The sequence below is a fragment of the Somniosus microcephalus genome, chromosome 19 (assembly GCF_052327205.1).
Source record: "Somniosus microcephalus isolate GS21.2 chromosome 19, FLI_Smic_1.0, whole genome shotgun sequence".
Lineage (NCBI taxonomy): Eukaryota > Metazoa > Chordata > Chondrichthyes > Squaliformes > Somniosidae > Somniosus > Somniosus microcephalus.
The window spans coordinates 79,000,239-79,072,327 of NC_141005.1; positions in this window are offsets into that span (position 1 = coordinate 79,000,239).

Below are 72,089 nucleotides of genomic sequence, written 5' to 3' on the forward strand. Positions count from 1 at the left end.
TTTTATTTACCTCCTGTTGCCCAGTTTTCTCCCCAAAGGGATTCCGATCCTCACCCCTGGATTAACCGTGCAGCGGTAGTAATGGGCCATACTGCGGGCTACAGTAAAAAGGACTAAAGCTGGAGGCTTCTACAAACATACCAGTTAATGAATGCAGCAACACAGAAAGGCCCAGTCCCCCTAAAACTTGCCAAAATAGTCAATCATTAGACAAAATGCAACCTAACGTTAAGAACATGCATAAAGCATTCTGGACCCATTTCCCAGGTTTGTGGGTGAGGGTGTGATGTGGACGGAACCTTGCCCGACTGACGGATTCGGCCTGGGACCTGAGAGCGAGAGGAGCGGCTGGAGATAAAGGTAGGCCCAAGAGCGGATCTGTGGGAGAGTGAGAGGAGCGACCGGAGATAAAGGTAGGCCCAAGAGCGGATCTGTGGGAGGGCAAGAGGAGCGGCCGGAGATAAAGGTAGGCCCAAGAGCGGATCTGTGGGAGAGCGAGCAGAGCGGCCGGAGATAAAGGTAGGCCCAAGAGCGGATCTGTGGGGGAGCGGCCGGAGATAAAGGTAGGCCCAAGAGCGGATCTGTGGGAGGGCAAGAGGAGCGGCCGGAGATAAAGGTAGGCCGGAGAGCGAGAGGAGCGGCCGAAGATAAAGGTAGGCCCAAGAGTGGATCTGTGGGAGAGCGAGAGGAGCGGCTGAAGATAAAGGTAGGCCCAAGAGTGGATCTGTGGGAGAGCGAGAGGAGCGGCCGAAGATAAAGGTCAGCCCAAGAGTGGATCTGTGGGAGAGCGGCCGGAGATAAAGGTAGGCCCAAGAGCGGATCTGTGGGAGAGCGAGAGGAGCGGCCACAGATAATGGTAGGCCCAAGAGTGGATCTGTGGGAGAGCGAGAGGAGCGGCCACAGATAATGGTAGGCCCAAGAGTGGATCTGTGGGAGAGCGAGAGGAGCGGCCACAGATAATGGTAGGCCTCCGAGCACGGAGGGCGCGCGAGCGTTAGGGAGCGAGGTTAAAAAAAACTGAAGTGATGTCAGCACAAGGGAAGCAGCTGATTGATGAGTAGCTGGTGATTTTTTTAAATCTTGACTTTATTTCTGTTCAGTTAGTTAATAGTCTATTAAATAGAGGAAGGGCAGCTCAGTCCCGTGGAATGCACACCTTGTGCCATGTGAGGCCTCCAGGATGCTTCCTTTGTCCTGGACAGCCACATGTGCAGGAAGTGTCGGCTGTGTAGGGCGATGGTTCCTCTGGGGAGTATAGCCAGAGCCAAATCCATGGCACCATGGGTGGTTCAGCTGTACAGGGCGGGAGGAAGAAGATCGGGAAAGCAATAGTGGTGGGGGATTTGATAGGGGAACAGACAGGCGTTTCAGCGGCCGCAGACGTGAATCCAGAATGTTGTCGCCTCCCTGCTGCCAGGGTCAAGGATGTCGCTGAGCAGCTGCAGGACATTCTGAGGGGGGAGGGTGAACAGCCAGAGGTCGTGGTCCATATCGGTACCAACGACATAGGTAGAAAGAGGGATGAGGTATTGCAAGCAGATTTTAGGGAGCTAGGAAATAGATGAATAAGCTGGACCTCAAAGGTAGTATCCAGATTACTCCCGGTGCCATGAGCAACTGAATACAGGAATAGGAGGATAGAGCAGATGAATGCGTGGCTGGAGAGATGGAGCAGGGGGAGGGCTTTAGATTCCTGGGGCATTGGGGCTGGTTCTGGGGGAGGTGGGACCTGTACAGGCCAGACGGGTTCCACCTCAACAGAGCCGGAACCAATACCCTCGTGGGGAGGTTTGCTAGTGCTGTTGGGAGGGTTTAAACTAAGTTGGCAGGGGGATGGGTACCAGGATGCAGCATTAGAAAGGGGAAATAAAAGACACAAAGGATTGGGAGAGACAGAGAGCACTAGAGTAAGAAATAGTAAGGTATTAGGTGGGGTCAGACTAAGAGAGAATAAAAAGTCTAAGATAGGTTTACAGTGCATGTGTGTAAACGCACGAAGCGTGGTCAATAAGGTTGGTGAGCTGCAGACGCAAATAGCCACATGGGAATATGAAGTGTCGATATTCTATAGGCCACCAACTAGTGGGAATGATTTAGAGGAGCAGATTTGCAGGGAAGTTGCAGAGAGGTGCAGGAACTTTAGAGTAGTGATAATGGGGGACTTCAACTAACCTAATATAGACTGGGATAGTAATAGTGTAAAGGGCAGAGAGGGGGAAGAATTTCTGAAGTGTGTTCAGGAGAACTTTATTGATCAGTACGTTTCCAGCCCAACGAGGGAGGAGGCATTGGTGGATCTGGTTCTGGGGAATGAGGTAGGTCAAGTGGAGAAAGTGTCAGTCGGGGAACATTTAGGGAACTGTGATCATTGTATCATCAGGTTTAGATTAGCTATGTAAAAGGACAAGGAGCAATCTAGAGTAAAAATACTTAATTGGAGGAGGGCCAATGTTAGTGGGTTGAGAATGGATCTGGCCCGGGTAAATTGGAATCAAAGATTGGCAGGCAAAACTGTAATCGAACAATGGGCTGCCTTTAAAGAGGAGATGGTTCAGGTACACTCGAGGTACATTCCCACGAGGGGGAAAGGTGGGGCAACCAAAGCCAGAGCTCCCTGGATGACGAAAGAGATAGCGAGTAAGTTGAAGCAGAAAAAGGGGGCGTATGACAGATTTCAGGTTCAGAATACAAGTGAGAACCAGGCTGAATATAGAAAGTTCAGAGGGGAAGTGAAAAAGGAAATAAGAGGGGCAAAGAGAGAGTATGAGAATAGACTGGCAGCTAACATAAAAGGTAATCCAAAAGTCTTCTATAGGCATATAAATACTAAACGGGTAGTAAGAGGAGGGGTGAGTCCGATTAGGGACCAAAAAGGAGACCGTGCATGGAGGCAGAGGGCATGGGTGAGTACTTTGCATCTGTCTTCACCAAGGAAGACGATGCTGCCAAAGTCAGTGAAAGAAGAGGTGGTTGAGATACTGGATGGGCTGAAAATTGATAAAGAGGAAGTACTAGAAAGGCTGGCTGTACTTAAAGTAGATAAGTCACCAGGACCGGATGGGATGCATCCTAGGATGCTGAGGGAAGTAAAGGTAGAAATTGCGGAGGTACTGGCCATAATCTTCCAATCCACCTTAGATACAGGGCTGGTGCCAGAGGACTGGAGAATTGCAAATGTTACACCCTTGTTCAAAAAAGGGTGTAAAGATAAACCCAGCAACTACAGGCCAGTCAGTTTAACCTCGGTGGTGGGGAAGCTTTTAGAAACCATAATCCGGGACAAAATTAACAGTTACTTAGAGAAGTGTGGATTAATTAAGGAAAGCCAGCACGAATTTGTTAAATGCATGCAAATCGTGTTTAACTAGCTTGATTGAATTTTTTGATGAGGTAACAGAGAGGGTTGATGAGGGCAATGTGGTTGACGTGGTGTACATGGATTTCCAAAATGTGTTTGATAAGGTGCCACATAATAGGCTTGCCAGCAAAGTTGAAGCCCATGGAATAAAAGGGACAGTGGCAGCATGGATACGAAATTGGCTAAGTGACAGGAAACAGAGTGGTGGTGAACAGTTGTTTTTCGGACTGGGAAAAGCTATACATACAGTGGTGTTCCCCAGGAGTCAGTACTAGGACCACTGCTTTTCTTGATATATATTAGTGATTTGGATGTGGGTGTACAGGGCACAATTTCAAAATTTGCAGATGACACAAAACTTGGAAGTATAGCGAACAGTGAGGAGGATAGTGATGGACTTCAAGAGGACATAGACAGGCTGGTGGAATGGGCCGACACATGGCAGATGAAATTTAATGCAGAAAAGTGAAGTGATACATTTTGGTAGGAAGAAAGAGAGGCAATATAAACTAAAGGGTACAATTCTAAAATGGGTGCATGAACAGAGAGACCTAGGGGTATATGTGCACAAATCATTGAAGGTGGCAGGGCAGGTTGAGAAAGCGGTTAATAAAGCATATGGGATCCTGGGCTCTATAAATAGAGGCATAGAGTACATAGAAGATAGGAGCAGGAGTAGGCCATTCGGCCCCTCGAGCCTGCTCCGCCATTTAATGAGATCATGGCTGATCATCCAAATTCAGTACCCTGTCCCTGCCTTCTCCCCATACCCCTTGATCCCTTTAGCTTTAAGAAATATATCTAACTCCTTGAATATATTTAATGAATTGGCCTCCACTGCCTTCTGTGGTAGAGAATTCCACAGATTCACCACTCTCTGGGTGAAAATATTCCTCCTCATCTCTGTCCTAAATGGCTTACCCCTTATCCTTAGACTGTGACCCCTGGTTCTGGACTCCCCGGCCATCGGGAACATCCTTCCTGCATCTAGTCTGTCTAGTCCTGTTAGAATTTTATGAGTTTCAATGAGATCCCCTCTCATTCTTCTAAACTCCAGCGAATATAAGCCCAATTGATCCAATCTCTCCTCATACATCATGCCTGCCATCCCAGGTATCAGTCTGGTGAATCTTCGCTGCACTCCCTCCATGGCAAGAACATCCTTCCTCAGATAAGGCGACCAAAACTGCACAAAGTACTCAAGGTGTGGTCTCACCAAGGCCCTGTACAACTGCAGCAAGACATCCTTGCTCCTGTACTCAAATCCTCTCGCTATGAAGGCCAACATACCATTTGCCTTCTTAACCGCCTGTTGTATCTGCATGCTTACCTTCAGCGACTGGTGCACAAGGACACCCAAGTCTCGTTGCACTTCCCCTTCTCCCAATCTATTGCCGTTCAGATAATAATCCGCCTTCCTGTTTTTGCCACCGAAGTGGATAACCTCGCATTTATCCACATTATACTGCATTTGCCATGCATCTGCCCAATCACCCAACCTATCCAAATCATACTGGAGTTTCTTGGCATCCTCCTCACAGCACACACGCCCACCCAGCTTTGTGTCATCTGCAAACTTGGACATATTACATTTAGTTCCCTCGTCTAGATCATTAATATATACTGTGAATAGCTGGGGTCCTAGCACCGATCCCTGCGGTACCCCACTAGTCACTGACTGCCACTCGGAAAAAGACCCGTTTATTCCAACTCTTTGCTTCCTGTCTGCCAACCAGTTCTCTATCCAAGTCAGTACCTTACCCCCAATCCCATGTGCTTTAACTTTACACCCTAATCTCTTATGCGGGACCTTATCGAAAGCAAGGAAGTTATGATGAACCTTTATAAAACGCTGGTTGGGCCACAACTGGAGTATTGTGTCCAATTCTGTGCACTGCACTTTAGGAAGGATGTGATGACCTTAGAGAGGGTGCAGAAAAGATTTACAAGGTGGTTCCAGGGATGAGGGACTTCAGTTACGTGGAGAGGCTGGGGTTGTTTTCCTTAGAGCAGAGACGGTTGAGAGGAGATTTGATAGAGGTGTTCAAAATCATGAGGGGTTTGGACAGAGTAGATAGAGAGAAACTGTTCCCATTGGTGGAAGGGTCGAGAACCAGAGGACCCAGATTTAAGGTGATTTTCAGGAGAACCAAAGGCGACATGAGGGAAAACTTTTTTAAACAGCGAGTGGTTAGGATCTGGAATGCACTGCCTGAAAGGGTGGTGGACGCAGTCTCAATCGTGGCTTTCTAAGGGGAATTGAACAAGCACCTGAAGGAAAATAATTTGCAGGGCTACGGGGAGCGGGCGGGCGACTGGAATCAGCTGAAGTGCTCTTGCAGAGAGCTGGTGATCCGAATAACTCCAGTATTTACAGCTGGATGTCCCAGGCCTGCATCAAGACCGACTTCTGTTGCTGTAAATCAGCTGGGGGCCTCCTGCCAGCGAGCCCTGCCCGACCGAGGACCCTCAGCAGATCACAGCTTGTATCTAGGCTCACAATTGAAAGCTAATGACTTGGTTGAGGCAACCAAGGCCAGTGGAACTCTGCCCCAGCCTGAGTCAGTCAGTGCCTTCAGGAGAGGAGGAGGGAAATCGGGTTCCCCCCCCCACCCCACCCCACCCCCACCCTGGTCTAAGAAAACCAGATGCCCTGAGGTGAACTGATGGAAGTTTGCACCCACAGCTTCAAAGACAAGTGACAAGGTAATCAAGATAAACCTTTACAGAAAGAAAGAACTTGCATTTATATAGCACCTTTCACATTCTCAGGATGACCCAAAGCAATGAATTACTTTTGAAGTGTAGTCACTGTTGTAATGTAGGAAATGTGGCAGCCAATTTGTGCACAGCAAGCTCCCACAAATAAATGCTGTTGGTTGAGCGATAAACCAGGACACTGGGGAAAACTCCCCTGCTCTTTTTCAAGAAGTGCCGTGACATCTTTTACAACCACCTGAGAGCAGACAGGGCCTCATCGGAAAGACGGCACATCTGACTGAGTTTCAGCCTGGATTATGAGCTCAAGTCTCTGCAGTGGGATTTGAACCCACAGCCTTCTATATCAGAGGCGAGAGTGCTACCATTGAGCCAAGCCAGGACAAGGTAGATAGGCCCAGTGTACCGCTGTCTTTGACCCTAGGGAGTTTTGCCCTTTGCAGTTTTAAAAGTGTAACATCGCAATGAACTAAAGAGTTGCAGAGACCAAATATCAGGGATAAATATTCAGATTAGTTCCATGTCTCAAAAGTAAATGGTAGCACTTGAGGTGGCAACAACTCCACAAAGAGATCTCAAGTCCCTCAAAACCATCGGGTCCGGTTACATCCAAATAACGAGCAGCAACAATTCAGGAAAAGGACTAAATCATCAAGTTGCCCTCCTGGGACATGGAAATGAAGTGTGGAAAACCTGCCAGATGTGTGATGGAAAACAACTGGAATCTACAGCTCAGGGGAGACAGATTATTGGAGCGAAATTGGAATTGATATTGGGAATAGTATTGGAAGTGATGAATGAGATTAGCAGTGACAGTAGGAATGGCATTGGGACTAATATTGGAGTGACAGGAATGGTAGTGGGAGTGAAGGAGTAAGAAGACGAATGATACTGTGAGTGATTGCGAGTTATATGGAGTGATATTGGGAATAGTATTCGAAGTGACATTAAGCGTAATAGGAATGTCCTTGGGAGTGAAATTAGGAATGATATTTGTAGTGATATTGTGGCGACACGCCACCACTGGACATAATCCGCTCACGGCGGCACAGACAGTCTAAGCAGAAGCCCCCAGCCGGGGGCCCTTTCCTCCAGCAACTTGTTTCCCGCAGGGACAGGCTGCCGGGAGCACTTCCTGTCTGGGAAGTATTTAAGTGGATGCGCGGGCTTTTCTAGTTCCTGTTTGTCATGTGGTTGGAATAAAGCAGTTGTGTATTCAATAGCTCTGGTCTCGACTCCCACGTTTGCCGCGGTATCTCAACACTGGTGACCCCGACGCTCAGGACGAATCCTAAGCTAGCATGGCGGATACAAACGCAGTCACGGTTAAATTACCAGACTTTTGGGAGAACCTCGCCGAAGCCTGGTTCGTTCAAGCTGAGTCCAGATTCCGGCTGAAAGGCATTACAGTCGACGCCACGAAGTACGACTACCTCGTCGCCTCACTCACCTACGCTACAGTCCCCAAGGTTTGGGCAGCGCTGCAGAATCCACCAACGGAGGGCAAGTACGAACATCTGAAGGCTGCGCTACTTAAAAAATTTAAAAGTCCTCTTACCAGCGCCACTGCCAACTCCTGGACCTCCCCGGCCTTGGTGACGCTTCACCATCAGACCTGCTTTCCCACATGCTGTCCCTCTCAGACGACAAAAATCCCGGCGCCCTTTTTCGCACGCTTTTCATTCGGCAGCTCCCCGCCAGCATCCACCCGCTCATTGTGGAGTCTGACTCCACGGACCTGAATGATATAGCCGAAAAGGCCGACCGGCTGCTCTCTGCACAGGCCGCTCGCGACGTCGCGCCCGACCTCACGGCAACGACCACGCGGTCTTCCCGGGCCGCTAGGCCCGACCGCCCTACCACTCCGGGTCACTGCTACTACCACACCCGTTTTGGCGCTAGGGCTCAACGCTGCACGCCACCGTGTACCTTCAAACCCCCCCCCCGCACCGGCCCCCGCGATGGCCGCGGGGCAGAAGGAGCCCCTACTGTACGTCACTGACGACAGAACCAACCGCCGATTTCTGTGCGACACAGGGGCCCAGCACAGCATCACCCCCGCCTCCGCCCTCGAGATCCAACGCGGCACACGGGGTATCACACTGGCTGCAGCCAACGGCTCTGAAATCCGCACATATGGCACCCGCATGGTCACGCTCGACCTCGCGGGCCGCCGCTACCGCTGGGAGTTCCTCTCAGCCAAGGTCCTCTGCCCACTCATCGGCGCCGACTTCCTACGCGCCCACGGCCTCCTTGTCGACATTCCGAGGCACCGCCTCGTCGACATCAACACTGGCCCCCATCCCCGGCGCCTTTACCCCGGCCCGTTCGGCCGGCCTGACGACCTACTGCCTCGCCAGAGCCACGGACGACTACTCGGCACTCCTAGCTGAGTTTCCCGCCCTCACTAAACCGACCTTTTCGGCCAAAGCCGCCAAGCACGGTGTGGAACACTATATCCCCACCACCGGCCCCCCAGTTTCTGCCCACGCCCGCAGACTCAACCCGGCCAAGCTGGAAATCGCGCGGGCCGAGTTCACCAACATGGAACAACTCGGCATCATCCGCCGCTCCAGCAGCCCTTGGGCCTCACCCCTCCACATCGCCCCCAAGCCCGGCGGAGGCTGGCGCCCTTGCGGGGACTACCGCCGCCTCAACGACGCCACCACCCCCGATCGATACCCGGTGCCACACATCCAGGACTTCTCGGCCCGACTGGCCGGACGAACCGTCTTTTCCAAAGTCGACCTGGTGCGCGGTTACCACCAAGTCCCCGTACACCCCGCGGACATCCCCAAAACGGCCGTCATCACCCCATTCGGCCTGTTCGAGTTCCTGAGGATGCCCTTCGGCCTCAAGAATGCAGCACAGGCTTTCCAGCGCCTTATGGACTCAGTCCTCCGGGACCTGAACTTCCTATTCGTCTATCTAGACGACATTCTCGTGGCCAGCTCCTCCAAACAGGAACACCTCGAACACCTTCGCATCCTGTTCGGACGCCTAGCCCAACACGGGCTCATCCTCAGCCCGGCGAAGTGCCAATTCGGCCTAACCGAGATCGATTTTCTCGGTCACCACATCACCCCTGCTGGGGCCGTCCCCCTGCCCAACAAGGTGCAGGCCGTCCAGCAATTCCCCCGCCCCACAACCATCAAGGGCCTCCAGGAGTTCCTCGGGATGGTGAACTTCTACAACAGGTTCATCCCCAGAGCCGCAGCCCTCATGAAGCCCCTATACGACTCCCTCCGAGGAAAATCCGGCAAGATGGACGTAGCCTGGACCACTGACACGGCAGCCGCCTTCGACGCCACCAAAAACGTGCTCGCCGACGCCACTCTGCTCGCGCACCCGAGGGCCGATGCCCGGGTCGCGCTCACCACCGACGCCTCCGACCACGCGGTCGGGGCCGTGTTCGAGCAGTGGGTCAATGGCGCGTGGCAGCCACTTGCCTTCTACAGCCGCCAACTGCGCCCCCCAGAGGTCAAATACTCCACTTTCGACCGCGAGCTTCTCGCACTCCACCTGTCGGTCCGCCATTTCAGGTTCCTCCTGGAAGGCCGCCCCTTCACCGCGTATGTGGACCACAAGCCACTCACATACGCGATGGCCAAGCACACCGAACCCTGGTCCGCTAGGCAGCAATGCCAGCTCGCGGCCGTCTCCGAGTTTACTACGGACATTCAGCACGTCTCCGGTAGAGACAACGTGGTCGCCGACTGCCTTTCCCGTCCCGCCGTCTGTGCGAATCACCTCGCGGTCGACTACGCACAACTAGCAGCGGCCCAGCTCACGGACCCAGACCTCCTCTCGGCGGCTACCAGCCTGCCAGGGCTACGCCTAGCCAAGGTCGCGCACGGGCCCGCAGCCACGGCAGTCACGTGCGACGTCTCACTCGGCCAACCCAGGCCGGTCGTCCCTGAGACCTGGCGCCGCCGCGTCTTCGACGCGCTCCACGGGCTCTCTCACCCGGGTTCCCGCGCATCCGTCAAACTCCTCTCCAAGCGCTTCGTCTGGCGCGGCCTCAGCAGAGATGTTCGGACTTGGGCCACCTCCTGCCTCGCCTGCCAACGGGCTAAGGTACAACTGCACACCAAAGCACCCCTGGGAGACTTCGAGGTACCCAGCCGCCGCTTCGACCACGTACACGTCGACATCGTCGGTCCCCTGCCGCCATCGCAAGGCCAAACTTATCTCCTCACGATGGTCGACCGCTACACACGCTGGCCTGAGGCAGTGCCGCTGACCTCCACCACCACAGCCGACATCGCCAGGGCGTTCGTTAACACCTGGGTTGCGAGGTTCAGCGTACCGGCCGACATAACCTCCGACAGAGGCGCCCAGTTCACCTCCGAACTCTGGACGGCCACAGCACGCAACCTCGGGGTGACGCTCCACCGCACCACGGCGTACCACCCGCAGGCCAACGGACTTTGTGAACGCTTCCACAGGTCACTCAAGGCCTCACTCCGCGCCGGCCTGCAGGACAGTACCTGGACTGACCGCCTACCGTGGGTGCTACTCGGCCTACGCACCGTAGTCAAGGAAGACCTCCAGTCCTCGGCAGCGGAGTTAGTCTACGGACAACCGCTGCGCGTCCCAGGCGAATTCCTTCCGGAGCCTACCAAGCCTTGGTCAGCCGAACAGCAGTGGCTCGACTCTTTCTCTTCCGCTCAGCAGTTCGCCCCACTTCCGGTCAACCGACACGGCGAACTCGCACCTCACGTCCCGCCAAATTTACAGCAGGCGCGCTTCGTCTTCGTGCGACACGACGCGCACCGCGGGCCCCTGCGACCCCCGTACGACGGTCCGTACGAGGTACTACAAACCGGGGACAAGGTCTTCAAGCTGCGACTCGGCGACAGGGTCGAGACAGTCTCCATCGACCGGCTCAAACCAGCACACACAGAACCAGGGGAACAGGTCCCCGTGGCCCAGCCTCCAACTAGAGGCCGTCCCCCCGGCAAGCCAGCACAGCCGGCGGCGAACCGCCCGACCCAACCAACCAGACCGGCGACCACTCGGAGCCGCTGCGGCAGAACCATTAGACCACCGTCACGACTCGTCCACTCCTCCTAAGCGGATTCTGGGGGGAGCTCTGTGGCGACACGCCACCACTGGACATAATCCGCTCACGGCGGCACAGACAGTCTAAGCAGAAGCCCCCAGCCGGGGGCCCTTTCCTCCAGCAACTTGTTTCCCGCAGGGACAGGCTGCCGGGAGCACTTCCTGTCTGGGAAGTATTTAAGTGGATGCGCGGGCTTTTCTAGTTCCTGTTTGTCATGTGGTTGGAATAAAGCAGTTGTGTATTCAATAGCTCTGGTCTCGACTCCCACGTTTGCCGCGGTATCTCAACAATATCATGAATGATAGTGGGAGTGATAGTAGGAATTCTATGAGCAGTGTTGTTGGGAGTGGCAAGGTCTGCAGACATGAACAAAAGACAAGGCTGAAGCATTTGCAACCACCTTCAGCCAGAAGTGCCATGTGGATGATCCATATCAGCCTATTCCTGAGGTCCCCACCATCACAGAAGCCAGTCTTCAGCCAATTCGATTCACCCCACGTGATATCAAGAAATGGCTGAGCGCACTGGATACAGCAAAGGTTATGGGCCCGGACAACATCCCAGCTATCGTGCTGAAGACTTGTGCTCCAGAACTAGCCGCGCCTCTAGCCAAGCTGTTCCAGTACAGCTACAACACTGGCATCTATCCGACAATGTGAAAAACTGCCCAGGTATGTCCTGTCCACAAAAAGCAGGACAAATCCAATCCAGCCAATTACCACCCCATCAGTCTACTGTCAATCATCAGCAAAGTGATGGAAGGTGTCATCGACAGTGCTATCAAGCAGCACTTACTCACCAATAACTTCCTCACTGATGCCCAGTTTTGGTTCCACCAAGAACATTCGGCTCCAGACCTCATTACAGCCTTGGTCCAAACATGGACAAAGGAGCTGAATTCCAGAGGTGAGGTTAGAGTGACTGCCCTAGACATCAAGGCAGCATTTGACCGAGTGTGGCTTCAAGGAGGACTAGTAAAACTGAAGTCAATGGGAATCGGGGGGGGAAAACTCTCCACTGGTTGGAGTCATACCTAGCACAAAGGAAGATGGTTGTGGTGGTTGAAGGTCAATCATCACAGCCCCAGGACATCAATGCAGGAGTTCCTCAGGGCAGTGTCCTAGGCCCAACCATCTTCAGCTGCTTCATCAATGACCTTCCCTCCAACATAAGGTCGGAAATGGGGATGTTCGCTGATGACTGCAGTGTTCAGTGCCACTCACAACTCCTCAGATAATGAAGCAGTCCATGCCTGCATGCAACAAGACCTGGATGACGTTCAGTCTTGGGCTGATCTGGGGCGCGAATGTTACCTGCCACCTAAGTACCAAGCCATGACTATCTCCAACAAGCGAGAGTCTAATCATCACCCCTTGACATTCAACGGCATTACCATTGCCGAATCCCCCACCACCAACATCCTGGGGGTCACCTATGACCAGAAACTTAACTGGACCAGCCATATAAATACTGTGGCAACAAGAGCAGGTCAGAGGCTGGGTATTCTGTGGCGAGTGTCTCACCTCCTGACTCCCCAAAGCCTTTCCACCATCTACAAGGCACAAGTAAGGAATGTGATGGAATACTCTCCACTTGCCTGGATGAGAGCAGCTCCAACAACACTCAAGAAGCTCAACACCATCCAGGACAAAGCAGCCCATTTGATTGGCTCCCCATCCACCACCTTCAACATTCACTCCCTCCACCACCGGCGTACCGTGGCTGAAGTGTGTACCATCTACAAGATGCACTGCAGCAACTCGCCAAGGCTTCTTCGGCAGCACCTCCCAAACCCGCAACCACTTCCACCTAGAAGGACATGGGCAGCACGTGCATGGGAACACCATCACCTCCAAGTCACACACCATCCTGACTTGGAAATATATCGCCGATCCTTCATCGTCGCTGGGTCAAAATCCTGGAACTCCCTCCCTAACAACACTGTGGGAACACCTTCACCACACTGACTGCAATGGTTCAAGAAGGCAGCTCACCACTGTTGAATCCGTGTGTTAATGGAGACACGGAATGCAGGAGTTGATTAACAACTGTTTACTGAACAAAGTCTGGAGGTGAACTAACTACACAAGACGCTATACAGGCTTATATACCCGAGTGGTCACTACCGGTACTACAGTACACAGGGGCTTCAAAAAAACATAGTTCCTCTTAAAGGTACATACACTGCAATTCCTCCCCTTTTAGATAAATAGTACATAACATTTTTACAAGAACAATAATCTATACATTTGCTGAAGTTAATCAATTACAAATTCAGTCTCTCTGGAGGCTTCCTGACTCGGTCCGGATAACGCCTCGGTGGTGTAGTAGTTTTCGGTGGTGTAGTAGGTTCTTTTGGCAAGGTCGATTTGGCTTGAATGCCAGTGTCGGGTTCATCTGGTTCCAGTATCACCGGATCGGAGGTAGATACTATGGGTATCTCTGCTTCATCATTAGGCGTATAGAGTTGTGGTGTAGGTTGTTCCTTTTCGGATGACTCTATGATCTGGTCAGCATGGCGCCTTATTATGCTTTCTCCAATGTCCACGGTATACATCAGTGGTCCTAGTCGTGTGCAAATAGTTCCAGGCTGCCATTTCTCGGTACGGTAGTCCCGGGCCAAAACTTGTTGACCTATCTGGAAGGTTCTAGTTGGCCTTTCATTCATGCTTTGAAATTGCCGGTTCTCTACGTCCCTTCTGACGTTTGACTTGATCAAATCCAGCCGGCATCTTAGTCTTCTATTGAAAAACATCATAAGAACATAAGAAATAGGAGCAGGAGTAGGCCAATCGGCCCCTCGAGCCTGCTCCGCCATTCAATAAGATCATGGCTGATCTGATCCTAACCGCCAATCCACTATCACAGGACTATCTCCTGAATCTAACAGAATTAGACACACAAAACAGGAGCAGGATCAGGCTACACGGCCCCTGGGCCCGCTCCGCTACCCACAGGGCCATGACCGATCCGAACCTAGACTCATGTCCAAATTCCTGCCCGCTCCCCGTAACCCTTAATTCCCTTTACTTCTAGGAAACTGTCTATTTCTGTTTTAAATTTATGTAATGATGTAGCTTCTACAGTTTTTTGGGGCAGCATATTCCATGGACCTACCACCCTCTGAGTGAAGTAGTTCCTCCTCATCTCAGTTTTGAAAGAGCAGCCCCTTATTCTAAGACTATGCCCCCTAGTTCTAGTTTCACCCATCATCAGGAACATCCTCCCCGCATCCACCCGATCCAACCCCTTCACAATCTTATATGTTTCAATAAGATCGCCTCTCATTCTTCTGAACTCCAATGAGTAGAGTCCCAATCTACTCAACCTCTCCTCATATGTCCATCCCCTCATCCCCGGGATTAACCGAGTGAACCTTCTTTGTACTGACTCGAGAGCAAGTATGTCCTTTCTTAAGTATGGACACCAAAACTGTACGCAGTATTGCAGGTGCGGTCGCACCAATACCTTGTACAACTGAAGCAATACCTCCCTATTTTTATATTCTATCCCCCTAGCAATGAAAGCCAACATTCCATTGGCCTTCTTAATCACTTGCTGCACCTGCATACTAACCTTTTGAGTTTCGTGCACCAGGACCCCCAGATCCCTTTGTACTTCAGTACTTTCCAGTTTCTTGCCATTAAGATAATAACTTGCTCTACGATTTTTCCTGCCAAAGTGCATAACCTCACACTTTCCAGTATTGTATTCCATCTGCCAAATCTCTGCCCACTTACTTAGCCTGTCTATGTCCCTTTGCAGGTTTTTTATGTCCTCCTCACTCACTACTTTCCCTCCCATCTTAGTATCATCTGCAAACTTTGATATGTTACACTCGGTCCCCTCCTCCAAATCGTTAATATAGATTGTAAGAGTTGGGGACCCAGCACTGACCCCTGCGGAACACCACTGGTTACTGATTGCCAGTCTGAGAATGAACCATTTATCCCAACTCTCTGCCTTCTGTTAGATAGCCAACCCTCTATCCATGCCAGAATATTACCCCCAATCCCGTGATTTTTTATCTTAAGCAATAATCTTTTGTGTGGCACCTTGTCAAATGCCTTTTGGAAGTCTAAATACACTACGTCCACTGGTTCCCCTTTATCCACCCTATATATTACTTCCTCAAAGAACTCCAAATTTGTCAAACATGACTTCCCCTTCATAAAACCATGCTGACTTTGTCTTATTAAATTATGATTATCCAAATGTCCTGTTACTGTCTCCTTAATAATGGACTCCAAAATTTTACCTACCACAGATGTTAGGCTAACCGGTCTATAGTTGCCAGCCTTCTGTCTACTGCCCTTTTTAAATAAGGGTGTTACATTAGCAGTTTTCCAGTCTGCCGGGACCTTTGCTGAGTCCAGGGAGTTTTGGAAGATTATTACCAATGCATCCACAATCCCTACCGCCACTTCCCTCAAGACCCTAGGATGTAAGCCATCAGGTCCAGGTGATTTATCCGCCTTGAGTCCCATTATTTTACCGAGTACCACTTCCTTAGTGATTTTGATCGTGTTTAGCTCCTCCCCACCCCCCCCCCTCCCCCTTTAGCCCCCTGTTTGTCCAGTGTTGGGATATTCTCAGTGTCTTCTACTGTAAAGACTGATATAAAATATTCATTGTGTTTTTGCCATCTCCATATTTCCCACCATTAATTTCCCGGTCTCATCCTCTAAGGGACCAACATTTACTTTAGCCACCCTTTTTCTTTTTATATAACTATAAAAACTCTTACTATCTGTTTTTATATTTTTTGCTAATTTACTTTCATAATCTATCTTCCATTTCTTAATCAATCTTTTTGTTATTTTTTGCTGTCTTTTAAAGTTTTCCCAATCCTCTCTCCTCCCACTAGATTTGGCTACCTTATATGCCCTTGTTTTTAGTCAAATACTATCCTTAATTTCTTTACTTAGCCACGGATGGCTGTCTTTTCTTTTACACCCTTTTCTTCTCGGAATATATTTTTTTTGGAAGTTGTAAAATAACTCCTTAAATGTACACCACTGATCATGTATCGTCTTACCCTTTAATCTATTTTCCCAATCCACTTTACTCAATTCCGCTCTCATACCTTCATAGTCTCCTTTATTCAAGCTCAACACGCTTGTTTGAGATCCAACCTCCTCACCCTCTAATTGAATATGGAATTCAACCATGTTATGGTCACTCATTCCAAGGGGATCCTTTACTAGGACATTTTTAATTAATCCTGTCTCGTTACACAGGACCAGATCTAAGGTTGCTTGCCCCCTGGTCGGTTCAGTTACATACTGCTCAAGAAACCCATCCCTAATACACTCAATGAACTCATCCTCAAGGCAGCCCTGCCCAATTTGATTTGTCCAATTAATATGATAGTTAAAATCCCCCATAATTATAGATGTTCCCTTATTACAAGCCTCAACTATTTCCTGATTGATACTCCGTCCAACCGAGTTGCAACTCTTCGGAGGCCTATAGACTACGCCCACTAGTGTTTTTTTCCCCTTATTCACAGATCACAGAAATCACAGAAACCCCACAGTGCAGATAGAGGCCATTTCGGCCCATCGAGCCTGCACCGATACATATCCCACCCTATCCCCGTAACCCCACGTATATAATCCCCCTAACACTAAGGGTCAATTTATCATAGCCAATCAACCTAACCCGCACATCTTTGGACTGTGGGAGGAAACCGGAGCACCCGGAGGAAACCCACGCAAACATGGGGAGAATGTGCAAACTCCACACAGACAGTCACCCGAGGCCGGATTCGAACCCGGGTCCCTGGCGCTGTGAGGCAACAGTGCTAACCACTGTTCCTTATCTCCACCCAAACTGTTTCATTATCCTGATCTTTTGACCCAATGTCATTTCTTTGTATTACAGTGATTCCTTCCTTTATTAACATAGCCACCCCACCTCCCCTTCCTTCCTGCCTGTCCTTCCTGATCGTTAAATAACCTGGTATGTTTAATTCCCCGGGTTGAGAGATCAACCCAAGTGCACCGTTCTCCTATATTCATCTACAGGACTGGAGCAGTCTCCATGTAAGCACTCCACGCCAGAAACACAGTGAATCTTTGGATGTGCAGGTGTCAGTGACACTTTGGCCATTGCACATGCACAGGGTAGGGGTGCCAGCTGTGGCGGGGATCATGATGTCATCAACTATCATGATTTGGGTCAGGACATCAGTTGCCATGGCGGGGGTTTGGTTTGTAACCACATGTGTTGCATTCCTGTACGCAAACAAGAAGTTATCTACCTTATGTTGTAGATTTATGTCTTCATTACCCATGGCCTTTATGGCCTTCTTGAAGGTCTGGACAAACCTTTCAGCCAATCCATTGGTGGCGGGATGGTATGGGGCGGACGTGTAGTGCTTAACCCCATTGTTTTTTAAGAACTTCCTGAATTCTTCGGATACAAATTGCAATCCATTATCAGAACAGATCTGTTCAGGCAGCCCATTCCTGGCAAATATGGTCCTTAATACTGTGATGGTTTTTTCCGTGGTGGTGGAGGACATCTTTATTACCTCCGGCCACTTGGAGTGTGCATCCACCGCGATTAAGAACATTGAGTCCATAAATGGACCAGCAAAGTCGATATGTACCCTTTGCCATGGAGATGAGGGCCACTCCCATGGATGCAGAGGGACTTGTGGTGGGGCGTTTTGGACCTTCTGGCATCCTAGACTGCTCTTGGTCATTTCTTCGATGTCTCCATCGATACCTGGCCACCACACAAACGCTCTGGCTAAGTTCTTCATTTTCACTCCACCCAGATGCCCCTCGTGAAGCTCCTTTAGCACTTTATCCTGGAGTTTGGGTGGAATCACCACTCTGGATCCACACGTCAAGGTTCCTCGGCACACTGACAGCTATTCTCTTCTTTGCGAGAATGCTGGCAACAGTGGTTCGCCATGTGCTGGCCATCCCTTCACCGTTAAATCGTAGACTCGTGAGAGAGTCAGGTCATTTCTCGTTTCCTTTTCAATGGTAGAATTTGTCACTGGTAGACATTCCACTATGGTCGAGTGGAACATCTCCACTGGGTCCACTGTAGACGCCTCTTCTACCGTTGGCAACGGTAGGCATGATAACCCGTCCGCATTCCCATGCTGTTTTGTTCCTTTGTATTCTATGTCATATTGGTGTGCCCCTAGGAAAAGGGACCACCTCTGTAGCCTTTGCGCTGTCATAATGGGAACGCCCTTTTTAGGGTTGAATATGGAGACAAGGGGTTGATGGTCAGTCAACAAGGTAAATTTTTGTCCGTGTAGGTAATGGCTGAATTTCCTCACCCCCCACACCAGGCTGAGTGCCTCCCTGTCGATCTGGGCATAGTTACGCTCAGCTGAGTTCAATGAGCGTGACGCAAAAGCTATCGGCCGCTCCGAGCCATCAGGGAATCTATGCGATAAAACCGCTCCCACTCCGTAAGGGGATGCATCGCACGGCAGTCTGATTGGCAGTGATGGGTTGTAATGAGCCAACACTTCCTTGGACGTGATCAAGCCTTTGCATTTATGGAAGGCACGTTTACAGTCTTTGCTCCATTTCCAAACTACTCCCGTTTGTAGCAGTGCGTTAAGAGGGTGCAGAACCGTTGACAAGTTCGGTAAAAATTTATGATAGTAATTTATTAATCCCAGGAACTACCTTAATTGTGAGACATTTTCAGGCGCGGGGGCTTTTACGACCGCTTCAATTTTTTCAGGTGACTTATGCAACCCTTCTTCGTTAATGACATGGCCACAATATGATATTTGTTTCTGGAAAAATTTGCACTTGGGGCGATTTGCTCGTAGGCCCTATTCTCTCAGCCTCGTGAGCACCTGCTCCAAATTGGCAAGGTGCTCGTTGTCGTTTTCTCCTGTTACAAGGATGTCGTCTAGGTAGCATTGAGTCCCTGGAATCCCTTGCAGGACTTGCTCCATAGCTCTTTGCCAGATAGCTGGAGCTGATGCTACTCCGAAAACCAGTTGATTGTACTGGTACAGGCCTTTGTGTGTGTTTATTGTGAGATACTTTTTAGAGGCCTCCTCAACCTCCATCTGTAGATATGCCTGTGCCAAGTCAATTTTGGTGAAACGTTTCCCTCCGGAGAGTGAGGCGAAAATATCTTCTATCCTCGGAAGAGGATACTGTACCGTGTGAAGAACCGGGTTTACAGTCACCTTGAAGTCCCCACAGATGCAAATTTTTCTCTGTTCTTCAGATTTATCATTATTCAACGTTTTCTTCATGAATGGGACGATGGGTGTTGCCCACTCGCTCCAATCTACCTTGGATAACACGCCTGCTTTTTCCAAATTCTCCAGCTCTGCCTCGACTGCTGGACGAATTGCGTATGGCACCGGCCTTGCCTTAAAAAACTTGGGAATTGCCGCATCTTCCACTTTTATTGAGGCGGTGGCGCCTTTCAGTGTTCCTAGTTCCTGTTGAAACACTTCTTTGGCGTTAGCCAAGATTTCTTTTAATCCTCCAGGTATGACGTCATCATCATTTTTTTTCTTACTGGTCACCGTCAGTGCCTGAATGGAGTGCCAGTCTAAACGTATCTTTCTGATCCATTCACGTCCCAACAACGGTGGACCACCATCTTGCAGAACGTATAAATACAACTTCTGTATTTCCTTGCCGTTGTATACAACAGGCACCCTTATTTTCCCTCTGGGGTATACTTTCTGCCCCGTATATGTCTTCAAGATAATGGATGTGTCTTTCAAAGGTATATGCGGAAATAGCCGCTCGTAATCCCGTCGACTTATGCCGGTTAGAGCTGATCCTGTATCTAGCTCCATTTTAACTGGGGACCCAGCTATCGTGAGGGTAACCCAAATGGTCTGGTAATCTTCTTTGGCAATTACATTATGTAATTTGAAACAGCTTAGTCTCTTGTTTCCGGAGTCGCTATCACTCTTCTGGTCTTCGGAGCTACTGTCCGTCATCATTTGTACCTTTGTGCACTTTTCCTTATTGACCTTTTTACTGTCAGCGGATTTTTTTCCAGATCTGCATACACGTGCAATGTGTCCCATCTTATAGTGAAACATAACTAACTATAAATGTGTATATATTATAGTGTGAAACATAATTAACTATAAATGTGTATATATTATAGTGTGCAACATAATTAACTATAAATGTGTGTATAATATAGTGTGAAACATAACTAACTATAAATGTGTGTATATTATAGTGAAACATAACTAACTATAAATGTGTATATATTATAGTGAAACATAACTAACTATAAATGTGTATATATTGGCCCAGTAATTCCTGTCACAACGCGTGAGTAAGGACAGGGTACTCGCGCGTGTGCCCGGAGGAATTGCCGGTTTTCAGCATGCACAGCGCATGCGCTGAAAATCGGCATTTCCTGTCCTCTGACCCAAGGGGTTAAGAGGCAGAGCGCGCACGACTGCACAGGCAGCGCGTGCGCAGTGAAATTCCTATTTTTTTTCAGAGTTGCGCGCGTGCAAAGGCCTCCGGTCTTTACGCATTGAAAAACCACACGTAAGTATTTAGTTTTTCAGGTAAGTGGGCTTTTAGTACAATGTAGAATTTTTTTTTCCACAGGTTTGTTATTTTTAAAGAATTTACAGTAAGGTAAGTTTAGTTTTAGACCCTATTTTTTTTAAATTAATTTTTTTCAAAAAATTGATTAATTGTTTAAAACATTTTTTTAAACTTATTTATAGTTAATATAATCAGTGGGATGTTTTTAAAAATTTTATTTAAAGTTAAAGTAGTGTTTTGGCAGCCCATACTTTTCATGAGTTTGACAGCTCTTACTGTCAAACTCATGAATGAGTTTCCCCTCCCCTGATTGGCTGCACAGTGCTCACCTGATCCCAGCCGGCACATCGCACTAACTACGCCGCTGGATCAGGTTAGCACAGCGCACCGACAGCTGAACCGGGCCTGTGACAGGAAATGCAAGCAGGCCCGGGCTTCAGATGTCGGCGCGCCGGGTGAGTGCAGATCGGGGGCTTGCACGCGCGGCAAGCCCCCGATCTAATTTCAGGGCCATTATAGTGAAACATAACTAACTATAAATGTGTATATTATAGTGTGAAACATATCTAACTATAAATGTATGCATTATGTCAAGCCAGCTGTTTACTCGACTGGGTGGGTGGATAGTTCTTGCTGAAACTGTTGTTAGTGGAACACTGTCCAGGGGCAGGTTTCCCAGTGACAAGTCTGCAGTAACCAGCCCCTGTCAATCATCCCTGGTTCAGGCCTGACTAATTGGCTGGAATGTCGGGGACCAGCAATATACTTGCGATATTGTATTTGCCCGGGAGCAGAGGGAAAATGACAACTCCCATGATGTATCTGTTTTTCTCACACAGACAGAATTTGACCGCAGCATCTGGAAATCCACAACACCCGTTTATCCCTCACCCAACATCGCTAAAGCAGATGATCTGCTCAATATCACATTGTTGTTTGTGGGAGCTTGCTGTGTGTAATTTGGCTGCCGCGTTTCTTAGATTACAACACTGACTACAATTGGCTGTAAAGTGCTTTGGGACGCCCCGAGGTTTATGAAAGGCGCTATGGAAATGCAAGTCTTTCTTTCTCTGAAGACATTTGTTTCTTCTCTGCCCATGAATGAAGTTAAAACGTTTGACCAAGTAGTCAGTAATTAATCCAAAAGCCGTCATCTGTGAGCCAATGCCGGCCTGTACGGCAGGTGAGAATTATTACAGCTCAATCCTGCAGAAACCTACTGTGTGAAATAATGAATACCGGACCAGTCGGATCCTACATGAAGGGTCATTAACCCACTGTAATTTGTACCTTGGTGAAAATGAAAAGTAGACACACGTGGAACCGCATGTTCAGCACTCCAGGGATTTGCCCGGACACCATCTTTAAGCTGTTACTTTTTATTTCTAATTGTTACAATTTAAAAAAATGTTTTGCACAAAGTGGATTGTTTTTTAAACGGAGAGGGTGAAGCTGGTCTCTGCGAATAGCACAAAACAAGCCCATCAGTGCCCACTCAGCCCGCTTTTCTAGTTCCTTCCCCCAGATTATTTGTTCATTCAGATGAAGCGGGATAAGGTCCTACTGGACGTTTATTCTTTGCATTTGTGGGAAAAATAACCCTCCCCCCCCCCCCCCCCCCCAAATTAAACAAACTCCACTAATTTAAATAGTCTAGTCGGGCTGGATTAATCTGGGGTGCAGGGCACACGGTCTTATCCTGGCCCCATTGTCCGCCTGGGACCTCTGCAGCTGCCCCTGCCCAAAGTTGATGGGATTGGCGGGGGGGGGGAATCCCTTAATTATCATTTGTCCTTACTGGGTCTGGCCGGTACGTGACTCCTGTCTCCCACCAACATGGTTGCCTCGTAATTACCCTCGGAAGTGACTCAGCAAAACACTTAATTGTGGCAACTAGGGGTGTGCAATATATGCCAACCATGCCAATAATGCCCACATCCTGAGGATGAGTTTATAAAAAAAGTTCCATCTTTCAATACCCTAATCTAACAATTCAAAAGCAAAGGTGGGATGTATCTCATCCTCCGCGTCTCCATATCTCAGCATCACTTGCACAGTTCCCTCTGGATCAGCCATGATCTTATTAAATGGCGGAGCAGGCTCAAGGGGCAAAATGACCTACTCCTGCTCCTACGTCTTGGGGGGAAAAATTTGGTTGCTTTGCGCCTCCCATTAGCGCCCTAAGAGGGTGCTAACGGGGCGCAAAGCAACTAGTGCCCGGGTGCGGCGCCACCAATACCTCCTGCAAAATTCAGTGGGAGGTTAGCGGTGGCAGTAACCGTTAGCTCCCTGCGGCACTGCACCACCGGCAATGACATCATCACCGTGCGCAGCGCCCCGCTCGCACCCCAGCCGCAATCTTCGGTAGTGTAGTGTATGTGCCTTTAAGAGCCCCAGGTGTGCTGTAATGCCGGTAATTGCCACTCGTGCTATATAAGCCTGTATATTGTGTATATCCGTTAAACCCCCCCCCCCAGACTTTGCTTAGTAAACACCTATGAACCAACTCCTGTCTTCAGTGTCTTTATCAACACACGGACACTACAGTGGCGACGAAGTGGAAACGGACTTACCTGCAATTCGGCAGCACCTCAAGGACATCGATTCCTCGGGCATCCAGAAGACTCAAGAAAGTGAGAGAAGCTGTGGTTTCACCAGCTGGCCAAGCTGGTGGCAGGCACTGCGCTAATCCTTCCAGGGCATCAGGCTGGGGCTCCAGCGGCTGGCTCTACAGCTGAGACAGGCAGCGAAATCGGAGGCAAGCAATAACGGACTGGGAGGGAGCACTCGGGAGACGGCCGGCGCGGCAAGCAGGTCAGCGTTCAGACCTGCAGAGAAAGTCCGGCGGGAACGAGTCTCCAACTGTAAACAAATAAAAAAATTTTTTAAAAAGAACGGAAACCGCGGGAAACAGCGTTGTCATCAGCAGCAGCGGCGGGAAAGCGCCATATCTTTGCTGCAGAAAAGAAAGAAAAGTGCGGGAAGCGCCATATCGTTTCTGAAATGCCTAAGTCTGGCAATATTGATGCTTTTGCTAGTGAAATAGAAGATTGGACCACATACGTGGAAAGAGTAGAGGTATATTGCACTGCAAATGGAATAGAAGATGAAAAAAAAGCTTCAGTACTGCTGAACCTAATGGGCGCAAAGGCATACGGGCTGTTACGAAATTTAATCACTCCAGCCAAACCAAAGGACAAGAATTTTAAAGAAATTGTTGATACCCTGCAGGAGCACTTAAACCCAACACCGCTGCTGATAGCGGAACGATTCAAATTCTTCAAGAGAAATCAACACAAGAATGAAAGTAACGCTGATTACCTAACCGAATTAAGAAAGCTATCAAAGTACTGCCAATTCGGGGCAGGACTATCAGATTATCTTCGAGACAAATTCGTTTGCGGTCTCTTAAGTGAAGGAACACAAAAACGGCTGCTTTCTGAAAAAGATTTAACATTGGACAAAGCTTTCAGTATGGCTGTATCATATGAAGCAGCAGCAAGAGGAGCTGCAGAGATACAACAAAAGACACAAGACTTTGGCACCCATGAAATGACACAGGGTTTCGAAAGATGTTATTGCTGCGGCAAATCCACCCATAACCAGAGGGACTGCTGGTTCAAGAACAAAGCATGCAGGCAATGCGGAAAGATTGGACACATTGCACGGGTATGCCGATCTGGACAAAATAAATCCACAGACAGAAAAAAAAAAATCAATAAAGGAAAGTACAGGAAGGTACAAATGATGACGGACAGTAGCTCCGAAGACCAGAAGAGCGATAGCGACTCCGAAAACAAGAGACTAAGCTGTCTCAAATTACATAATGTACTTGCCAAAGATGATTACCAAACCATTTGGGTTACCCTCACGATAGCAGGGTTCCCTGTTAAAATGGAGCTAGATACAGGATCAGCTCTAACCGTAATAAATCGACGGGATTATGAGAGGCTATTTTCGCATATACCTCTAAAAGACACATCCATTATCTTAAAAACATATACGGGCAGAAAGTATACCCCAAAGGAAAAATAAGGGTGCCTGTTGTATACAACGGCAAAGAAATACAAAAGTTGTATTTATACATTCTACAAGATGGTGGTCCACCGTTGTTGGGACATGAATGGATCAGAAAGATACGTTTAGACTGGCACTCCATTCAGGTACTGACGGTGACCAGTAAGAAAAAAAACAATGATGACATCATACCTGAACGATTAAAAGACATCTTGGCCAACGCCAAAGAAGTGTTTCAAGAGAAACTAGGAACATTGAAAGGCATCACCGCCTCAATAAAAGTGGAAGATGCAGCAATTCCCAAATTTTTTAAGGCAAGACCGGTGCCATACGCAATTCGTCCAGCAGTCGAGGCAGAGCTGGAGAATTTGGAAAAGGCAGGCGTATTATCCAAAATAGATTGGAGCGAGTGGGCAACACCCATCGTTCCAGTCATGAAAAAAGCATTGAATAATGATAAATCTGAGGAACAGAGAAAAATTCGCATCTGTGGAGACTTCAAGGTGACTGTAAACCCAGTCCTTCACACAGTACAGTATCCTCTTCCGAGGATAGAAGATATTTTCGCCTCACTATCCGGAGGGAAACGTTTCACCAAAACTGACTTGGCACAGGCATATCTACAGATGGAGGTTGAGGAGGCCTCTAAAAAGTATCTCACGATAAACACACACAAAGGCCTGTACCAGTACAATTGACTGGTTTTTGGAGTAGCATCAGCTCCAGCTATCTGGCAAAGAGCTATGGAGCAAGTCCTGCAAGGGATTCCAGGGACTCAATGCTACCTAGACGACATCCTTGTAACAGGAGAAAACGACAACGAACACCTTGCCAATTTGGAGCAGGTGCTCACTAGGCTGAAAGAAAGGGGCCTACGAGCAAATCGCCCCAAGTGTGAATTTTTCCAAAATCAGATATCATATTGTGGCCACATAATTAATAATGAAGGGTTGCATAAATCACCTGAAAAAATTGAAGCGGTCATAAAAGCCCCAGCACCTGAAAATGTTTCACAATTAAGGTCGTTCCTGGGATTAATAAATTACTATCATAAATTTTTACTGAACTTATCAACTCTTCTACACCCTCTTAATGAACTTCTACAAACAGGAGTGATTTGGAAATGGAATGAAGACTGTAAACGTGCCTTCCATAAATGCAAAGACTTAATCACATCCGAAGAAGTTTTGGCTCATTACAACCCATCACTGCCAATCAGACTGGCGTGCGATGCATCCCCTTACGGCATAGGAGCAGTATTATCCCATAAATTCCCTGATGGCTCAGAACGGCCGATAGCTTTTGTGTCACGCTCATTAAACTCAGCTGAGCGTAACTATGCCCAAATCGACAGGGAAGCACTCAGCCTGGTATGGGGAGTGAAGAAATTCAACCATTACCTACACGGACAAAAATTTACCTTGTTGACTGACCATCAACCCCTCATCTCCATATTCAACCCTAAAAAGGGTGTTCCCATTATGACAGCGCAAAGGCTACAGAGGTGGTCCCTTTTTCTAGGGGCACACCAATACAACATAGAATACAAAGGATCAAAACAGCATGGGAATGCTGACGGTTTATCGCGCCTACCGTTGCCAACGGTAGAAGAGGCACCTACAGTAGACCCAGTAGAGATGTTCCACTCTACCATAGTGGAATGTCTACCAGTAACAAATTCTGCCATTGAAAGGGAGACGAGAAATGACCCGACTCTCTCTCGGGTCTACGATTTAACAGTGAAGGGATGGCCAGCACATGGCGAACCACTGTTGCCAGCATCCTCGCAAAGAAGAGAACAGCTGTCAGTGTGCCGAGGAACCTTGATGTGTGGATCCAGAGTGGTGAGTCCACCCAAACTCCAGGATAAAGTGCTAAAGGAGGGGCATCTGGGTGGAGTGAAAATGAAGAACCTAGCTAGGGCGTTTGTATGGTGGCCAGGTATCGACGGAGACATCGAAGAAATGACCAAGAGCTGCCTAGGATGCCAGAAGGTCCAAAACGCTCCACCACAAGCCCCTCTACATCCATGGGAGTGGCCCTCATCTCCCTGGCAAAGGGTGCACATCGACTTTGCTGGTCCATTTATGGACTCAATGTTCTTAATCGCGGTTGATGCACACTCCAAGTGGCCGGAGGTAAAGATGTCCTCCACCACCACGGAAAAAACCATCACAGTATTAAGGACCATATTTGCCAGGAATGGGCTGCCGGAACAGATATGTTCTGATAATGGACCGCAATTTGTGTCCGAAGAATTCAGAAAGTTCTTAAAAAACAATGGGGTTAAGCACTACACGTCCGCCCCATACCATCCCGCCACCAATGGATTGGCTGAAAGGTTTGTCCAGACCTTCAAGAAGGCCATAAAGGCCATGGGTAATGAAGACATAAAACTTCAGCACAAGGTGGATAACTTCTTATTCGCATACAGGAATGCAACCAAACTCCCGCCATGATGTTCTTCAATAGAAACCTAAGATGCCGGCTGGATTTGGTTAAGCCCAACATCAGAAGGGACGTGGAGAACCGGCAGTTTCAAGGCATGAATGAAAGGCCAACTAGAACCTTCCAGATAGGTCAACAAGTTTTGGCCCGGGACTACCGTACCGAAAAATGGCAGCCTGGAACTATCTGCACACGACTAGGACCACTGATGTATACCGTGGACATCGGAGAAAGCATAATACGGTGCCATGCTGACCAAATCATAAAGTCATCCGAAAAGGGACAACCTACACCACAACTCTATACGTCTAACGATGAAGTAGAAATACCCATATCTACCTCCGATCCGGTGATACTGGAACCCGATGAACCCGACACTGGCATTCAAGCTGAATTAGCCTTGCCAAGAGAACCTACTACACCACCAGAAACTACTACACCCCCGAGGCGTTATCCGGACCGAGTCAGGAAGCCTCCTGAGAGACTGACGTATAATTAATTAACTACAGCAATGTGTATATTATTTTTCTTATGACATGTAATTAATAATTACTTAAAATATGATGTACTGGTTAGCTAAAAAGGGAGGAATTGTAGTGTATGTGCCTTTAAGAGCCCCAGGTGTGCTGTAATGCCGGTAATTGCCACTCGGGCTATATAAGCCTGTATATTGTGTATATCCGTTAGAACCCCCCCCAGACTTTGCTTAGTAAACACCTATGAACCAACTCGTGTCTTTATCAACACACGGACACTACAGGTAGCGCCCCCTGACTTACCGCCGGACGCTATACCCGATGGGGTGAGGGGGCCCTACCTGCGGCCGGGGCAGCACTAATTAAAGGTGAGGTGCCGGGCGGCCATTTTTGTAGCTGGCCACCTGCCAGCACCTGCCCCCGTTGCTGTCCACGGCCTCTTGAGCACCCCTCCCCCCACGCGGAGTGCCGGCTGCACTCCGTGAGCCCGGCACTTCTCTTGAGTGCCGCGCTCTTTTGCCGGCACACTGATCCCTGGTGGCCCAGCTGGGCCCCGGGTCGCGCTGCACAAGGCCCCTTCCCTTTAAGAAGGGGAGGAAGGCCTGCAGTAGCACCGTGATATTCCCTCGCAGCACCCCAAGAGGGAGGCGGGGCGCTCCCAGCAGCACCCCGCTTCCCTCTTGGGGCGCTACCGATGAATTTTGGCCGCGGGCTGCTAATTTTTTGGGGGCGCTAAAAGTAGCACCCTGGCAAAGGTAGCGCCTCAAAGGGGGCGTGACTCAATTTATCCCCCCTTATGTCTTATGTAAGGTTTACAGTACATGTGTGTAAACGCACGAAGTGTGGTAAATAAGGTTGGTGAGCTGCAGGCATAAATAGCCACATGGGAATATGATGTCGTGGCGATAACGGAGACCTGGCTCAAAAAAGGGCAAGATTGGGTATTAAATATTCCTGGATATAAGGTGATAAGATATAAAGAAAGGTGGGGTGGCAGTACTGATTGAGGAGAATATTACAGTGCTGGAGAGACAGGATGTCCTGGAGGGATCAAGGACAGAATCTATTTGGTTAGAGTTAAGAAACAATAGAGGTGCCATTACACTACTAGGTGTATTCTATAGGCCACCTACTAGTGGGAAGGATACAGAGGAGCAAATTTGCAGAGAAATATAGAGAGGTGCAAGCACTATGGAGTAGTAATAATGGGGGAATTCAACTAACCTAATATAGACTGGGATAATAATAGTGTAAAGGGCAGAGAGGGGGAAGAATTTCTGAAGTGTGTTCAGGAGAACTTTATTGATCAGTACGTTTCTAGCCCAACGAGGAAGGACGCATTGCTAGATCTGGTTCTGGGGAATGAGGTGGAGCAAGTGTCAGTAGAACATTTAGGGAACAGTGATCATAGTATCATAAGGTTTAGATTAGCTATGGAAAAGAACAAAGAGCAATCTAGAGTCAAAATATTTAATTGAAGGAGGGCCAATTTTAGTGGGTTGAGAATGGATCTGGCCCAGGTAAACTGGAATCGAACAATGGGCTGCCTTTAAAGAGGAGATGGTTCGGGTACAGTCGAGGTACATTCCCACGAGGGGGAAAGGTAGGGCAACTAAAGCCAGAGCTCCCTGGATTTCGAAAGAGATCGAGAGTAAGATGAAGCAGGAAAAGGGGGCATATGACAGATGTCAGGTTGCGAATACAAGTAAGAACCATGCTGAATATAGAAAGTTCAGAGGGGAAGTGTAAAAGGAAATAAGTGGGGCAAAGAGAGAGTGAGAGAATAGATTGGCAGCGAACATAAAAGGGAATCCAAAAGTCTTCTATAGGCATATATAAATAATCGGGTAGTAAAAGGAGGGGTGGGGCTGATTAGGGACCTAAATGGAGACATACGCATGGAGGCAGAGGGCCAGGCTGAGGTACTAAATAAATACTTTGCCTCTGTCTTTACTAAGGACGAAGATGCTGCCAAAGTCATAGTGAAAGAGGAGGTAGTTGAGATACTGGATGGGCTAAAAATTGATAGAGGAGGTACTAGAAAGGCTGGCTGTACTTAAAGTAGGTAAGTCACCAGGACTTGATGGGATGCATCCTAGGATGCTGAGGGAAGTAAAGGTAGAAATTTCAGAGGTACTGGCCATAAACTTCCAATCCTCCTTGGATATGGGGGTGGTGCCAGTGGACTGGAGAATTGGAAATGTTACACCCTTGTTCAAAAAAGGGTGTAAGGAAACAGAGAGTAGTGGTGAACGGTTGTTTTTCAGACTGGAGGAAGGTATACAGTGGTGTTCCCCAGGGGTCAGGACTAGGTCCACTGATTTTCTTGATATATATTAATGATTTGGACTTGGGTGTACAGGGCACAATTTCACAAATTGCAGATGACACAAAACTTGGAAGTATAGTGAACAGTGAGGAGGATAGTGACAGACTTCAAGAGGACATAGACAAGCTGGTGGAATGGGTGGACACGTGGCAGATGAAATTTAATGCAGAAAAGTGTGAAGTGATACATTTTGGTAGGCAGGTTTACAAGAATGATTCCAGGGAGGAGGGACTTCAGTTACATGGATAGACTGGAGAAGCTGAGGTTGTTCTCCTTAGAGCAGAGAAGGTTGAGAGGAGATTTGATAGAGGTGTTAAGAGTCATGAGGGGTCTGGACAGTAGATAGAGAGAAACTGTTCCCATTGGCGGAAGGATCGAGAACCAGAGGACACAGATTTAAGGTGATTGGCAGAAGAACCAGGGAGGGAAAACTTTTTGATGCAGCGAGTGGTTAGGATCTGGAATGCACTGCCTGATAGGGTGGTGGAGGGAGATTCAATCGTGGCTTTCAAAAGAGAATGTGAAAAGTACCTGAAGGAAAAGCATTTGCATGACCAAGGGGAAAAGGGGATGGGACTAGCTGGAGTGCTCTTGCAGAGAGCCGGCATGGGCTCGACAGGCTGAATGGCCGCCTTCTGTGCTGTAACCATTCTATGATTCTATCTAACCCCCTAACGGGCGACCTCTGACCCCCTAACGGGCGACCTCTGACCCCCTAACGGGCGACCTCTGACCCCCTAACGGGCGACCTCTGACCCCCTAACGGGCGACCTCTGACCCCCTAACGGGCGACCTCTGACCCCCTAACGGGCGACCTCTGACCCCCTAACGGGCGACCTCTGACCCCCTAACGGGCGACCTCTGACCCCCTAACGGGCGACCTCTGACCCCCTAACGGGCGACCTCTGACCCCCTAACGGGCGACCTCTGACCCCCTAACGGGCGACCTCTGACCCCCTAACGGGCGACCTCTGACCCCCTAACGGGCGACCTCTGACCCCCTAACGGGCGACCTCTGACCCCCTAACGGGCGACCTCTGACCCCCTAACGGGCGACCTCTGACCCCCTAACGGGCGACCTCTGACCCCCTAACGGGCGACCTCTGACCCCCTAACGGGCGACCTCTGACCCCCTAACGGGCGACCTCTGACCCCCTAACGGGCGACCTCTGACCCCCTAACGGGCGACCTCTGACCCCCTAACGGGCGACCTCTAAACCCAACTGGTGACATCTAACCCCTAACCTGTGACATCTAACCCCTAACCTGTGACATCTAACCCCTATCCTGTGACATCTAACCCCCTAACCGGTGACATTTAAACCCAACTGGTGACATCTAACCCCTAACCTGTGACATCTAACCCCTATCCTGTGACATCTAACCCCTAACCTGTGACATCTAACCCCTATCCTGTGACATCTAACCCCCTAACCGGTGACATTTAAACCCAACTGGTGACATCTAACCCCTAACCTGTGACATCTAACCCCTATCCTGTGACATCTAACCCCTAACCGGTGACATCTAATCCCCTAACCGGTGACATTTAAACCCAACTGGTGACATCTAACCCCTAACCTGTGACATCTAACCCCTAACCTGTGACATCTAACCCCTATCCTGTGACATCTAAACCCTAACCGGTGACATCTAACCCCCTAACCGGTGACATTTAAACCCAACTGGTGACATCTAACCCCTAACCTGTGACATCTAACCCCTATCCTGTGACATCTAACCCCTAACCTGTGACATCTAACCCCTATCCTGTGACATCTAACCCCCTAACCGGTGACATTTAAACCCAACTGGTGACATCTAACCCCTAACCTGTGACATCTAACCCCTATCCTGTGACATCTAACCCCTAACCGGTGACATCTAATCCCCTAACCGGTGACATTTAAACCCAACTGGTGACATCTAACCCCTAACCTGTGACATCTAACCCCTAACCTGTGACATCTAACCCCTATCCTGTGACATCTAAACCCTAACCGGTGACATCTAACCCCCTAACCGGTGACATTTAAACCCAACTGGTGACATCTAACCCCTAACCTGTGACATCTAACCCCTATCCTGTGACATCTAACCCCTATCCTGTGACATCTAACCCCTATCCTGTGACATCTAACCCCTATCCTGTGACATCTAACCCCTATCCTGTGACATCTAACCCCTATCCTGTGACATTTAAACCCAACTGGTGACATCTAACCCCTAACCTGTGACATCTAACCCCTAACCTGTGACATCTAACCCCTATCCTGTGACATCTAACCCCTAACCGGTGACATCTAACCCCCTAACCGGTGACATTTAAACCCAACTGGTGACATCTAACCCCTAACCTGTGACATCTAACCCCTATCCTGTGACATCTAACCCCTAACCGGTGACATCTAACCCCCTAACCGGTGACATCTAACCCCTAACCTGTGACATCTAACCCCTATCCTGTGACATCTAACCCCTAACCTGTGACATCTAACCCCTAACCTGTGACATCTAACCCCTATCCTGTGACATCTAACCCCTATCCTGTGACATCTAACCCCTATCCTGTGACATCTAACCCCTATCCTGTGACATCTAACCCCTAACCGGTGACATCTAACCCCCTAACCGGTGACATTTAAACCCAACTGGTGACATCTAACCCCTAACCTGTGACATCTAACCCCTAACCTGTGACATCTAACCCCTATCCTGTGACATCTAAACCCTAATCGGTGACATCTAACCCCCTAACCGGTGACATTTAAACCCAACTGGTGACATCTAACCCCTAACCTGTGACATCTAACCCCTAACCTGTGACATCTAACCCCTATCCTGTGACATCTAAACCCTAATCGGTGACATCTAACCCCCTAACCGGTGACATTTAAACCCAACTGGTGACATCTAACCCCTAACCTGTGACATCTAACCCCTATCCTGTGACATCTAACCCCTATCCTGTGACATCTAACCCCTATCCTGTGACATCTAACCCCTATCCTGTGACATCTAACCCCTATCCTGTGACATCTAACCCCTATCCTGTGACATCTAACCCCTAACCGGTGACATCTAACCCCTAACCGGTGACATTTAAACCCAACTGGTGACATCTAACCCCTAACCTGTGACATCTAACCCCTAACCTGTGACATCTAACCCCTATCCTGTGACATCTAACCCCTAACCGGTGACATCTAACCCCCTAACCGGTGACATTTAAACCCAACTGGTGACATCTAACCCCTAACCTGTGACATCTAACCCCTATCCTGTGACATCTAACCCCTAACCGGTGACATCTAACCCCCTAACCGGTGACATCTAACCCCTAACCTGTGACATCTAACCCCTATCCTGTGACATCTAACCCCTAACCTGTGACATCTAACCCCTATCCTGTGACATCTAACCCCTATCCTGTGACATCTAACCCCTATCCTGTGACATCTAACCCCTAACCTGTGACATCTAACCCCTATCCTGTGACATCTAACCCGTAACCGGTGACATCTAACCCCCTAACCGGTGACATTTAAACCCAACTGGTGACATCTAACCCCTATCCTGTGACATCTAACCCCTATCCTGTGACATCTAACCCCTATCCTGTGACATCTAACCCCTATCCTGTGACATCTAACCCCTATCCTGTGACATCTAACCCCTAACCGGTGACATCTAACCCCTAACCGGTGACATCTAACCCCCTAACCGATGACATTTAAACCCAACTGGTGACATCTAACCCCTAACCTGTGACATCTAACCCCCTAACCCCCTAAACTGTGGCATCTAACCAGTGACATCTAACCCCCTAACCTGAGGCAACCAACCCATAACCAGTGACCTCTAACTCGTAACCGGTTGACCACGCTCAATCAGCTCCGATGGACGGGTCACATTGTCCGCATGCCCGATACGAGACTCCCAAAACAAGCGCTCTACGCGGAGCTCCGGCATGGCAAGAGAGCCCCAGGTGGGCAGAGGAAACGCTTGAAGGACACCCTCAAAGCCTCCTTGAAAAAGTGTAACATCCCCACTGACACCTGGGAATCCCTGGCCCAAGACCGCACAAAGTGGAGGAGAAGCATCCGGGAAGGCGCCGAACACCTCAAGTCTCTTCGCCGGGAGCAAGCGGAAGCCAAGCGCAGGCAGCGCAAGGAGCGCACGTCAACCCAAGCACCCCACCCACCCGCCCCTTCAACCACCGTCTGCCCCACCTGTGACAGAGACTGTAGGTCCCGCATTGGACTCATCAGTCACCTGCGAACTCATTTTTTAATGTGGAAGCAAGTCATCCTCGGTTCCGAGGGACTGCCTAAGAAGAAGAGGAGAACCGGTGACCTGTAACTGGTGACCTCTAACCCCTAACCGGTGACATCTAACCTGAGACATCTAACCCCTAACGGGTGACCCCTAACGGGTGACATCTAACCCCAACTGGTGACATCTAGCCCCTAACCGGTGACATCTAACCCCAACTGGTGACATCTAACCCCCTAACCTGAGGCATCTAACCCCTAACCAGTGACCTCTAACCACTAACCGGTGACATCTATCACTAACCGGGGACATCTAACCCCTAACCGGTGACATCTAACCCTTAACCGGTGACATCTAACCCTTAACCGGTGACATCTAACCCCAACTGGTGCCATCTAACCCCCTAACCTGAGGCATCTAACACGTAACCAGTGACCTCTAACCAGTGACATCTATCACTAACCTGCGCCATCTAACCCCTAACCTGTGACATCTAACCCCTAACCTGTGACATCTAACCCCTAACCTGTGACATCTAACCCCTAACCTGTGACATCTAACCCCTACCCGGTGACATCTAACCCCAACTGGTGACATCTAAGCCCCTAACCTGTGACATCTAACCCCCTAACTGGAGGCCTCTAACCCTTAACCGGTGACCTTTAACCCAAATCTGTGTTTGGAGCTAAGTCCAGCCATGCCTCCAGGTCATTCCCAGTATCAGTCAATTTGCTGTCCGCAGATGTATGAAACAGGTGTCTGATATTCTGGGTATTGCTGATGGCTTACGCTGCGTCAGTTCTGCTGCCAGGCTTGTTACCCCAGTCTTTTTCTGTAAGGGTGCCCTTCAGTGCCAAATAGAGCAGTCCTCCATTCCTTATGTTGTCCAGAATGAGTCCCACAGGCAATGAATCTGGTGGTAAGTGGGTGAGAGGCCACCACTGAGCAGGATCTTTTCAGTGCAAGAGTTTGGAATGCACTGCTTGATAGGGCGGTGGAAATAGATTCAATAGCAGCCTTCAAAGGGGAATTGGATAAGTACTTGAAGGAGAAAAAAATTGCAGGGCTATGGGGAAAGAGCGGGGGAGTGGGACTAACTGGATTGCTCTTCGAAAGAGCCGGCGCAGACTCGATGGGCCGAATGGCCTCCTTCTGTACTGTACTTATTCTATGATTCTATGTAAGGTCCTTTCCTCCCATTGCAGCTGTTTAAATGGATGCTGGAGCCTTTTAAATTTCTGTCAGTTGTGATTTTGAAATCAATGTTCAAGTAATAAGGGTCTGTGACGGGATAAGCAGAGAGTGAGCTAAGAGACGGAGCCACAATCTGCAGCCAGTAATTCTATAACCTGGTTTGGACGTTGAAAAGCCAGTTTCTTTAATTCAATAATTTTACAATCTCATTTAGATCCAATCAATTCAAATTTGATTCAGATTTCATAACCTCTTCCACCACTGGGGCTTCAGATCCTGTTGAAATCTGCGTGTACGGTAGCGTAGTGGTAATGTCACTGGGCTAGTAATCCAGAGGCCTGGACTAATGATCCAGAGACGTGAGTTCAAATCCCACCACGGCAGCTGGGCAATTTAAATTCAATTAAATAAATCTGGAATAAAAAGCTCGTATCAGTAATGGTAACCATGAAACTATCGGATAGTCGTAAAAACCTCATCTGGTTCACTAATGTCCTTTAGGTAGGAAATCTGCCGTCCTTACCCGGTCTGGCCTATATGTGACGCCAGACCCACAACAATGTGATTGACTCTTAACTGCCCTCTGAAATGGCCTAGCAAGCCACTCAATTGTAATAAGCCGCTACAAATCCTACGGCATCAGACTCCGACACGGCAACGGCACATCCGGCCCAGTCGACCCTGCTAATTTCTCCTCACTAACATCTGGGGACTTGTGCTAAAATTGGGAGAGCTGTCCCACAGACTAGTCAAGCAACAGCCTGATAGTCATACACAGAATCATAACTTTCATGAGGTGCTGTGGGCCAACAGCAACAGCAGAATTGTATTCCACCACAATCTGTAACCTCATAAAAACATAAGAATGTAAGAAATAGGAGCAGGAGTCGGCCATTTGGCCCTTCGAACCTGCTCCACCATTCAATAAGATCATGGCTGATCTTCCTCATCTCCACTTTCCTACACTATCCCCATATCCCTTGATTCCCTTAATATTAAAAAAAATCTATCGATCTCTGTCTTGAATATACTCAATGACTGAGCCTCCACAGACCTCTGGGTAGAGAATTCCAAAGATTTTATGAGTGAAGAAATGTTTCCTCATCTCGGCCTAAATGGCCGACCCCTTATTCTGAGACTGTGACCCCTGGTTCTCGACTCCCCAGCCAGGGGAAACATCCTCCCTGCATCTACCCTGTCAAGCCCTGTAAGAATATTGTATGTTTCAATGAGATCGCCTCTCATTCTTCTAAACTCGAGAATATAGGCCTAGTCTACTCAATCTCTCCTCATAGGACAATCCCCCATCCCAGGATCCAGTCTGGTGAACCTTCATTGCACTCCCTCTAAGGCAAGTATATCCTTTCTTAGGGAAGGTGACCAAAACTGTACACAATACTCCCAGGTGTGGTCTCACCAGGGCCCTATATAATTGCAGTAAGACATCTTTACTCTTATACTCAAATCCTCTTGTAATAAAGGCCAACATACCATTTGTGTTAGATCCGTGATTCTTTAAACAGGATGTTTCCCCAAGAACTACACGGAGGCTGTAACTTAACAATCAACAGGTGTTTACTAGAGTAGAGTAGTCTCAAGACTGAAGTACAGAAGCCTGCTCCGGCTTTATATACAGGTGTGGTCACTGCTGGTACTACAGTATACAGGCGCTGTAAAACAGTTCTCTCTTAAAGGTACATACACAACAATTCCTCCCCTTTTAGATTAACAGTACCATAACATTCATTTAACAATTAACATTTTTAACATGCAACATTAACTGAAAATAGTCCATTTATAGATTCAGTCTTTGGGGCGGCTTCCTGATCCTTTCGGGATAGCGCCTTTCCTGAGGTTCTTGTTCTTGGTGCGGAGGCGATTCTGGCCCCTTTTCGTCTGTTAGTTCATCGGTTTCCACTGCTACTGGTTCGGAGGTAGATGCTACCGATATGTCGGGTTCATCCCCAGGTACTCGAGACATGGAGTTGACTCGTTCCTGTGACGCTAAGATCTGATCGACGTGGCATCTCACAATGTTCTCCCCGACATCCACTGTGTACATTAATGGCCCCTGCCTTGTGCATATCGTTCCGGGTTGCCATTTCTCTGTTCGGTAGTCACGGGCCAAGACTGGTTGTCCTACATTGAAGCTCCTTGTCGGCTTCTCATTGATGTGCTGGAATTGTTTATCCTCAACATTTCTTCGCACATTGGGTCTGAGCAAATCCAGACGAGATCTCAAACTTCGGTTAAAGAACATCATGGCCGGGGTCTGGTTGGTAACTGCATGTGTCGCATTTCTGTAGGCTAATAGGAAATTCTCCACCTTATGCTGTAGTGGAATTTCATCGTCGCACATGGCCTTTATCGCCTTTTTAAAGGTTTGTACGAACCTTTCAGCCAATCCATTTGTGGCTGGATGATATGGGGCGGATGTGTAATGCCTTACCCCATTCCTTCTCATAAATTTTCGAAACTCTTCGGACACAAACTGTGGTCCATTATCAGAGCAAATCTGCTCTGGCAAACCGTTCCTGGCAAATATGGCCCGTAGGACTGCAATCGTTTTCTCTGTAGTGGTTGAGGGCATTTTTATCACCTCAGGCCATTTCGAGTGAGCATCCACTGCTATTAAGAACATTGGCCTAGAAATTCAGTATAGCCACGTTTGGGGCGCTACAGCCGGGCGGCCGCTAAAGTTTGCGCCCGGCGCAACTTCGCGCCACCTTCGCCGATATTCAGTGGCATCGCCCCAAGAGGTTGCTGCTGCGCTAAAGCAGGCGATGCACGACTATCATTAGGCGCTAAGCCGGCGATCCGGGGCGCTAACACCGAAGACGGGTGCAGCGCAGGTGCGGCGAGTTGCTCAATGAAGGCAGACACGCTGGCTCTTAAAGGGGAAGGGTCGACTTGTTTGGCTGCCATGCCCTGCACACTGCAGCCCTGAAGCAAGGCCTGACCATTGCTGGTTCATCAGTTCTACGCCCTCAACCATGGGGAAGCCCGCTATTCTTCCAAAGCCGATTGCACGCTCTTGCTGCTTGTCCAGGGTCATGGGGAAGGAGATGTACTGACATCTCCTTCTGAAAAGGGCATTGTTCACCTGGCGGATGCAGCAATGTACCGCGAACTGGGAGATGTTGGCAATGTCCCCAGTAGCGGATTGGAAGGAGCCAGTGGCATCGAAGTTGAGAGCCACCGTCACCTTCACTGCCACTGACAGAGACGTCCTGCTCCTCAGCTGTGGCTGCAGATCTCTGCGAAGCAGATGGCAGATCTCAGTGACCACCTCCCTTCTGAATCGCATCCTCCGAACACACTGCTCCTCAGACATGGTCAGATATGAGAACTGCTGGCGGTATACCCTGGGTGGGTAAGGCCTCCTGTGCCGACGCCTGTTGGCCAATCTCCGTCTGGCCATGACTGGCACTCTCTCACGGCGTCTCTGATCCCTTTGAATGCAATGCAGAAAGCCAACATTTCCACCCATTGCAGCCCCCATTATATGTGGCGACTCAAGGCTATGGCACTGAAAGTGAAATCCAAGTGCAAAGCTCTGGCCTGAAGCCACAAGTACCTGTGCAAGCGCTGAGTCAAAGCAGAAAGCTCTCTGCCTTTGTCTCTTTCCAAATATCCGTCTCTCACACAGAGGGATTGGCACAAAATGGCTGCCACTTATACTGCAGGAGTCCCCTTTAAATAGCGCCCCCTGCGCCCCGCAGCGACTGGGAACCGCTCACCTCTACCAGTCGTTGGGGGCGCCAGGCGCAAAGAAGGGCGGCGCCACTGAATTTCCGGTTCGGGGTGCACAAAGGGCGTTGCACGATGAAATGACGTCAGGATCTGCGCGCGCAGCTGAGCGCACGCAAAGGCTTTGCGCCGCCACTAAATCTTTACTGAAGTTGGGGAGAGGCGCAGATCGCGCTGCGCCCGGCCGCCTAGCGCCCCACATCTCCTCCTCCTAAGGCGCAAGCGGCTGGCGCAAACAACTGAATTTCTAGGCCTTTTGAGTCCATGAATGGACCAGCAAAATCAATATGCACCCGTTGCCATGGAGAGGACGGCCACTCCCATGGGTGTAGAGGGGCATGTGGTGGTGCATTTTGGACCTTCTGGCATCCTGAGCAGCTCTTGGTTAGGTCCTCGATTTGTTGATCGATCCCCGGCCTCCACACATAAGCCCTAGCAAGGCTTTTCATTTTCACCCCTCCCAGATGACCTTCATGAAGCTCATTTAGCGCAATCTCCCTTAACTTGGGTGGAATCACCACTCGGGATCCACACATCACTGTCCCCTGGTATACTGACAGCTGTTCTCTTCTGGATGAGAATGCTGGCAACAGTGAGTCGCCATGTGTTGGCCATCCCCTCACCGTCAAATCATATACCCGAGACAGTATCGGATCATTGCGGGTCTCCTCTATATCCGCGTTCGTTACTGGCAATCGTTCAATTATTGACGAATAAAATATCTCGATAGGGTCCACTGCTGGTGCTTCCTCCACAGTAGGCAGTGGCAGGCGCGATAGCCCATCAGTGTTTCCATGCTGTTTCGTGCCTTTATATTCTATTTCATATTGATTCGCCCCTAGCAACAGGGACCATCTTTGTAACCGTTGTGCAGTCATCACTGGAACGCCCTTCTTAGGATTAAAGATGGAGACAAGTGGTTGGTGGTCAGTCAGCAAGGTGAACTTCTGCCCATGCAGATAGTGGTTGAATTTTTTTACTCCCCATACTAGGCTGAGGGCCTCACTGTCAATCTGGGCGTAGTTGCGCTCGGCTGAGGTTAGTGACCGAGATGCAAAGGCTACTGGCCTCTCCAACCCATCTGGGAATTTGTGCGACAGCACCGCTTCAATACCATAGGGTGATGCATCACATGCCAAACGAATTGGTAGTGCTGGGTTGAAATGGGCCAACACCTCTTTTGATGTGATCAATTCTTTACACTTCTGGAAAGCTCGTCTACGTTCGTCATTCCACTTCCATGGCACCCCTGTTTGCAGTAGGGTGTTCAGTGGGTGTAATACTGTGGACAAATTTGGTAAGAACTTATGGTAGTAGTTTACCAGCCCGAGGAACGACCTCAGTTGTGACACATTTTCCGGTGCTGGAGCCTTGACTACTGCCTCAATCTTTTATGGGGACTTATGTAACCCCTCTTCATCGATGACGTGGCCACAATACAAGATCTGCTTCTGGAAAAACTCGCACTTGTGGCGATTAGCTCGTAGCCCATATTCCTTTAATCTGGTGAGCACCTTCTCCAAGTTGGCGAGGTGATCACTGTCATTTTTGCCCGTGACCAGGATGTCGTCCAAATAACACTGGGTCCCTGGAATCCCTTGCAGGACTTGATCCATCGCCCTTTGCCAAATAGCCAGAGCCAATGCTACCCCGAACACCAGCCGGTTGTATTGATAGAGACCTTTATGAGTGTTGATCGTGAGGTATTGTTTCGAGGCTTCTACTACCTCCATTTGCAAGTACGCCTGGGCTAGATCAATTTTGGTGAAGCATTTACCTCCAGATAGCGAGGCGAAAATATCCTCAATTCAGGGAAGCGGATATTGTACCGTGATAAGGACTGGGTCCACTGTCACCTTAAAATCCCCACAGATGCGGACCTTCTTTGGTTCCCCAGGCATATTACTCAACGACCTCTTCATTACAGGAACGATGGGTGTAGCCCACTCGCTCCAGTCTACTTTGGACAGTACTCCTGAACATTCCAACCCTTCCAGCTCTGCTTCGACGGCTGGTCTGATCGCATAAGGCACTGGTCTGGCCTTAAGAAAGTTTGGGCTTGCATTTTCCTCTATTTTAATCGTTGCTGTTATGCGTTTTAGTGTTCCGAGTCCCTCCTGGAACACTTATTTTGCGTCAGTTAGCATTTTTGACAGTCGTCCAGGTGTGACGTCGTCATCCTTTTTGGCCTCAACCTTCAGTGCCTGTATGGAATGCCAATCTAATTGTATCTTCCGGATCCATTCACGTCCTAGCAGTGGTGGTCCTCCATCTGGCAATACATATAGGTCCATTTTAGGTATTTCCTGGCCTTTGTATATCACTTTCACCCTTATTTTTCCTTTGGGGTAGACTTTTTGCCCCGTGTACGTCTTCAAGACAATCTCTGTAGCTTTCAAGGGTATATGTGAAAATAGCCGCTTGTAGTCCCTTTGGTTTATGACTGTTAGGGCTGATCCTGTGTCCAATTCCATTTTCACTTGGACTCCGTCTATCTTGAGTGTAACCCAGATAGTCTGGTGATCCTCCATTTTGGTTACCTTATGTAGTTTCAGACAACCCAGCTCCTTGCTTCCGGAGTCTGTGTCACTTTTCTGTTCGTCTGAACTACTGTCCATCACCTTTTGTACCTTTTTGTACTTCTCCTGTGGAGATTTCTTGCTGTTGGTTTTCTTCCCAGACCTGCAGACTCTTGCTATGTGTCCTGCTTTTCCACACTGTCTGCACACTTGGTCCTTGAACCAACAATCCTTCTGGTCGTGTGTTGTTCTGCCGCAGCGATAACACTTCCCTGTTCCATAGGACATTTCATTGGTGCCATATTCTTGCGGTCTCCGTTGTATCTCTGCAGCGCCCCTTGCGGCTGCTTCGTGTGATACTGCCATACTGAAAGCCTTGTCCAGCGTAAGATTCTTTTCTGATAGAAGCCGTTTCTGGGTTCCTTCACTTTGAAGCCCACACACAAACTTGTCCCTTAACGTATCTGCTAGTCCCACTCCAAACTGGCAGTGTTTCGATAGCTTGCGCAGTTCCGTTAAGTACTCAGCATTGCTTTCGTCTTTGTGTTGGTTCCTTTTATGGAACTTAAATTGTTCTGCTATCAGCAGCAGTGTGGGGTTTAAGTGGTCCTGTAGGATTTCTACTATGCTTTCGAAATTCTTATTCACAGGCTTCTCTGGGGTTATTAGGTTTCGCAGTAACCCATAAGTTTTTGCACCCATGGAATTTAACAAAACCAGTGCTTTCCTAGCATCTGGCACTTCATTCGCCCTGCAGTACACCTCAATACGTTCCACATATGTCGCCCAATCTTCGACTTCATTGTCGAACGTAGAGATACTGCCACTCTTCGGCATCCCTGGGTGTGATTTAACTGTCAAAAATGGCGTCTCCCGCGCTTTCCCTTCTTCTCCGCTGGCGCAAAATGGTGTCTCCCGTGCTTTCCTTTCTTCCCGCGCTCGCCCTTCTTCTCCGCTGCGGCTTCTAAAAAAGGCGTCTCCCGCGCTCTTCCTTCTTCTCCGCGGCTCAATGGCATCTCCCGCGCTCTCCCTTCTTCTCCCCGCGGACACTGTTCAGCCCTTGAGTCCTGGCTGTGCTCTGTGGGTTTTTTTTTTTTTTTCTGTGCGCCTTTCCCGTTTCCGCTGCTCGGTCCTGAACCCAGCTGCTGCTTTACCCTCTCTCTCTCCGTTTTGTTTTTCCTCGACGCCGCTCGGTTTTCAACCCCCGGCTGCGCCCTTTGCGCTTCACCCTCTATCTTACCCCGTCGACGCTGCTCGGCTTTTTCTCTGCCGTCGGTCGGCTCCAGCCGCCGCTGTCCGGGAAGGGTCTGCGCTGTACCTGTCGTCAGTCTGTTGCTGATCGTCTTGGCTGGGGAGCCAAGCCCGGCTCTCCACAGCCTCCCCTGCGATGTTCACTCTCTGCCGGATGACTGGGCGGTTGCTCGTGGTCGACGCCCATGTTTCTGGCCTCGACTTTCTTCCACCGCCCTCCCGGAGCGAATCCTCGAAGGGAAATGCAGAGTTGCAGGTAGATTCGAATCGACACTCGTCGCCACTGTTGGATCCGTGATTCTTTAAATAGGATGTTTCCCCAAGAACTACACGGATGCTGTAACTTAACAATCAACAGGTATTTACTGGGGTAGAGTAGTCTCAAGACTGAAGTACAGAAGCCTGCTCCGGCTTTATATACAGGTGTGGTCACTGCCGGTACTACAGTATACAGGAGCTGTTAAACAGTTCTCTCTTAAAGGTACATACACAACAATTTGCTTTCCTAATTGCTTGCTGTACCTGCATGTTAACTTTCAGTGATTCGTGTACAAGGACACCCAGGTCCCTCTGAACACCAACATTTCCCAATCCCTCACCCTTTAAAAAATACTCTGCTTTTCTATTTTTCCTACCAAAGTGGATAACTTCACATTTCTCCACATTATATTCCATTTGCCATGTTCTTGCCCACTCACTTAGCCTGTCTATATCCCCTTGAAGCCTCCTTGCATCCTCCTCACAACTTACATTCCCACCCAGCTTTGTATCATCAGCAAACTTGGATATATTACATTTGGTCCCCTCATCCAAATCATTGATGTAGATTGTGAATAGCTGAGGCCCAAGCACTGGTCCTTGCGGTACCCCACTAGTTACAGCCTGCCAACCCGAAAATGATCCGTTTATTCCTACTCTCTGTTTTCTGTCCGTTAACCAATCCTCAATCCATGCTAGTATATTACCCCCAATCCCATGAGCCCTAATTTTGTTTAATAACCTCTTGTGTGGCACCTTATCGAATGCCTTTTGAAAATCCAAATACACCACATCCACTGGTTCCCCCTTATCTATTCTGCTACTTACAACCTCAAAATTCTAACAGATTTGTCAAACACAATTTCTCTTTCATAAATCAGTGTTGACTCTGTCCAATCCTATTATTATTTTCTAAGTGCCCTGTTACCACGTCCTTAATAATAGATTCTAGCATTTTTCCCTACTACTGATGTCAGGCTAACTGGTCTGTAGTTCCCCGTTTTCTCTCTCACTCATTTCTTAAATAGTGGGGTTACATTTGCTACCTTCCAATCCGCGAGAACCGTTCCAGAATCTATGGAATTTTGGAAAATGACAACCTGCATCCACTATCTCTATAGCCAACTCTTTCAGAATCGTAGGATGTAGGCCATCAGGTCCAGGGGATTTATTGGCTTTCAGTCCCATTAATTTCTCCAGTACTATTTTTTTTTTAATACTAATTTCTTTCAGTTCCTCATTCTCGCTAGACCCTTGGTTCTCCACTATTTCCAGGAAATTTTTTGTATCTTCTTCCGTGAAGACAGACACAAAGGGGGAAAAATTCAGTTCGTTTGCACCTCCCGTTAGCGCCTTAAGAGGGCGCTAATGGGGTGCAAAGCAACTAACGTCCGGGCGCAGCGATGTTTGTGCCACTCGCGAAATTGACCAGATATTTTGCGGTGGCGCTAAACACTACCGCCACGATCTCCTGCACCCGCAGATCGTGACGTCAGTCGAGCGTGCAACGCCCTGATAGCACCCCGGACCAGATATTGAGTGGCGCCCCCTGCCTTATCGCCTGCCACTAGCAACGACAGGTTGAGGGGAGCGTTTTGTAGTCAGGAATGGACGGGGGAGCGCTATTTAAAGGCGACCGCTTCCTGCCTTTTTTTGTTGGTGACATTTTTGCACCACGCATTCGGAGTGAGAGAGAGAGACTTCTGGAGATATTCAACGCTGTGTTGAGGAGTTTTGGGTACTGAGCAGCACTTTGCAGGTTCATTTTGATTTGATCTTCCTTGCATCGATTTAGAAGAGACTATGGGGGCTGCACTCTGAGATCTTTTCCTGGGCCTCTCCATTGTTCTTTCCAGCAGATTTGATGTACAGGTCTCTCCAGGCCGAGATTCAAGGCTGCAATGAGCAGGGTGTGGATGGAGAGCAAGATTAGAGTCATAGAGTTATACAGCACAGAAAGAGGCCCTTCGGCCCATCGTGTCTGCGCCGTCCATCAAGCCCTGTCCAATCTAATCCCATTTTCTAGCATTTGGTCCATAGCCTTGTATGCAATGGCATTTCAAGTACTCATCCAAATGCTTCTTGAATGTTGTGAGGGTTCCTGCCTCTATCACCCTTTCAGGCAGTGAGTTCCAGACTCCAACCGCCCTCTGGGTGAAAAAGTTCCTCCACAAATCCCCTCTAAACCTCCTGCCGCTTACCTTGAATCTATGCCCCCTTGTTATTGACTCCCCTACTAAGGGGAAAAGTTCCTCTTTATCTACCCTATCTATGCCCCTCATCATTTTGTACACCTCAATCAGGTCCCCCCTCAGCCTTCTTTGCTCCAAGGAAAACAACCCCAGCCTGTTTAGTCTTTCTTCATAGCTGAGGCGCTCCATCCCAGGTAACATCCTGGTGAATCTTCTCTGCACCCTCTCCAAAGCAATCACATCCTTCCTATAGTGAGGCGACCAGAACTGCACACAGTACTCCAGCTGTGGCCTTACCAGCGTTTTGTACAGCTCCATCATAACCTCCCTGCTCTTATATTCTATGCCTCGGCTAATGAAGGCAAGTATCCCATATGCCTTTTTAACCACCTTATCTACCTGTTCCGCTGCCTTCAGAGATCTATGTACATGTACACCAAGGTCCCTCTGACCCTCTGTACTTCCTAGGGTCCTACCACTCATTGTGTATTCCCTTGCCTTATTTGTCTGTCCAAAATGCATCACCTCGCACTTTTCAGGGTTAAATTCCATTTGCCACTTTTCCGCCCATCTGACCAACCCGTTTATATCGTCCTGTAGCCTGAGGCTTTCCTCCTCGCAATTTACCACCCCACCAATTTTCATGTCATCTGCGAACTTACTGATCATACCTTTTACATTCTCATCCAAATCATTTATGTAGATCACAAACAGCAAGGGACCCAGCACCGATCCCTGAGGTACCCCACTGGACACAGGCTTCCAGTCACAAAAACAACCTTCGACCATCACCCTCTGCCTCCTGCCACTCAGCCAGTTTAGGATCCAACGTGCCAAGGCACCCTGGATCCCATGGGCTCTTACCTTCTTGACCAGTCTCTTATGTGGGACTTTGTCAAAAGCCTTACTGAAGTCCATATATACCACATCCACAGCATTTCCCTCATCCACACACCTAGTCACCCCCTCGAAAAATTCAATCAGATTGGTCAGACATGATTTACCCTTGACAAAGCCATGCTGACTATCCCCGATTAATCCTTGCCTCTCCAAGTGGAGACTAATTTTGTCCCTCAGAGTTTTTTCCAATAATTTCCCTACCACAGATGTTAGGCTCACTGGCCTGTAATTCCCTGGTTTATCCCTGCTACCCTTCTTGAATAATGGTACTACGTTAGCTGTTCTCCAGTCCTCTGGTACACCCCTTGTGGCCAGAGAGGTTCTGAAAATTTGTGTCAGAGCCCCTGCAATCTCCTCCTTTGCCTCACACAGCAGCCTGGGATACATCTCGTCCGGGCCTGGGGATTTATCCACTTTTTGGCCTGCTAAAACCGCTAGTACCTCCTCCCTCTCGATGCTAATATGTTCAAGTATATCACAGTCCCCTTGCCTGATTTCTATGTCTACATCGTCTTTCTCCATAGTGAACACTGATGCAAAAAATTCATTTAAAACCCCGCCTACATCATCTGGCTCTACACACAGATTGCCACTTTGGTCCCTAATGGGCCCTACCCTTTTCCTGGTTATCCTCTTGCCCATAATCTATATATATAAAGCGGCTCTTCTGTCTGTCCCGATGTCTGTCTGTCTGTCCTCTATACGTTTGAAAGTTACAGAGCGTACCGACGCGCGCGTCGCCTCAAAAGAAAGCTTGCGATTCCGGACCAGTCATAGGCATATTTACGTTTCGGCCGGACAAAAATCCCGCCCGCGGTATCCCAAAAACGTTCAGCGTTCCGCTCATTAGCATCTCATTAGCGACCGTGTGACGTCGAGGTCGACCAATCGGACGGCGGGTTCCTTCCTACAGTTGAGTGTCGAGTGACTCGACGATTGACCAATCCTACGCTTCGGTGACCTGACCGGTCGACCAATCGGTGCGTGTGTGGGCGGGCCTTATCCTTCTGAACCGAAGTGAGTGGCCGCCATCTTGATTGTTCACGATTTTTTCCCCACACTTTCAGTGTGTTAGGGAAGTAAGGTAAATATTTGAATTATGTGTTAGGGAATTAATTAACAATTTATTTGAGTTTTATATTGTGTTTAGCAACTCCCCCCTCCTCCTCACCCTCGCGCAGGGGGGACTCGGGGCCTGAAGCTCAAAAAATTTCCCTCTCTCTCTCTCTCCTTCTCCTCTTCCCTCTCTCTCCTTCTCCTCTTCCCTCTCTCCTCTTCCCTCTCTCTCCTTCTCCTCTTCCCTCTCTGTCTCTCTCTACTTCCCCCTCTCAGGTTTCACGGTGTCGCGGACGGCGCGCGGGCGGGCCGCCCGAAGTTTCCCGCTCGCTAACGGCCGCCAAGCCGCCCTTGCCTGCTCCCCGCGGGCCGCCCGCACTGACCGCGCATGCGCCGCCCGCACTGACCGCGCATGCGCCGCCCGCCCGCAGCGGCCGTCCATCAGCCGCGCGATACGCGGGGGACCTCCGCTCCGGTCCGTCCCGGCCTCAGAACCCGACCGCGCCTTAAGCGCTAGGCCCCGCACGGCCGCTATCGCAACGGCACCAGACCTCAGACGCTAGGCAGGGGGAGGGGCCGGACAGAGGGACAGAGGGGAGTGGGGGAGCAGGGGTGGGGGAGGGTAGGTGTGGGGGTGGGGGAGGGGAGGGAGAGAGGGGAGGGGAGGGAGGGATAGGACAGGGAGAGGACATGACAGGGAGAGGGGGGACACACAGGGGCAGGGAGACCAAGCGCCCCAAAATTGCCCTCGCAACGCGGGGCTCCCCAGCTAGTATACTTATAAAACATCTTAGGATTTTCCTTTATTTTGCTCGCCAGTGTTATTTCATGGCCCCTCCTCGCTCTCCTAATTTATTTTTTAAGTATGCCCCTGCACTTTTTATACTTCTCCAGGGCTTCCTCCGTCTTTAGTCTTTTGTAACTGCCAAAAGCCCCCCTTTTTTTCCTAATGCATTTTTGTATATCCCTTGTCATCCAAGGTTCCCTTTGCTTGTTGGTCCCACCCTTGACATTTACGGGAACATGTTGGCGTTGTACTCTCTCTATTTCCCTTCTGAAAGTCTCCCACTGCTTTGATGTGGATTTTCCTATAAGTAGCTGCTCCCAGTCCACTTTGGCCAGATCCTGCCTTATCATATTAAAATCGGCCTTCCCCCAATTTAGAACCCTTATTTCCGGGCCGTCTTTGTCTTTTTCCATGACCACCTTAAATCTCACCGAATTATGGTCACTGTCGCCAAAATGCTCTCCTACTGACGCTTCCACCACTTGCCCGGCTACATTCCCTAGAATTAGGTCCAGTACCGCCCCCTCTCTTGTAGGACTTTCTACATGTTGGCTCAAAAAGCTCTCCTGGATGCACTTTAAGAATTCTGCACCCTCTAAGCCTTTCACACTCTGACTATCCCAATTAATATTGGGGAAGTTGAAATCCCCCACTATTATTACCCTACTATTTTCGCACTTCTCTGAGATTTGCCTACATATCTGTTCCTCTATCTCCCCCTGACTGTTTGGGGGCCTATAGTACACTCCCAGCAAAGTGCTTGCCCCCTTTTTGTTTTTAAGTTCTACCCATATGGCCTCATTAGAGGACCCCGCTAATATATCATCCCTCCTTACAGCAGTAATTGACTCCTTAATTAATATTGCAACACCCCCTCCCCTTTTACACCCCCCTCTGTCTCGCCTGAAGATTCTATACCCCGGAATATTGAGCTGCCAGTCCTGACCCTCCCTCAACCATGTCTCCGTGATAGCAACAATATCGTACTCCCATGTGTTCAACAACAACTTCAGTTCATCCACCTTATTTGCAAGACTCCTTGCATTAAAATAAATACCTTCCAGCCTTGCCATATTCCCTTTTGCCTTCACATATTTGCTCTGCCTTCCCAGCTGACTTGTTTTTTCCTCCGTATTTGGCTGTAAATCACCCCCTACTATAGCTCCACTCTGTATCCCATCCCCCTGCCAAGTTAGTTTAAACCCCCCCCCCCCCCAACAGTGCTAGCAAACCTCCCCGCAAGGATATTGGTCCCCCTCTGGTTCAGGTGTAAACCGTCCGACTTGTACAAGTCCCATCTTTCCCAGAAGCAGACCCAGTGATCCAGGAAACTAAAGCCCTCCCTCCTGCACCATCCCTTTAGCCACGCATTCATCTGTTCTATCTTCCTATTCCTATACTCACTAGCACGTGGCACCGGGAGTAATCCAGAGATTACAACCTCTGAGGTCCTGCTCTTTAATCTTCTACCTAGCTCCCTAAATTCTTGCTGCAGGACCTCATCCCTCTTTTTACCTATGTCGTTGGTACCAATGTGGACCACGACCTCTGGCTGTTCGCCCTCCCCCTCCAGAATGCCCTGCAGCCGCTCAGTGACATCCTTGACCCTGGCACCAGGGAGGCAACAAACCATCCTGGATTCACGTCTATGGCCACAGAAACGCCTATCTGTTCCCCTTACTATAGAATCCCCTACCACTATTGCTCTCCCACTCTTTTTCCTCCCTTCCTGGGCAGCAGGAGCACCCCCAGTGCCAGGAAGTTGGCTGCTGCCGCCTTCCCCTGGTAAGTCATCCCCCCCAACAGTATCCAAAGCGGTATACCTGGTTGAAAGGGGGATGGCCACAGGGGTCCCCTGCACTACCTGCCTGCTTCTATTGTTCCGCCTGGTGGTCACCCATTTCCCTTCTGCCTGTGCAGCCCTACCCTGCGGTGTGACCAACTCACTGTACGAGTAATTCGCGACCCTCTCAGCATCGTGAATGCTCCACAACCCATCCACCCGCAGCTCCAGCACCCCAAGACGGCCCGTTAGTAGCTGCAGCTGGATGCATTTCTGGCACACGTGTTGGTCAGGGACACTGGCAGCGTCCCTGAATTCCCACATAGAGCAAGAGGAGCATATCACGGGGCTGGGCTCTCCTGGCATGACCTACCCCTTTAATCAATTTAAATTAAATTAATTCAATACCCACAGTAAAGTAAGCCTTACCTGGTCTCTGGAGCCCTTTGTAGGCCCGCTCTACCGCTGAAGCACCCGCCGAAGCTCTGAGGCCTTGCCTCACCTAACTCCCTGACTCACCCAACTCTCAGCACTCTGTTGAAAACTGCACTCAGTGCAAAATCGCACTTCAAAGCCTGTTTTTATAGGCCCTGAAACAAAGACTTGCTGAGCCCAGCTACAGGAGAACCAGGTTAACCAGATTGCTCCCCTTTAAGAACTGGCTGGCACCAGTGTGTCTCTGTTCCATTGCTGACTGACATCACATGAGCTTCGCCAGCGCTCTGAGATAGCGCCTCGCTCCTCAGCGTTAGCACCTTAAGAGTGGTGTGTAGTGCCTGATTTAACGCTCCAATCACCTCCAGGGGTGATAGAAGCCAAGTTTGCAGTCAGAGGCGATAATTAGCGGCAGGTGCTAAACTTTGCGCCCGGCTGATAATTGCACCCCAAACGGGGCGATACCGAATTTCTCCCCCAATGTATTTGTTTAATTTCATGGCCATTTCCTTATTCCCCATTATAATTTCTCTTGTCTCAGCCTATAAGGGACCCACATTTACTTTAGCTAATCTTTTCCTTTTTACATACTTATAGGAACTTTTACAGTCTGTTTTTATGTCTCTCGCCAGTTTACTCTCATATTCTATTTTCCCTTTCTTTATCAATTTCTTGGTCCTCCTTTGCTGAATTCTAAAATCTTCCCAATCCTCAGGCTTACTACTCTTTATGGCAGCATTATACGCTTCTTCCTTTGATCTAATACTATCTTTAACTTCTCTTGTTAGCCACGGTTGGACCACTTTTCCTGTGGGGTTTTTGTGCCTTAAAGGAATGTATATTTGTTGTAAATGATGTATTAATTCTTTAAATGCTAGCCATTGCTTGTCTACCATCATACATTTCAATGTAGTTTCCCAATCTACCTTAGCCAACTTGCCCCTCATACCTACATAGTTTGCTTTGTTTAGATTTAAGACCCTAGTTTCAGATTTAACTAAGTCACTTTCAAACTCAATATAACATTCTATCATAATATGGTCACTCTTCCCTAAAGCCCCCTTTACTACAAGGTTATTAATTAAAGTTTATGTATGCTGGAATATTTAGTTCCCAACCTTGGCCATTTTGCAACCATGTTTCCATTATGGCTATTAGATCAAATCTGTTAAATTCTATCTGCGCTATTAATTCATCTATTTTGTTGCGAATTCTTCGCACATTCAAATATAGTGCCTTTAGCTTTGACTTATTTCTCTTTTCCCTGATGTCACCTCAGTCACTGGTGCCCTATTACCTTTGTTACTCTCTCTGTCCCTTCCTGACCCACTCTGCTTATTTTTACCCAAACCTCTACTCTGCTCTAGAGCCTTGACATTTCTCGTGCTGCTTTTAAATTTACTCTTTCCTGAATCCTCCCACCGCCCCCCCCTTCATTAGTTTAAAGCCCTGCCTACTGCCCTAGTTATTCGGTTCGCCAGCACATTGAGTTCACAGTGCCAGATCACATTGAGAGTTCACAGTGCCATATCACATTGAGAGCTCACAGTGCCATATCACATTGAGCTCACAGTGCCGTATCACATTGAGCTCACAGTGCCATATCACATTGAGAGTTCACAGTGCCATATCACATTGAGTTTACAGTGCCATATCACATTGAGAGTTCACAGTGCCATATCACATTGAGAGTTCACAGTGCCATATCACATTGAGAGTTCACAGTGCCATATCACATTCAGTTTACAGTGCCATATCACATTGAGTTCACAGTGCCATATCACATTGAGTTCACAGTGCCATATCACATTGAGCTCACAGTGCCATATCACATTGAGTTCACAGTGCCATATCACATTGAGAACTCACAGTGCCAAATCACATTGAGAGTTCACAGTGCCAAATCACATTGAGAGTTCACAGTGCCATATCACATTGAGAGTTCACAGTGCCATATCACATTGAGAGTTTACAGTGCCATATCACATTGAACTCACAGTGCCATATCACATTGAGCTCACAGTGCCATATCACATTAAGCTCACAGTGCCAGATCAGATTGAGCTCACAGTGCCATATCAGATTGAGTTCACAGTGCCATATCACATTGAGAGTTCACAGTGCCATATCACATTGAGTTCACAGTGCCATATCACATTGAGTTCACAGTGCCAAATCACATTGAGAGCTTACAGTGCCATATCACATTGAGCTCACAGTGCCATATCACATTGAGTTCACAGTGCCATATCACATTGAGCTCACAGTGCCATATCACATTGAGTTCACAGTGCCATATCACATTGAGCTCACAGTGCCATATCACATTGAGTTCACACTGCCATTGTTAAGTCTGTGAGTTGTTCAAGTAATTAATACTCAGACTTAATCAGTAACAATAAAACAGGTCTTTACTGGTTGGAGGTAGGGACTATTCTGAATACAAGATTACTGCACAGTGCTTATATACCGGTGTGTTCACCCCTGGCATTACGTCTACAGCAGCCTGAGAAAGTAGTACATCTCTTAAGGTGGAACAGGCTTAAGCTCTCTTAAGGTGGAACAGGTTACATACACAACACTCCTCCCTTCTTAGCTTTATAGTCATCCCCCCCATTTAACATAACGTAATAACATATATACATATATAACTTCATGTTTAACGTAACATATCACAGATTCAGTCTCTGCGGAAAACAGTTCACAGATTCAATCTCTGTGGTGTAGTCGGTTCACGTTACTCATTCAATAGTCCTTTCATAGATTTAACAGCTTGAACTTCCGAACTGATTTGGCTCCGTTCGGAGGGACCATGTGTGTGATCTGGTAGAGGTGATAATGGTTCAGATGGGTCATCTTCTGTTTTTACTTTTCCTTTTCTGCTTCTTGGAGACTCTCTGGGCTCCATTGTCAGCTGCCACAGCTGCCAGCTGCATGCGCAGTTCCTCCTTCTCTTCCTCCTTTTTTTGTAGTAGAGCCACCTTCTCCCGATGTTCCGTAGACTTTCGGTGCTCCTCCATGATTTCTGTATGGTGGGAGTCGAAGTTACAAGTTGGGCAGGACAGGACATAATAATATTCGGAGTCGTCCGACAGGTCAGCGAGAGGGTCGTCTATTTCCTCCATACCCAGCTGGACGTTAGCCAGCTCTTGTTCCAAATCCAGACATCTTTCCTGAAGAGACTTCTTCATGTGTACCTCTGCCTCCAGCTTTTTCTGGGCTTTCAGCAAGTCGTTTACTAGTGACCTCATTTGTGATTTTAATACTTCAACTTCCTTTGGAGATTGATTGATCGGACTATGCAATCCCTCTACCGGAGCAGCTGTTTCAGCGGTCTGTTGTTCTACATTGACATGAGTCAGCGTACTTTTGGCATCCAATGGCTGCTCTGTTGCAGTCGTTTCAGTCTGTGTCGTCACATCAGCCATCTCAATGACTTTTGAGAGCTCCGAACCCTTTTCCTTTGAAGATCGCAGCTCGTGTTCAAGTTTTTCCCATTTCAGAGTCTTGTCCCTCAGCATATGAAGGAGTTTGCTGACCGTTAACTCTTCTGACACCAGATTATGGCACGCACCTTCAGAACCTGAATCAGCTTTGATTCGTTCGGCCTCCTCGCGCAGATGGTTGGTGTGCTCCTGCTCCATTTTCTCCATCAGTTGCTTCTGTTGCCTTTCCAGATTCTCCCACTCTGTAACAAAGAACTTTTTTATTTCATTCATCTCTTGCTCAAAACGGCGAATCATTTGTTCTAATTGCTGTTGTAGTTTGAAATGGAGTTGAGTTCGAGCCCAGTGTCCCTCAAAAATGTGCATATCAGTAGACTTGACAGACTCAGAATTCTCTGTTAAACTATGTTGTTGTTGCTCAGTGGAATTCTGTGCTGAAACTTTGTCTTTTGCACATGGGTTGGTCTTACCATCATCAGTTCTAGAGTCTGGGCTGATTATCTGCACCGAGTTCTCACTCTTTATGACTTTTAGCGAATGCCAGTCCATATTTATGTTTCTAAACCACTCCCGGCCTAGTAGTGGTGGACCTCCCTCCGGTAGCACATATAAGTCCATTATTTGACTTCCTTCGCCCTTGTTGGCCACTGCAACCTTTATTGTCCCGATGGGGTACACTCTCTGCCCCGTGTAGGTTGTCAATATAATCTCCGTATCCTGTAGGGGAATATGTTGGAATAACCTTCTGTAATCTTTCTTATTCATGACCGACAATGCCGATCCAGTGTCCAATTCCATTTTTACTTGGACTCCTTCTATCTGAAGAGTAACCCAAATTGTCTGGAGGTCTGCACCCTTACCATCGTTGAGTACCCTTAAGCTAGCCAGTTCAATACTGCTTAAGCCAGCCAGTTCATTACTGCTAGCGTCTGAATCGGACTCCTGTTCGGCCACCTTGTGTACTTTTGCGTATTTTCCTTGCGGTGACTTCTTGTTGCTGGTCTTCTTCCCTGACCTGCATACTCTAGCTATATATCCAAGCCTACCACAAGTTCTACATTCTTGGTTTTTAAACCAACACTGGTTCTGATCATGCGTTGTCTTTCCACAACGATAACATTTGCCAGAACTCACACCCAATTTGTGTGCACTGAGCTCCGGTGACCGTAGCTGCATTACTGCCGTGCCTCTCGCTGCGGCTTCGTGTGCTGCTGCCATAGTGACCGCCTTCTCAAGCGTCAGCTCATTCTCCTCGAGCAGTCGCTTTTGTGTATCCTGTTTAAATAAACCACACACAAATTTGTCTCGTAGTGCATCTGTCAGTCCCGTTCCAAACTGGCAATATTTCGCTAATTTACGCAATTCCAGCAAATATTCAGCATTGCTTTCATGCTGTAGCTGCCTTCTGTCGTAAAATTTAAATCGTTCCGCTAGCATCAGCGGCGTGGGGTTTAGATGATCTTTCAGGACAGTAACAATCTCATCGAACGTCTTATCCGCCGGTTCATCTGGTGATAACAGGTGTTTCAATTGCCCGTATGTCTTCGCACCCATTAAATTTAATAATGTTAGTGCTTTATCAGCCTCACGAATTTTATTTGCCTTACAATAATTTTTAACTCGTTCAACATATATGGCCCAATCTTCGATGTCACTATCAAAGTTGCTAATATTCCCGTGTTTAGGCATTGTAGTACTTTATCAGATTTGCAATTTCTCAGATTTTCTTTTTTTACTGCTATCCAAGATGGCGGCTTCCCGCTCTTGCCGTCGTCCTCCGCCCACGAAATGGCGGTATTCCCGCGCTTGGCGGTCTTCACCCGTCCCCCCCGATGCCGTCTCCCTTCAGCCCCCGAGTGCGGCCCTTATCTTCGCCGCGATCGCCCGAGTGCGGCCCTTATCAGCGGATGCGATCGCTCTCGCGGCTCTCGGCCCTTATCAGGAGATGCGATCGCTCTGTTGAAACGCCTCCCGCTCGAAGCGGCTCTCGCGCCCTATTCCTCCTGCTCCCCCAGCCCCGTTCGTGCGGTCGACTGCCTGTCGCGTCGCTGCCCGGCTCAGACAACGGCTTACCCACCACCAAGCTGGAGAAGAAGCTGACGGTCGCCGATGGAGGCTCCGAGGTCAGGATGTCTTCCAGTGGGGTGGAGAGGGTGGAAACCTCTCTGTAACGTCCTGGCTGTGGACGAAACTGCCGTGGAGTGACTGCCGCAGGGTCCGAATCAGACTCGTCGCCAGTGTTAAGTCTGTGAGTTGTTCAAGTAATTAATACTCAGACTTAATCAGTAACAATAAAACAGGTCTTTACTGGTTGGAGGTAGGGACTATTCTGAATACAAGATTACTGCACAGTGCTTATATACCGGTGTGTTCACCCCCGGCATTACGTCTACAGCAGCCTGAGAAAGTAGTACATCTCTTAAGGTGGAACAGGCTTAAGCTCTCTTAAGGTGGAACAGGTTACATACACAACAGCCATATCACATTGAGTTCACAGTGCCAAATCACATTGAGCTCACAGTGCCAAATCACATTGAGTTCACAGTGCCATATCACATTGAGTTCACAGTGCCATATCACATTGAGTTCACAGTGCCATATCACATTGAGAGTTCACAGTGCCATATCACATTGAGTTCACAGTGCCATATCACATTGAGTTCACAGTGCCATATCACATTGAGTTCACAGTGCCATATCACATTGAGCTCACAGTGCCATATCACATTGAGTTCACAGTGCCATATCACATTGAGAGTTCACAGTGCCATATCACATTGAGTTCACAGTGCCATATCACATTGAGTTCACAGTGCCATATCACATTGAGTTCACAGTGCCATATCACATTGAGTTCACAGTGCCATATCACATTGAGAGCTCACAGTGCCATATCACATTGAGAGTTTACAGTGCCATATCACATTGAACTCACAGTACCATATCACATTGAGAGTTCACAGTGCCATATCACATTGAGTTCACAGTGCCATATCGCATTGAGAGTTCACAGTGCCATATCACATTGAGTTCACAGTGCCATATCGCATTGAGAGTTCACAGTGCCATATCACATTGAGTTCACAGTGCCATATCGCATTGAGAGTTCACAGTGCCATATCACATTGAGTTCACAGTGCCATATCGCATTGAGAGTTCACAGTGCCATATCACATTGAGTTCACAGTGCCATATCGCATTGAGAGTTCACAGTGCCATATTGCATTGAGAGTTCACAGTGCCATATCACATTGAGTTCACAGTGCCATATCGCATTGAGAGTTCACAGTGCCATATCACATTGAGTTCACAGTGCCATATCGCATTGAGAGTTCACAGTGCCATATCACATTGAGTTCACAGTGCCATATCGCATTGAGAGTTCACAGTGCCATATCACATTGAGTTCACAGAAGAAGAACAACACCAGCTTCAACAGTCTCTCCACATAACTGAACCCTCTCCAAGGCCTTGCTATCCTTCCTAAAGTGCGGTGCCCAAAATTGAACACAATACTCCAGCTGGGGCCTAACCAGTGTTTTATAAAGGTTTAGCATAATTTCCTTGCTTTTGCACTCTATATCTCTATTTATAAAGCCAAGGATCCCATATGCTTTCTTAACCACCTTATCAACTTGCCCTGCCACCATCAAAGATTTGTGAATATGCACCCCCAGGTCCTTCTGTTCTTGCACCCATCTCAAAATACCACCATTTAGATTATACTGCCATGCCATGTTGTTCCTCCTAAACTACAGCACTTCACACTTATCCACATTAAATTGCATCTGCCATCTGTCTGCCCATTTCACCAGTCTGTCTATGTCCTCCTGACGTCTGCTACTATCCTGTTCACTATTTACTAATTTGCCAAGTTTTGTATCATCCGCAAACTTTGAAATTGTACACCCTGTACCGAAGTCTAGATCATTTATATATTACAAGAAAAGCAATGGTCCTAACACACCCACGACTCTTCTGACGCCCTCCACCACTTTAACAGTTTCCAGTTTCCTGGCGCTAACCGCTTCCTTTTCACCATGGACATCCAGTCCCTCTACACCTCCATCCCCCACCAGGATGGCCTGTGGGCCCTCCAATTCTTCCTTGAACAGAGGCCCAACTAGTCCCCATCCACCACGACCGTCCTCCCCTGGCTGAACTTGTTTCACATTGAACAACTTCTCCTTTGACTCCACGCACTTCCTCCAAATTAAAGGTGTTGCTATGGGAACCCATATGGGTCCTGGCTGTGCCTGCCTTTTCGTGGGATATGTGAAACATTCTTTATTCCAGTCTTATTCGGGTCCCCTCCCTCACCTCTTTTTCCGATACATTGATGACTGTATCGGTGCCATTTCCTGCTCTTGCCCTGAACTGGAAAATTTCATCAACTTTGCATCCAATTTCCACCCTTCTCTCACATTCACATGGTCAATCTCTGACTTTTCTCTTCCCTTCCTCGACTTCTCTATCTCCATTTCTGGGGATAGGCTGTCGACCAATATCGACTACAAACCCACTGACTCTCAACTACCCTGATTACACTCCCTCCCACCCTGCTTCCTATAAGGATTCTTTTCCATTCTTCTAGTATCTCCGTCTCTGCTGCATCTGTTCTGATGCCACCTTCCATTACAGTGCTTCTGGAATATCTTCCTTTTTCATCAACCGAGGATTCCCCTCCATTGTGGTTGACTTCACCCTTGACCGTGTCTGTCCCATTTCCTGCACTTCTGCTCTCACCCTTTCCCCTCCCTCCCAGAACCATGATAAGGTTCGCCTTGTCCTCACCTTCCAGCCCACCTGACTCCACATTTAATGGATGTAGAGACAGGCGGGGTGGAAGGTACCATTTCTGCCACCTCCAGTGCGATGCGACATCTTCCCCACCCCTCCCCTTTCAGCATTCTGAAAGGACTGTTCTCTCCAGGACACCCTGTCCACTCTTTCAGCACCCGTTCCCCTTCCCACGGCACTTTCCCGTGTAAGCGCAGAAGATACAACACCTGCCCTTTTACCTCCTTCCTTCCACCGTCCAGGGCCCCAAACAATCCTTCCAGGTGAAACAGCGATTTACTTGTACTTCTTTCAGTTTAGTATACTGTATTCACTGCTCACGATGCAGTCTCCTCTACATTGGGGAGACCAAACGCAGATTGGGTGATCCCATTGCTGAACACCTCCATTTAGTCTGAAAGCGTGACCCTGACCTTCTGGTCGCTTGCCAGTTTAATTCTCTGCTCCACTCCCACTCTGACCTCTCCGTCCTTGGTCTCTTACCCTGTTCTAATGAAGCTCAACGTAAGCTTGAGGAACAGCACCTCATCTTTCGATTAGGTACTTTACAGCCTTCTGGATTCAACATCGAGTTCAACAATTTCAGACTATAACCCCTGCCCCTATTTTTTCAGACAGCAGGTGCTGGTAATGATTCTGCTGTTGCCATTTACACCTCTTCTAGACCCATCTTGTTTCTTTACTTGTCTCATTACAAGTTGCCTTGTACCATCATCCCTTTTGTCATTTAATCTCCTGCCTTCCATCCTATCACAGACCTTTTGTTCTTTCCTCCCCTCCCCCCTTTCCCTGACCCTGCACTTGGTTAAAGCCTGTTACATCTCTAACTTTTTCCAGTTCTGAGGAAAGGTCACCGACCTGAAACATAACTCTTTCTCTCGCTCCACAGATGCTGCCTGACTGACTGAGTACTTCCAGCATTTTCTGTTTATAGTCCTAATACCGACCCCTGGAGAACACCACTGCATATGTTCTCAAGTCACAAAAACATCCGTTCATTAATATTTCTGTTAAGCCGTGCAGCAGCGCAGGGATTTTGGAGGCTTTACAATTGAAATAACAGCACATGCGCGAGATATTGAATGGCCACGCTGCCAATTAAAGGGCCCGCACACCAAAAAAAAAATGACAGGGAACATTGCTCAGCACCACTACCCTCTGCCTCCTATCCCTTAGCCAGTTTGTACCGAGATTACCACTGTCCCTTTAATACCATGTGCTCCTATTTTCCAAATAAGTCTGTTATGTGATATTTTATCAAAAGTCTTTTGAAAGTCCATATAAGCATCTACTGCACTACCTTCATCAACCATTTCTGTTACTTCATCAAAGAACTCAATCAGGTTAAGAACATAAGAAATAGGAACAGGAGTAGATAAGATCATGGCTGATCATCGACCTCAACTCCACTTTCCCGCCCGATCTCCATATCCCTTTATTCCTCTAGAATCCAAAAATCTATCGATCTCAGCCTTAAATATACTCAAAGACTCAGCATTCACAGCACTCTGGGGCAGAGAATTCCAAAGATTCACCACCCTCTGAGTGAAGAAGTTCCTCCTCATCTCAGTCTTAAAAGGCCTACCCCTTATCCTGGGACTATGCCCCCAAGTTCTAGACACTCCAGCCAGGGGAAACAACATCTCAGCATCTACCCTGTCAATCCCCTTCAGAATCTTGTATGTTTCAATGAGATCACCTCTCATTCTTCTAAACTCCAGAGAGTATCGGCCCATTCTACACAATCTCTCATCATAGGACAGCCCTCTCATCCCAGGAATCAATCTAGTGAACCTTTGTTGCACCGCCTCCAAGGCAAGTATATCCTTCCTCAGATAAGGAGACCAAAACTGTGCACAGTACTCCAGGTGTGCTCTCACCAAAGCCCTGTACAATTGTAGCAAGACTTCCTTACTCTTATATTCCAACCCCCTTACAATAAAGGCCAACAAGCCATTTGCCTTCCTTATTGCTTGCTGTACCTGCTGACCAGTGCCACGGTCATTAATAAAATTGATGCGCCATCAATTACTCAAAAGACTGAGGTTAAGCGAGTAACAACCAGGCTTTTATTAACTAAAGAATGAAGGTCTTGTCTCAAGTGGTCGACCCGTCCAGAATACTAAGGGACTGGGAGGTAGTCACTTATATACCTGGAATAGTGGGAGGAGTCAGCCGAGGCATGTCCAGACCTGTACCTAGTGGAATACACATACACTTACAGACAGGTATAACAGTGGTTTACCACACCTGCATGCTAGCTCTCTGTGTTTCTTGCACGAGGACAACCAAATCTCTTAAAAGCTTCTCACCATTTAAAAAATATCCTGTTTTTTGATTCTTCCTACCAAAGTGAATAACCTCACATTTCCCTACATTATACTCCATCTGCCACCTTACTGCCCACTCACTTAGTCTACCTATATCCCTTTGCAGACTCTGTGTTCTCCTCACAGCTTACTGTCTCACCTAGCTTTGTATCGTCAGCAAACTTGGATACATTACACTCGGTCCCTTCATCTAGGTCATTAATATAGATTGTAAATAGCTGAGGCCTAGGCACTGATCCTTGCGGCACCCCACTAGTTACAGCCTGCCAACCTGAAAATGACCCGTTTATCCCTATTCTCTGTTTTCTGTCCGTTAACCAATCCTCTATCCATGCTACTATATTACCCCCAATCCCATGAGCCCTTATCTTGTGTAATAACCTTTTATGTGGCACCTTGTCGAATGCCTTTTGGAAATCCAAATATACTACATCCACTGGTTCCCCTTTATCTACCCTGCTAGTTACATCCTCAAAAAACTCTAATAAATTTGTCAAATATGATTTCCCTTTCATAAAACCATGTTGACTCTGCCTAATCATGTTATGATTTTATAAGTGCCCTGATACCACTTCCTTAACAATGGATTCCAGCATTTTGCTGACGATTGATGTCAGGCTAACTGGCCTGCAGTTCCCTGCTGTCTCTCTCTCTCCTTTCTTGAATAGCGGTGTTACATTTGCGACCTTCCAATCTACTGGGACCGTTCTAGAATCTAGGGAATTTTGGAAGATCACAACCAATGCATCCACTATCTCTTCAGCCACCTCTTTTAGAACCCTAGGATGTAGGCTGTCAGGTCCAGGGGATTTGTCAGCTTTTAGTCCCATTAGTTTCTCTGGTACTTTTTCTCTACTTATATTAATTATGTTAAGTTCCTCACCTTCATTAGACCCTTGGTTCCCCACTGTTTTGGTATGCTTTTTGTGTCTTCTACTGTGAAGACAGATACAAAATTTGTTTAACATTTCTGCCATTTCCTTATTCCCCATAATTCCTCCTGTCTCAGCCTCTAAGGGACCAACATTTACTTTTGCTACTCTCTTCCTTTTTACATACTTGTAGAAGCTCTTATAATCTGCTTTTATATTTCTTGCTAGTTTTCGCTCATATTTTATTTTTTCCCTTTTAATCAATTTTTTGGTCATCCTTTGCTGGTTTCTGAAACTCTCTCAATCTTCAGGCTTACTACTATTCTTTGCAACATTATAAGCTTCTTCTTTCAATCTAATGCTATCCTTAACTTCTTTAGTTAGCCACAGATGGATCACTTTTCCCATGGAGCTTTTGTTTCTCAGTGGAATGTATTTTTGTTGAGAATTATGAAATATTTATTTAAATGCTAGCCACTGCTTATCTACCATCATACTTTTGAATCTATTTTTCAAATCTACCTTACCCTCCTACCTATGTAATTGGCTTTATTTAAGTTTAAGACTCTAGTTTCGGACTTAGGCAAGTCACTCTCAAACTTAATGTGAAATTCTATCATATTTTGATCACTCTGCCCCAGAGGATCCTTTACTATGAGATTACCAATTAACCCTGTCTCATTGCACAATACAAGATCTAAAATAGTCTGTTCCCTTATTGGTTCCATGAAGTAGTGTTCTAGGAAACTATCCCAAATGCATTCAATGAACTCGTCCTCCAGACTACCTTTGCCAATTTGATTTGTCCAGTCTATATGAAGATTAAAGTCCCCATGATTATTGCATTACCTTTGTTACAAGCTCCTACTATTTCTTGATTAATATTCTGTCCAATGGTACAGCTACTGTTAGGGGGCCTATATACTACTATATACCATTGTTTTCTGCCCCTTGTTATTCCTTATCTCCACCCATACTGATTCTACTTCCTAATCTTTCAAGCCCAGATCCTTTCTTTCTACTGTCCTTATGTCAGCCTTTATTATCAGGGCTACCCCCTCCTTTTCCATTCTGCCTGTCTTTTCAAAACGTCAAGTACCCTGGAACATTTAGCTCCCAATCTTGGTCACCTTGCAACCACGTCTCTGTAATGGCTAGTAGATCAAACCCATTTATCTCTAGGTTAGTCAGGCACAATTTGCTTTTAATAAATCCATGCTTGCTGTCCCTTATTAACCCATGCTTCTCCAAGTGAGAATGAGTTTTGTCCTTGACAATGCTCTCTAGTAGTTTTTCCACCACTGACGTTCGATTTATCCCTCTCCCCTTTTCTCAATTGGGAAATTGGATAGCTCTTTCAAAGAGCTGGTACAGCCCGATGGGCCAATAGGCTCCTTCTGTGCCATAAGATTCTATGATTATCTCATTCCTGTTTGCGGGACCTTGCTATGTGCAAATTGGCTGCAGCATTTGCCTGTAAAACCACAGTGACTACACTTCAAAAGTACTTCATTGGCTGTAAAGCGCTTTGGGATGTCCTGAGGTTGTGAAAGGCGCTGTATAAATTGAAAACTTTCTTTAGAGATAGACCATCTGGGGGTGTGAGCCCAGTGCCATGAGAGTCAATGAAAGTCTCCAGAAGGGAATAAGAGGAAACACCAATGCAGTCATCAATGTAACGGGGGAAGGGGCTGGAAATAGGTGTAACTGGGCTGGAATAGGGAAGGCGTGTGTCTCCTTGAAAAGGCAGGCGTAGCTGAGCCTGGTGTCTGATGCGGAGTGACGCCTTTGATCCTGAGGGAAAGTTTGGAGTTAAAAGAGAATGAGAACAAGAGTTACTTGTTACATTTGAGTCTGGCTGTCATTTTGCCACCAAATAGACAAAACAAAACAACACAAAACGTGCATCAGCACTCCAATCAGCAGACAAAGTGAGCAGAATGCAGTCTGTGAAGGATACATCATACTTCTACTGTCATGGCAACGTAGGCAAACAAACCGGTTTAGTCAAGCCCCAGTGAGATGGAGCTGAATGCACTCAATCTACTGGTATTTAGATACAGGGAATAGCTTGACAATTTCATCAAGTCACCACATCACCGAGCACAGCACCGGGGCAGCCAGCGTCACAGAGAGCAAACCCATCAATGACCTGAACCACATTAAATTGGACTGACATAGAACCTAGTGAAGGATCGGAAAAAATGTGATCAAAAACCAGGCGCTAGTGCTGGATTCTCGAATGGTTCACTGTGTTGAGGTCTGATTTGAGAAAACAAAGCAAGTTCGATTTATTAAAAGAAAAAGCAAATCCAATATTACTGACAGGTTATACAAAAGCAAAATACTGCGGATGCTGGAAATCTGAAATAAAAACAGAAAATGCTGGAAATACTCAGCAGGTCAGGCAGCATCTGTGAAGAGAGAAAGAGAGTTAACGTTTCAGGTCGATGACCTTTCGTCAGAACTGGAAAAAGTTGGAGATGGAACAGGTTTTTATGGGGAGGGGGGAGGGGAGGAAAGAACAAAAGGGAAGGTCTGTGATAGGGTGGAAGGCAGGAGAGATTGAGAGACAAAAGGGATGATGGTGCAAGGCAAAAGCAGATGGTAATGGGACAAGTTAAGAAACAAAAGATGACTCTAGATGAAGTGTAAATGGCGATGGCAGAATGATCAACAGCTGCCATGTGAGAGAGAGAAAAAATGATAGGGGCCGAGGTTATGGTCTGAAATTGTTGAACTCGATGTTGAGTCCAGAAGGCTGTAAAGTGCCTAATGGAAAGATGAGGTTCTGTTCCTCGAGCTTACGTTGAGCTTCATTGGAACAATGTAAGAGGCCGAGGGCGGAGAGGTCAGAGTGAGAGTGGAACGGAGAACTAAAGTGACAGGCGACCAGAAGCTCGGGGTCCCCCTTACAGACTGAACGGAGGAGTTCCGCAAAACAGTCACCCAATCTGCATTTGCTCTCCCCAATGTAGAGGAGACCGCATTGTGAGCAGCGAATACAGTATACTAGATTGCGAGAAGTACAAGTAAATCGCTGTTTCACCTGGAAGGGGTGTTTGGGGCCCTGGACAGTGGGAAGGGAGGAGGTAAAAAGGCAGGTGTTGCATCTCCTGCGCTTGCACGGGAAGGTGCCGGGTGAAGGGGTGTTGGGAGTGATAGAGGAGTGGACTAGGGTGTCGCAGAGGGAGCAGTCCCTTCGGAATGCTGAAAGGGGAGGGGAGGGGAAGATGTGTTTGGTGGTGGGGTCACGCTGGAGGTGGCGGAAATGGCGGAGGATGATCTGTTGAATGTGGAGGCTGGTGGGGTGAAAGGTGAGGACAAGGGGAACCCTATTGTGGTTCTGGGAGAGAGGGGAAGGGGTGAGAGCAGAAGTGCGGGAAATAGAGCGGACACGGTCAAGGGCTGTGTCAACCACGGTAGAGGGGAATCCTCAGTTGAGGAAAAAGGAAGACATGTCGGAAGCACTAGTATGGAAGGTGGCATCGTCAGAGCAGATGCAGCGGAGATGGAGAAACTGGGAGAATGGAATAGAGTCCTTACAGAAAGCAGGGTGGGAGGAAGTGTAGTCCAGGTACCAGGAGATGCAACACCTGCCCTTTTACCTCCTCCCTTCCCACTGTCCAGGGCCCCAAACACTCCTTCCAGGTGAAACAGCGATTTACTTGTACTTCTTGCAATTCACTATAAGCCCACTGACTCCCACAGCTACCTGGACTACACTTCCTCCCACCCCGCTTCAGAGAGTAGGAATAAACGGATCATTTTCGGGGTGGCAGACGGTGACTAGTGGGGTACCGCAGAGATCAGTGTTTGGGCCCCAGCTATTCACAATACATATCAATGATTTGGATGAGGGAACCAAATGTAATATTTCCAAGTTTGCTGATGACACAAAACTAGGTGGGGTTGTGAGGAGGATGCAAAGAGGCTTCAAGGAGATCTAGACAAGTTGAGTGAGTGGGCAAATACATGGCAGATACAGTATAACGTGGATAAATGTGAAGTTATCCACTTCGGTCGGAAAAACAGAAAGGCAGAGTATTATTTAAATGGTGCTAGATTGGGAAATGTTGATGTACAGAGGGACCTGGGTGTCCTTGTACACCAGTCACTGAAAGCAAACATGCGGGTGCAGCAAGCAGTTAGGAAGGCAAATGGTATGTTGGCCTTCATTGCAAGAAGATTTGAGTACAGGAGCAAGGATGTCTTACTACAGTTATACAGGGCCTTGGTGAGACCACACCTGGAGTACTGTGTGCAGTTTTGGTCTCCTTACCTAAGAAAGGATATACTTGCCATAGAGGGAGTGCAGCAAAGATTCACCAGACTGATTCCTGGGATGGCAGGACTGTTGTATGAGGAGAGATTGGGTAAACTAGGCCTGTATTCACTAGAGTTTAGAAGAATGAGAGGGGGTCTCATTGAAACATATAAAATTCTGACAGGGTTAGACAGACTGGATGCAGGGAGGATGTTTCCCCTGGCTAGGGGGTCTAGAATGAGAGGTCACAGTCTCAGGATACTCTGGGTAGGCCATTTAGGACTGAGACGAGAAGAAATTTCTTCACTGAGAGGGTGGTGAACCTGTGGAATTCTCTACCACAGAAGGCTGTGGTGGCCAAGTCACTGAATATATTTAAGAAGGAGGTAGATTTCTAGACACAAAAGGCATCAAGGGGTATGGGGAGAGAATGGGAATATGGTATTGAGATAGAGGATCATCCATGATCATATTGAACAGCGGAGCCGACACAAAGGGCCAAATGGCCTACTCCTGCTCCTATTTTTCTATGTTTTTAACCAGTGACTCCTAATCAAAAGTTACCAGGAAAACACTGCTAAGATTTGGACCTTGTATTGTTTTGGAACTGTTTCTATGTCATGTAAGTCCACTATTGTATTCCTTATCTCACTGTATTATTCTGCATCTGTGTAATTATCTTTCTTGTAAATAAATCTGATTATTCGTTTAGCCTGAACATAAGGGTTCAAGATCACTGTTAATGGTGCACTTTCCCAATCACAAGTTTCAGCTCATAGGGAACTTGATCCACTTATGGAAACTGTCTTTTTGATGTGAACACAAGTTTAAAATACTGCAAGAATCTAAATCACAACAGCCTAACAATTTAATTGTAATATTCCACTTCATTTTGAACATTCTCAGATGTTTATGGAGCTGAAATTCTGTGTGGTGCCGCTAATCTCCCAGTGTAACTCTGGCAGTGGATCAGTGGACAAGCTGTGGGATTTCAGCCTCTATTACCCTGGGAAACCATTCCAAACATTCCTCACTCTTTAAATAAAGATGTTATTACTAATATATTTAGAATCATAGAAAGTTACAGCACAGGAGGCCATTTCGGCCATCATGTCCGCGCCGGCCAACAAAGAGCTATCCAGCCTAATCCCACTTCCCAGCTCTTGGTCCGTAGCCCTGCAGGTTAGAGCATCCCAAGTGCACATCCAAGTACTTTTTAAATGTGGTTAGGGTTCCTGCCTCTACCACCCTTTCAGGCAGCGAGTTCCAGACCCCCACAACCCTCTGGGTGAAGAAACCTCCCCTCAAATCCCCTCTAAACCTTCCATCAATTACTTTAAATCTGTGCCCCCTGGTTTTTGACCCCTCTGCTAAGGGAAATAGGTCCTTTTTATCCACTTTATCTATGCCCGTCATAATTTTATACACCTCAATAAGGTCTCCCCTCAGCCTCCACTGTTCCAAGGAAAACAGACCCAGCCTATCCAGTTTTTCCTCATAGCTAAGATTCTCTATTCCCGGCTGTTGAGTCTGTGTGTCCCAGTTATGTTTAGGATCAATCACTGGACACAGACAACAAGAATAACTTTTAACAGGTCTTTACTATTCGGAGGTCAGGGCTGAACTGCCCAGCAAATCCCTACACAACACTTATATACCGGTGTGGTCACCACCGGTATTACAGTATACAGCAGCCAAGAGAAAGTAGTACATCTCGTAAGGTAGTTCTCTTAAGGTGGAACAGGTTACATACACCACAATCCTCCCTTTTTAGCTTAACAGTTATATCCCCATTTAACATAACATAATAACATATATAGATATACAACTTCATGCAAAACAGTTCAAAGATTCAGTCTCTGAGGAGGCCTCCTGATTCGAGTTGGATAACGCCTTTCAGGGGTCTCTGATTCTCGTTGCTGGGGTGACTCATCTAGTTGGTCTCTTATGGATTGGACATCATCATCAGGTACATTCACTTCTGAGGTAGATGCTTCAGGTTCACTAACTTCTTCCACGGTTGTCTCTGCCGTAACCATGGGTTCGACCCTTGTTCTCGATTCTACCAGTTGGTCAGCATGACGCCGTATTACATTTTCACCAATATCTACCGTGTACATCAGGGGTCCTTGTCTGGCCCGAATTGTTCCAGATTGCCATTTCTCGTTTTTATAGTCCCGGGCTAACACTGGTTGTCCTATTTCGAAGCTCCGAGTGGTCTTGTTATTTATATGCTGGAACTGTTTGTTTTCAACTTCCCTCCGCACATTTGGTTTTAACAAGTCCAACCTGGACCGCAACCTCCTGTTATAGAACATCATGGCAGGACTTTGGTTTGTCACTGCATGAGTGGCGTTTCGATATGCCAGTAGGAATTTGTCCACCTTGTGTTGTAGTGGAATCTGATCTTCGCTCATGGCCTTTATTGCTTTTTTAAACGTCTGTACAAATCTCTCGGCCAACCCGTTTGTAGCCGGATGATATGGGGCAGAGGTATAATGTTTCACCCCATTCTTCTTCATGAATTTCTGGAATTCTTCTGACACGAACTGCGGTCCGTTGTCTGAACATATTTGTTCTGGCAATCCATTTCTTGCAAATATCGTTCTTAGCACCACGATCGTCTTTTCCGAGGTAGTGGTAGTCATCTTAATCACTTCTGGCCATTTAGAATGTGTGTCCACCGCAATTAAAAACATGGAGTCCATGAATGGACCAGCAAAGTCAATATGTACATGTTGCCATGGGGTTGAAGGCCATTCCCATGGATGCAGCGGTGCAATCGGAGGTGCATTTTGCACTTTTTGGCACCCTGAGCAGCTTTTCGTCAGATCCTTTATCTGTTGGTCGATACCCGGCCACCACACATAAGCCCTAGCAAGGCTTTTCATCTTGACTCCCCCCAGATGACCTTCATGCAGTTCCTTTAGAACTCTCTCTCTTAACTTAGGAGGAATAATCACCCTTGTTCCATACATCAATGTTCCTTGACAGACGGACAGCTGTTCTCATCTTGCTGAGAATGCCGGTAACAGTGGATCACCATGTGCTGGCCATCCCTTCACTGTCACTTCGTAGACCCGGGACAGTGTCGGGTCGTTCCTGGTTTCTCTTTCAATACTTACATTGGTGACTGGTAAACATTCGATGATGGTCGAGTGAAATAACTCAACAGGGTCAACCGTCGGTGCCTCCTCCGCTGTAGGTAGTGGCAGGCGCGACAGCCCATCAGCATTACCATGCTGCTTTGTACCTTTGAATTCAATCTGATATTGATGTGCCCCTAGGAAAAGGGACCATCTCTGGAGTCTCTGTGCTGTCATCACCGAAACACCCTTCTTAGGGTTAAAAATGGATACCAACGGCTGGTGGTCTGTCAGAAGCGTGAACTTTTGGCCCTGCAGGTAATGATTAAACTTCTTTACTCCCCACACAAGGCTGAGAGCCTCTCTATCTATCTGAGCATAGTTGCGCTCAGCGGAGGTCAATGATCTGGATGCGAACGCAACTGGCCTCTCCTGGCCATTTGGCAACTTGTGTGAGAGTACTGCCCCAATACCATATGGAGAAGCATCACAAGCCAAACGAATAGGCAGCGTTGGGTTGAAGTGAGCCAACACTTCCTCTGAGGTGATCAATGCCTTGCTTTTGCGAAAGGCCCTCTTACAGTCCTCGCTCCACTTCCATGGTACTCCTTTCTGCAAAAGAGCATTCAGCAGGTGCAGCACCGTGGATAAATTTGGCAGAAACTTATGGTAATAGTTAATCAACCCTAGGAACGACCTCAACTGGGATACATTATCTGGAGCGGGAGCCTTCACAACAGCTTCGATCTTGTCAGGAGACTTATGAAGCCCCTCCTGGTCAATGACATGACCACAGTACGAGATCCTCTTCTGAAAGAACTCACATTTCTGGCGATTAACTCGAAGTCCATATTCTTTCAATCTGGTGAGCACCAGTTCCAAATTTGCAAGGTGTTCCTCGTCATCATCTCCTGTAATTAGAATATCGTCCAGGTAACATTGTGTGCCTGGAATTCCCTGTAATACCTGCTCCATGGCCCTCTGCCAAATTGCTGGCGCCGATGCCACTCCAAAAACCAGTCTATTTTACCGGTACAAGCCTCTATGCGTGTTGATCGTGAGATACTGGCGTGACTCTTCCTCAACTTCCATCTGTAAGTACGCCTGCGCCAGGTCTATCTTGGTGAAGTGTGTGATAAAAAATAATAACTTCCGGGAAGTTATGTCATCACTTCCTGTGAACTGTGAACTGTGAACTATGAACTGTGTACATACCTCACTTCCTGTCATGTGTCACTTCCTGTTGGACTGGTATAAATACTGGTCTGTTCAGTATTGTAAGAGGCTTCTACCAGAGGCATGGTAAAGACCTCTCTTGTATATAGTGTGTTTATAAGTTACTTAAAGCTTACTTTAAAGTTACTTGATGGTAAGCCTCCTTTTTCTTACATCAATTTAAGTAACTTAGTATTTACACTCACGAATACTAGACCTTCGGACAAACTCGGAATTAAGGATCCAGGGAACCACCCATCATGGAGAAAATCCTTAGACCTATTCGTCTGGACTTGGACCCGAATGCACCAGCAGCTGGCAGGGTATGGAAGCATTGGTACCGTACTTTTGAGAATTTTCTGGATGAATGTGAAGCGGATGCTCCTGCTAGATTGAAGATACTTATCAATTATGTGACCCCAAAAGTGTTCGAATATGTTGATGAATGGGATAATTACGATGAGGTGATTCGGGCACTTAAGAAACTGTATGCCAAGACCCCAAATGAGGTCTATGCTAGACATCTACTGGCCACAGCCCGACAAGGGCCAGGGGAATCAATTGATGAATTCCTGCAAGAACTTCGCAGGCTCAGCGTAGATTGTAACTTTCAGGCAGCCTCAGCTGAGCTGTACCGCCAAGAAATGATTCGTGATGCTTTCATCTGCGGGATTGCCTCTCCATTTATACGCCAGCGTCTACTAGAAAGTAAAACACTTGAGCTACAAAAAGCTTTTGACCTAGCTTGTTCACTGGATTTGGCAAAGAGAAATGCAGACCTCTATCAGCTGCCCAGATCTCGATCTGCTGCTGTAGCTGCAACCAGACAATTCAAGCGGTCTCAGGTGAACCCTATCATGGGGGAATCTAATTCTGATAATTCTGATGAAGAAGAGGAGGACGACCCCACTTTAGCAGCCTCTTGGCAATCTAGGAAGGAATGCTTCTTTTGTGGAGATGCTTTTCACCCTAGGAAAACCTGCCCTGCTCGCAATGCAATCTGCAGTTATTGCGGGAAAAAAGGACACTTTGCTAAAGTTTGCCTATCAAGGGCCTCTACGAGGGCCAATCCAGCTAAGGCCTACCGAACTGCCCCAATTAGGGCCTATCAAGATGCTCCAGCTAGGACCTATCAAGCTTCCTCTCGAGCTCTCTCCCGAAGAAGCACACCAAGAGTTTTAGCCACTCTCTGTGCAACGACACCAATTACAGCTGCTTGCCCACAGAACCTGTCTCATGCTGCCACAAAAATTTCAATTAAAGGGCATACCTTAGATGCCTTAATTGACTCAGGAAGTACTGATAGTTTCATTAAGGAACAGATTGTTGCGAAATTGAAACTACATGTCTTCCCATCGGACCAGGCAATTGCGATGGCCCAGTCATCACTTAATACCAGAATCTCCGGCTTTTGTGTTGTTGATATGACACTTCATGGTTGTATGTATCCCTCCACCCGACTTTCGGTGCTCAAGGACTTATGTAGTGATCTCCTCTTAGGACTGGACTTCCAAAAACAGCATAAGAAACTCACCATTGAGTTTGGTGGATCCAAACCCGGACTTACTATTTCTAATATACCGTCTAAATTACCATTTTGTGCATTATCAGCAGCTTCACTTGATGAACCCTCATTATTTGCCAGTATTCCGCCTCAATGCCAACCGATAATAACGAAATCGCGGCGCTTTAATCAGGAAGACCAATCTTTTATTGCGGCTGAAATCTCTCG